The following is a 62,216-nucleotide window of genomic DNA, read 5'->3' on the forward strand; positions in this document are numbered from 1 at the left end:
CCGACAGTGCGGCGCTCCCTCAGTACTGACCTTCCGACAGTGCGGCGCTCCCTCAGCACTGACCTTCCGACAGTGCGGCGCTCCCTCAGCACTGACCTTCCGACAGTGCGGCGCTCCCTCAGCACTGACCTTCCGACAGTGCGGCGCTCCCTCAGCACTGCCCCTCCGACAGTGCGGCGCTCCCTCAGCACTGCCCCTCCGACAGTGCGGCGCTCCCTCAGTACTGCCCCTCCGACAGTGCGGCGCTCCCTCAGTACTGCCCCTCCGACAGTGCGGCGCTCCCTCAGTACTGCCCCTCCGACAGTGCGGCGCTCCCTCAGTACTGCCCCTCCGACAGTGCGGCGCTCCCTCAGTACTGCCCCTCCGACAGTGCGGCGCTCCCTCAGTACTGCCCCTCCGACAGTGCGGCGCTCCCTCAGTACTGCCCCTCCGACAGTGCGGCGCTCCCTCAGTACTGCCCCTCCGACAGTGCAGTGCTCCCTCAGTACTGCCCCTCCGACAGTGCAACGCTCCCTCAATACTGCACTGGGTGTGTCAGTCTAGATTTTGTGCTCATGTCTCTGGAGTGGGACTTGAACCCATAACCTTCTGACTCCAAGGTGAGAGTACTGCCCACTGCATCGAGGTAAACTATTAGTAAATAAGTGAATAATAGTTTTTAACCTAATATTTGTGTTATTTTTCAAAATTGTACAAGGCACACTGTTCAATACAGTTTTAGTTTAATCAAACGGCATATATTGACACAGTTTTTAAAAATTATAGAATCATAGAATGGTTACAGTACAACAGGAGGCCATTCGGCCCGCCGAGCCCGTGCCGGCTCTCTACAAGAGCACTTCAGCTAGTCCCACTCTCCCGCCCTTTCCCCGTAGCCCTGCAAATTTTTTCCTTCAGGTACTATCCAATTCCCTTTTGAAAGTCACAATTGATTCTGCCTCCAACACCCTTTCAGGCAGTGCATTCCAGATCCCAACCAGTCGCTGCGTAAAAAGGTTTCTCCTCACGTCGCCTTTGGTTCTTTTGCAAATCACCTTAAATCTGAGTCCTGTGGTTCTCAGCCCTTCCGCCAATGGGAACAGTTTCTCTCTATCTACTCTGTCCAGACCCCTCATGATTTTGAACACCTCCATCAAATCTCTCAACCTTCTCTGCTCTGAGGAGAACTCCAGCTTCTCCAGTCTATCCACGTAACTGAAGTCCCTCATTCCTGGAACCATTCTTGTAAATCTTTTTTGCACCCTCTCTAAGGCCTTCACATCCTTCCCAAAGTGCGGTGCCCAGAATTGTACACAATACTCCGGTTGAGGCCGAACCAGTGTTTTATAAAGGTTCATCGTAACCTCCTTGCTTTTGTACGCTATGCCTCTATTCATGAAGCCCAGGATCCCATATGCTTTTTTAACCACTTTCTCAACCTGCCCTGCCACCTTCAACAATTTGTGCACACATACCCCCAGGTCTCTCTGTTCGTGCACCCCCTTCAGGATTATACCATTTAGTTTATATTGCCTCTCCTTGTTCTTTCTACCAGTCCTAGAATTTACACTTCCTCTCTTTCGAATTGTTATCTTTCAGCACAGCACATACTTTTATTTGTTAAATTCTACATATATTCCAGAATGTTTTTATAAGGTACAGTTACTGCCTGTGAGCTTTAGAACAATCTCCACACAGTAGCACACAATGATAAGCAATGTTATGAATATTTACTACATTGATAGAGTGTCTGACAGACTCTAATCCTTTCTCTCCACCGACGGGCACGAGTGGGACTGGATGTCATTGTGCTTGTGACTGGCTTCATCCAAGTCAATAATCTCATCGTTAATCTCGATTTCCAGACATCCGGTGAAGGAGGCCGTGACAGGTGTGGCTGTAACTGGAATAACTGAAACACAAGAGCGGGGCGGTGTTATTAGTAACCAAAAGATAACAAATCAAAGCGCCTAAATCTGGAGCAATATTCATCTATTAAAATCCTTTTGAGTGTGTCACAATCGCCAACTCAAATTAATATACTTGACTATTCCAACGCACTCCTGGCTGGCCTCCCAGCTTGCACCCATCCAAAACTCGGCTGCCCGTGTCCTAACTCACACCAAGTCTCGTTCACCCATCACCCCTGTGCTCGCTGACCTACATTGGCTCCCAGTTAAGTAACGCCTCGATTTTAAAATTCTGATCCTCGTATTCAAATCCCTCCATGGCCTCGCCCCTCCCCCCCCCCCCCCCCCCCCCCCCAAGATCTCTGCGCTCCTCTAATTCTGCCCTCTTGAACATCCCCATTTTTACTCCTTCATCCTTGCCTTCAGCTGCCTGGGCCCTAAGCTCTGGAATTCCCTCCCTAAATCTCTCCGCCTCTCTACCGCTCTCTCCTCCTTTAAGACGCTCCTTAAAACCTACCTCCTTGACCAAGCTATTGGTCATCTGCCCGAATTTCTCCTTATGTGGCCTGTTTGATTACGCTCTTGTGAAGCACCTTGGGACATTTTACTACATTAAAAGACACTATATAAATGTAAGTTGTTATTGTTGATAAATCCCCCAGTCCATTCAAATCAATTGCACTGATTCGAATAGAATGAGTGGTTACCGGTGAATTTGAATGGACTGGATTACTTTAAGGATCTTAAGGTGATGAGATTCATGGGATTTGGCATTGACTACTTGGGAAGGATATTCACGTTGTTGGCACGATGCTCCCAAATTCCCATCTAGCAACATGGGAACAGGAGGAGGCCATTCAGCCCCTCAAGCCTGTTCCACCATTTAATTAGACCGGGGCTGATCTGCACCTTAACTTTCCCACCACCCTTTGTGTGAAGAAGTGCTTCCTGACATCACCCCTGAACGGCCTGGCTCTAATTTTAAGGTTCTGCCCCCTTGTTCTGGACTCCCCCCACCAGAGGAAATAGTTTCTCTCTCTCGACCCCATCAACTCCTTTAATTGTCTTAATCCTCTCAATTAGACCCCCCCCCTTAATCTTCTATACTCAAGGGAGTACAAGCCTAGTCTATGCTGGCCTCATAATTTAACCCTTTTAGCCTCGGTATTGATCTGGTGAATCTGCGCTGCTCCCCCTCCAGGCCCAATATATAGCATAAGAAATAGGAGCAGGAGTCGGCCATTCGGCCCCTCGAGCCTGCTCCGCCATTCAATAAGATCACGGCTGATCTTCTACCTCATCTCCACTTTCCCGCCATATTCCTCGAGTCCCTTAGTGTCCAAAATTAATTTCAGCCTTGGATATACTCAACGACTGAGCCTCCACAGCCCCCTGGGGTAGAGAATTCCAAAGATTCACCACCCTCTGAGTGAAGAAATTTCTCCTCATCTCAGTCCTAAATGGCCGACCCCTTATTCGGAGACTTTGACCCCTAGTTTTAGACTCTCCAATCAGGGGAAACATTTGCACCTGTGTTGGCTGTATACGAGCCCCATTGGAAACAGGGGTATTGGGAAAATGTACCCCCTGATGTCTACTGGTGGCAGTTTCCATTTTGCTGCCACTTTCTGTTACCTGGTACTCCTCCCAGTGTGGTACTGACTGATTCCTGCATGGTCTGGTCCAACGTGGCCAGTTGCTGCCTCAATCCCGAGCTGTTTAAGTGGCTTCTGTGAGTGGCTCCATCCACCTCCCACAGGATCTCCTCGGCGGTTATGGTGAGATGCACTGAGTGACGCTCTCCATCGCACAGATATAACCCCTCAGTTCTGGACACAATCTCGTTCTCTACGGCCAGAATTAAATGCTAATGAAGAACGAAGCAAAGAAATAAATTCAGAGATCAAGAAATTCCTCGGCTAAGATTACAGGGTGATATACCTATCGATTCCTCCAATAAAAGGCGAAGAGTTACGAAGGTGACTAAAGGTTTTTATTGACTAAATAACAGAGCCCACTCTCGTGGGTGATCCGATCCAAGCAGGAGGAATACCAGCCAGTCGCTCACCTTTATACCTGGCCTGGTGGGTGGAGCCAAGGCGGAGTCGGCAGTGGTCATCCCAGGTATAGCAGTGTGGCAAGAGGCGACCTCGTACCGTGATACAATAGTGGTCAGTGATACAGTTATAACGAACAGTGGTGAACAGTGCTAACTACTAACAGTGATACGATAGTGAACGTGGTTTACCACATTCACCCCTTGTTTAGAATTAAGTCCGGCGGGGTGAAGTGTACTACCAATTCTGGTAGGTCAGTCTGTCCGGAGGCTTCGTAAGCCTCTCCGATCGCCGCAGCGGTGGTGTTGCCTTATCCGGTGCTGGTGCCTTATCCGGTGTTGATGCTGGTGTTTGCGTGGTCAGCGAGGGCTCGTGGGGTTCCGGCATGCCGTCTACCTGGGCTGGGGTTGGGGGGGGTGGTGGCGGTGTTTCCGGATCGGCTGAGGGTGCGAGGTCTCGTAGGGAGACAGTGTCCTCCCGCCCGTCTGGGTACGCCACGTAGGCGTACTGGGGGTTGGCGTGCAGGAGGTTCACCCTCTCGACCAGGGGGTCCGTTTTATGGGCCCTCACGTGTTTCCGCAGCCAGACCGGCCCCGGGGCGGTCAGCCAGGTTGCTAGAGTGGTTCCCGTAGTCGACTTCCTGGGGAAAACGAACATTCGTTCATGGGGGGTGGTGTTAGTGGCCGTGCAAAGTAATGACCGGATGGAGTGCAGCGCTGTCGGGAGGACTTCTTGCCAGCGGGAGGTTGGGAGGCCCTTAGACTTTAAGGCTAAGAGGACGGCCTTCCATACCGTCGCGTTCTCTCTTTCCACCTGACCGTTACCTCTAGGGTTGTAGCTGGTGGTCCTGCTTGCTGCAATACCTCTCTCTAGGAGGAATTGCCGGAGTTCCTCGCTCATGAAGGAGGAGCCCCGGTCGCTGTGTATATAGTTCGGGAACCCGAACAAGGCGAAGAGGGCATTCAGGCACTTAATGACCGTGCTACTGGTCATGTCGGGGCAGGGGAAGGCAAAGGGGAAACGGGAGTACTCATCAACGATGTTGAGGAAGTACACATTACGGTCAGAGGACGGGAGGGGCCCCTTAAAGTCGATGCTCAGGCGCTCGAAGGGGCGGGTGGCCTTGATCAGGCTTGCTCGGTCCGGCCTATAGAAGTGCGGTTTGCACTCCGCACAGGTCTGGCAGTTCCTGGTCATGGTCCTGACCTCCTCGATGGAGTAGGTCGGGTTGCGGGCCTTAATGAAATGGTAGAGTCTGGTGACTCCGGGGTGGCAGAGCTGGTCGTGGAGGGTCTGAAGCCTATCGATATGCGCGCTGGCGCATGTCATTCGTGAAAGGGCATCAGGGGATTCGTTCAGCTTGCCTGGCCGGTACAAGATCTCATAATCGTAGGTGGAGAGCTCGATTCTCCATCTCAAAATCTTGTCATTCTTGATTTTGCCCTTCAGCTTGTCATTAAACATGAAAGCCACCGAACACTGGTCGGTGAGGAGGGTAAATCGTTTGCCTGCCAGGTAGTGCCTCCAGCGCCGTACTGCCTCCACGATCGCCTGGGCCTCTTTCTCGACCGACGAATGTCGGATCTCGGGGCCCTGTAGGGTCCTTGAGAAGAAGGCCACTGGCCTCCCCTCCTGGTTTAGGGTGGCGGCTAAGGCGAAGTCGGATGCGTCGCTCTCCACCTGGAAGGGGATGGACTCGTCCACTGCGTGCATCGTGGCCTTGGCTATGTCTCCCTTAATGAGGGAGAAGGCCGCGCACGCCTCCTCCGTGAGGGGGAAGGAAGTGGCTTTCAGGAGGGGTCTGGCTTTGTCCGCGTAATTGGGTACCCATTGGGCATAGTAGGCGAAAAGCCCCAGGGTTCTCCTAAGTGCTTTAGGGCAGTGGGGGAGGGGTAGCTCCATGAGGGGGCGCATTCTTTCTGGGTCGGGGCCGATGATTCCGTTCTCCAGTACGCAGCCGAGGATGGCAAGGCACGTGGTGTTAAACACGCATTTCTCCTTATTGTAGGTGAGGTTCAGCCGTTGGGCTGTACGGAGGAATTTCTCCAGATTCGCGTCATGTTCCTGCCGGTCGCGGCCGCAGATAGTGACGTTATCTAGGTAGGGGAATGTAGCCTGCAGTTCGTTCTGGTCAACCATCTGGTCCATCTCCCTTTGGAAGACCGAGACCCCATTAGTGACACCGAAGGGGACCCTAAGGAAGTGGTATAGGCGCCCATTCGCCTCGAAGGCGGTATACTGGCGGTCCTCAGGGTGGATAGGGAGTTGGTGGTAGGCCGACTTCAGGTCGATGGTCGAGAATACTTTATACTGTGCAATCTGATTGACCATGTCAGATATGCGGGGGAGGGGGTATGCGTCCAGCTGGGTATATCTGTTTATGGTCTGGCTGTAGTCGATGACCAGGCGGTTTTTATCGCCGGTCTTTACGACTACGACCTGGGCACGCCAGGGGCTGCTGCTCCCCTCGATAATGCCCTCTTTCAGGAGGCGCCGCACCTCAGAGCTAATGAAGGCTCTGTCCCCGGCGCTATACCGCCTGCTCTTGGTAGCGACGGGTTTGCAGTCAGGGGTAAGGTTAGCAAACAGAGAGGGTGGCGGGACCTTGAGGGTGGAGAGGCTGCAGGTGTTACGCGGTGGGCGGTTTAACGTTTGCTGGTTGTTGACTGTGAGTGGGGGGAGGGGTCCACCGTATGCTAGGGTTACGCTTTGGAGGTGGGATTGGAAGTCCAGCCCTAGTAGGACGGCAGCGCAGAGATGGGGGAGGACGAGGAGTTTAAAGTTTTTATACTCCGTGCCCTTAACCGACAGGGTCACGACACAGTAGCCGCTGATGTCCGTGGCGTGGGACCTCGATGCCATCGAGATTCGGCTGCGCGTTGGTAGGACAGAGAGGGAGTAGTGGCTCACCGTGTCTGGGTGGATGAAGCTCTCCGTGCTTCCGCTGTCGAACAGGCAGGTCGTGGCGTGGCCGTTCACTTTGATGTCCATCATTGACTTGGACAGATGGTGCGGGCGGGCTTGGTCCAGGGTGACGGAAGCTAGTGTGTAGCTGAGCGAGTCGTTGTCATCTGCGGGCGAGGCGGTCGGGCGTGGTGAGTAAAATGGCGTCTCCCACGAGGTAGGGCAAAATGACGGAGAAGATGGCTGCCCCCGTAGCTCACGAGGCACTATTGGGGTCGGTTGCCTTAATCAAAGATGGCCGCCCCCATGACTCATGTGTGGGGATGCTGGCCTCAGTTGCCCTAAACGAAGATGGCCGCCCCCATAGTTCGCATGCGGCACTGCTGGCCTCTGAGGATCCGCTCCTGCAGGCCTTGGAGAAGTGGCCTTTCTTCAGGCAGGTTTTGCATATGGAGTTCTTGGCTGGGCAGCGCGACCTCGGGTGCTTCTCCTGGCCACAAAAAAAACAGCCGGCGGCCCGATCGCGGATGCCCGATGTCGGGGCCGGTGCCGGGGGTGGCGGGGCCGGTCGGGTCCGGGACGCCGACGCAGAGGTAGGTCCCGGGGGCGGCGCTGGGAAGGGTGCTGTGGTAGGGGTCGGGCCCGAGTCCCAGGGTCGCGAGCAGTACCTGGTGAATGCTTCCTGATCTTGGTGGGCCACTTCCAGGGAGATAGCGAGGGCTTCAGCTTTTTCCATGCTGAGGTCTTTAGCTTCCAGCAGTCTTTGCCGTGAGTACTCGGACCGTAGGCCTTTCAGGAATGCGTCGCGGATATTATCTTCAGTATTTTCGGCTGCCGACACCGATTTAAAGTCACAGTTCCTGGCGAGTGCATATAGTGCCTGTGAGAATTCGGCTACTGATTCTCCTAGCTGTTGCGGCCGTGATCTTAGGAGGTGCCTAGCGTACATGTAGTTTACCGGGGTCCGGTACTTCTGTTTCAGCAGGTTGATGGCGGTCTCGTAGGTAGTCATGTCCTCGATGAGAGTGTATACTCTCGGGCTCAGTTGTGCCTGCAGGACACTTAGTTTGGATGCCTGAGGGACGCTGGATTCTCTCAGGTATGATTCGAAGCAGACCAGCCAGTGTTTAAAGTCTGCGGCTGAGTTTGCTGCTCGTGGGTTCAGGTCCAGGTACGGCGGTCTGAGGGCTCGCAGCCAAGCTGGCTGGTGTGGCTGTGCTCCTGGGAGCTGCGCTGGTGGCTCCTCCGCCGGTTGTGACTCGTTGTCGGACATCATTAAATTTAGTCAATAAAATTGATATACCTATCAATTCCTCCAATAAAAGGCGAAGAGTTACGAAGGTGACTAAAGGTTTTTATTGACTAAATAACAGAGCCCACTCTCGTGGGTGATCCGATCCAAGCAGGAGGAATACCAGCCAGTCGCTCACCTTTATACCTGGCCTGGTGGGTGGAGCCAAGGCGGAGTCGGCAGTGGTCATCCCAGGTATAGCAGTGTGGCAAGAGGCGACCTCGTACCGTGATACAATAGTGGTCAGTGATACAGTTATAACGAACAGTGGTGAACAGTGCTAACTACTAACAGTGATACGATAGTGAACGTGGTTTACCACACAGGGCAATCTTGGGGACTGCCACCCATGATTTGGAAGCAGTGAGCAGAGGTTGGAGAGTGAGGAGGAGCCCCGTGTTAAAGGTGGGGAGATAGAGAGGGGTGGGGAGAAGGTGTTAGAGCGGGGGAGGGAGTGAGATGTGAGGAGATCACAAAGGGTAGAAAGGGGCGAGACCATAAAGAGGTTTCAAATCAAGGCTGAGAATTTTGTAACCGACACACTGGGACATGGGGAGCAAATGGTCAAGGGACTAGAAACCTTTCACACCTATAATGTGCAGAAAAGACCTAGGTCTAGAACTTCAATGAACCCTTGCAGAGAGGAGAATGTGCGGCAAAGCAGAATGCCAGCACCCCACCCCCAACCAATTCAGCTTGGGATTTCCGTGGCCCCATCCCAAATCTGTGGGAACGGGCTCGCTCGAGTGATCAGGCGGGGCCTCGGACTGGCCAGGTGCAACAGAGGCCCTCACTCCACTGGGAGCTCAGAACTCACACTGATTACCACTGGCAGTCTGTGCTGGTGGAGACTGGCCGCAGGTCTTCTTGAAGTAGAATCTTCACTGCTTGAAGGAGGCGTAGACCATGGTCCTCACCAGCCTGAAAGAGGCGTAGACCATGGTCCTCACCAGCCTGAAGGAGGCGTAGACCATGGTCCTCACTGCCTGAAGGAGGCGTAGACCATGGTCCTCACTGCCTGAAGGAGGCGTAGACCATGGTCCTCACCAGCCTGAAAGAGGCGTAGACCATGGTCCTCACCAGCCTGAAGGAGGCGTAGACCATGGTCCTCACTGCCTGAAGGAGGCGTAGACCATGGTCCTCACTGCCTGAAGGAGGCGTAGACCATGGTCCTCACCAGCCTGAAGGAGGTGTAGACCATGGTCCTCACTGCCTGAAGGAGGCATAGACCATGGTCCTCACTGCCTGAAGGAGGCGTAGACCATGGTCCTCACCAGCCTGAAGGAGGCGTAGACCATGGTCCTCATCAGCCTGAAGGAGGCGTAGACCATGGTCCTCACTGCCTGAAGGAGGCGTAGACCATGGTCCTCACTGCCTGAAGGAGGCGTAGACCATGGTCCTCATCAGCCTGAAGGAGGCGTAGACCATGGTCCTCACTGCCTGAAGGAGGCGTAGACCATGGTCCTCACTGCCTGAAGGAGGCGTAGACCATGGTCCTCACCAGCCTGAAGGAGGTGTAGACCATGGTCCTCACCAGCCTGAAGGAGGCGTAGACCATGGTCCTCACCAGCCTGAAGGAGGTGTAGACCATGGTCCTCACTGCCTGAAGGAGGCGTAGACCATGGTCCTCACTGCCTGAAGGAGGCGTAGACCATGGTCCTCACCAGCCTGAAGGAGGCATAGACCATGGTCCTCACCAGCCTGAAGGAGGCGTAGACCATGGTCCTCACTGCCTGAAGGAGGCGTAGACCATGGTCCTCACCAGCCTGAAGGAGGCGTAGACCATGGTCCTCACTGCCTGAAGGAGGCGTAGACCATGGTCCTCACTGCCTGAAGGAGGCGTAGACCATGGTCCTCACTGCCTGAAGGAGGCGTAGACCATGGTCCTCACCAGCCTGAAGGAGGCGTAGACCATGGTCCTCATCAGCCTGAAGGAGGCGTAGACCATGGTCCTCACCAGCCTGGAGGAGGCGTAGAGCATGGTCCTCACCAGCCTGAAGGAGGCGTAGACCATGGTCCTCACCAGCCTGAAGGAGGCGTAGACCATGGTCCTCATCAGCCTGAAGGAGGCGTAGACCATGGTCCTCACTGCCTGAAGGAGGCGTAGACCATGGTCCTCACTGCCTGAAGGAGGCGTAGACCATGGTCCTCACCAGCCTGAAGGAGGCGTAGACCATGGTCCTCATCAGCCTGAAAGAGGCGTAGACCATGGTCCTCACTGCCTGAAGGAGGCGTAGACCATGGTCCTCACTGCCTGAAGGAGGCGTAGACCATGGTCCTCACTGCCTGAAGGAGGCGTAGACCATGGTCCTCACCAGCCTGAAGGAGGCGTAGACCATGGTCCTCGCTGCCTGAAGGAGGCGTAGACCATGGTCCTCGCTGCCTGAAGGAGGCGTAGACCATGGTCCTCACTGCCTGAAGGAGGCGTAGACCATGGTCCTCACTGCCTGAAGGAGGCGTAGACCATGGTCCTCACTGCCTGAAGGAGGCGTAGACCATGGTCCTCACTGCCTGAAGGAGGCGTAGACCATGGTCCTCACTGCCTGAAGGAGGCGTAGACCATGGTCCTCACTGCCTGAAGGAGGCGTAGACCATTGTCCTCACCAGCCTGAAGGAGGCGTAGACCATGGTCCTCACTGCCTGAAGGAGGCGTAGACCATGGTCCTCACCAGCCTGAAGGAGGAGTGCTTTCTGGCTCTTCTTCCAGTGGCAATTGATCTGCCTGGGATCTTTCTGTGTACTTTAGGCCCAGAACAAAGCCCACACCCAAGTGCAGAAGGAGCACTTAGCCCCAGTCAGCATTTTCAACTTTCTATCGGAACAGGTCTCAGTTTAATGTCTCAACCGAAAGACAGTGCAGCTCCCTCAGTACCTCACTGGAGTGTCAACCTCGATTGTGGGCTCAAGTCTCTGAGGTGGGGCTTGAACCTATGACCTTCTGATTCAGAGGTAACTGTACTACCTGTTGGGGTGTCCTACCAATCTATTGTAGGGAACTTTTTTTTCTTTATTCATTCTCAGGATGTTGGTGTCGTTGGCACGGCCGGCGTTTATTGCCCATTCACTAGTTGCTCTGGGAAGGTGGTGGCGAGCCTTCTTCTTGAACCGCTGGTAGCAGGTTAGATACAACTGAGTGTCTCGCTCGGCCATTTCAGAGGACAGTTAAGAATCAACCACGTGAGTGTGGGACTGGAGTCACCTATAGGCCCAGACCGGGTGAGGACGGCAGGCTTCCTTCCCTAAAGGACGTCGGTGAACCCGTTGGGTTTTTACGACAATCTGACAGCTTCACGGTCACTTTTACTGAGACCAGCTTTTTATTTCCAGATTTTTATAACCTGAATTAATATTCTAAAGCTGCCACAGTGGGATTTGAACTTGTTCTCTGGATTATTAGTCCAGTAATATAATGACTACACCACCGTACCCCTAAGAATTATTGACTAAGATAAATTACCTGCTTTTCCACTGTAGTTGTTGAGTGGGCGTCAATCAAGGCGAGTGACAAAGGGACCTTTTCTCCTTTGACTAACGCAAATAACACACCCGTGTCTTTTGATGGACGCACGCTGAGATTCAACTTAACCTTCCAACCTCCAGCACCGTTTTCTATCATACCTGAAAGAGTGGGGAACAGAGAGACACCATTTTAGAAAGAAAGAACTTGCTTTGATATCATGCCTTTACGACCTCCAATTCCCTTTTGAAAGTTACTATTGAATCTGCTTCCACCGCCCTTTCAGGCAGCGCATTCCAGATCACAACAACTCGCTGCGTAAAAAAATTCTCCTCATCTCCCCTCTGGTTCTTTTGCCGATTATCTTCACTCTGTGTCCTCTGGTTACCGACCCTCCTGCCACTGGAAACAGTTTCTCCTTATTTACTCCATCAAAATACCTTCAGGATCTCCTGAATAACTATGATGATAGCAAAATACTGCAGATGTTGGAAATCCGAAATAACAGAAAATGCTGGAAAAACTCAGCAGGTCAGGCAACATCCGTGTTGCCATGGGTACCCGCATGGGTCCTAGCTATGCCTGCCTTTTCGTGGGCTATGTGGAACGATCTTTGTTCCAGTCCTACTCGGGTCCCCTCCCTCACCTCTTTTTCCGATACATTGATGACTGTATCGGTGCCGTTTCCTGCTCTCGCCCCGAACTTGACAATTTCATTCACTTTGCCTCCAATTTCCACCCTTCCCTCACCTTCACATGGTCCATCTCTGACTCTTCCCTTCCTCGACTTCTCCGTCTCCATCTCTGGGGATAGGTTATCGACCAATATTCACTACAAGCCCACTGACTCCCACAGCTACCTGGACTACACTTCCTCCCACCCCGCTTCCTGTAAGGACTCTATTCCATTCTCCCAGTTTCTCCGTCTCCGCCGTATCTGCTCCGACGATGCCACCTTCCACACCAGTGCTTCAGACATGTCTTCCTTTTTCCGCAACCGAGGATTCCCCTCTACCGTGGTTGACACTGCCCTCGGCCGTGTCAGTTCTATCTCCCGCACTTCTGCCCTCACCCCTGCCCCTCCCTCCCGGAACCACGATAGGGTTCCCCTTGTCCTCACCTTTCACCCCACCAGCCTCCACATTCAACGGATCATCCTCCGGCATTTCCGCTACCTCCAAAGTGATCCCACCACCAAACGTATCTTCCCCTCCCCTCCCCTTTCAGCATTCCGCAGGGACCGCTCCCTCCGAGACACCCTAGTCCACTCCTCTATCACCCCAAACAGCCCTTCCCCTTCGCCTGGCACCTTCCCGTGCAAGCGGAGGAGATGTAACACCTGCCCCTATACCTCCCCCCTTCCCACTGTCCAGGGCCCCAAACACCCCTTCCAGGTGAAACAGCGATTTACTTGTACTTCTCGCAATCTAGTATACTGTATTCGCTGCTCACGATGCGGTCTCCTCTACATTGGGGAGATCAAACACAGATTGGGTGACCGCTTTGCGGAACACCTCCGTTCAGTCCGTAAGGGTGACCCCGAGCTTCCGGTCGCCTGTCACTTTAATTCACCGCTCCATTCCCACTCGGACCTCACCGTCCTTGGCCTCTTGTATTGTTCCACGGAAGCTCAACGTAAACTCGAGGAACAGCACCTCATCTTCCGATTAGGCAGTCTGCAGCCTTCCGGACTCAATATCGAGTTCAACAATTTCAGATCATAACCTCAGCCCCCATTTCATTTTCTCTTGTAATTGTTCCACTCCTTTCCCCCCCACCCCTTTCCTTTTGTTTCTCTCTCACACCTGGCAGCTATCCCTTGCCCTGCCAGTACACTTTACACCCAATCTCAGCCTATTACCATCTCGTCTAGCTTCTAATCTCTTACTTCTTTTGTCTCTTTCACTTCTTTTGTCCGATCGCAGCCCTGCCTCCGATCTAGTTTCTTTTCTTTCCAGTTTTGAAGAAGGGTCCAACCCGAAACGTCAACTCAAATTTCTCTCCATGGATGTTGCCTGACCTGCTGAGTTTTTCCAGCATTTTCTGTTGTTATTTTACTGAATAACGAGCCTGACATTCGGTCTATTAACAAAGATCTTTGTTCTTGAGATGTGGGCGTCGCTAGCAAGTCTGGCATTTATTGCCCATCCCTAGTTTCCCTGAGAAGGTGATGATGGGCCTTCACTGCACCACTGTAGCGAGGACTTGCTTGTAGGGATGTTAAACATTGTAAATAGACATTTGCATTTAGATTTTTACATTGTGTTAAATTTTCAGAGTCTCTGGTCATCGGAAGCACAGATTGGAGAATTGGGAACGCGACTGGCCGAGCTCCTGACCTTCGGGTCAATCAAATGTTTAAAAGATAACAGGAAGAACCTGCATTTCTATAGCGCCTTTCACGTCCTCAGGACGAGCCAAAGTGCTTTACAGCCAACGAATTGCTTCCAAATTCAGGGGCACCGAACTCTGGCTCAACTCTCTAATCCGTGCTCCCATCAAGTGAGACTCGCTAAAAACTCCCCCACAGCGGGTTAGTCATGTCTCTTACTGTAATTTAACGGCAACATCGCATATCCCCTGCCAGGGAAGTAGGAACCTTTCTCCACGTTCTGATAACACTGCTTGGTTTTTATATTCTGAATGACGTCCTCAATTCCAGCAGATCCTTGATTCATCCAGCTCCACCTGCGCATGCACCCATCCAACCGAGGATTCATCTAGAGAGAGAGTTTTAGTGCAGAGCTTCAGTATTTACTGAAGTTAAAAAAGAGAGAAAGATGTGTGCTCTCTTACACAATGGGTGCAGTTCGGGATGTGATCTGATTAAGGTTCAGTGTTGAGCCCAATTTGATCTTATCTTAGCCTAAGCAAATCACACATCCACAAGCATTCCTTAAAATGCTTTGAACCCATCAGACCTGACTGTCTTACTGCTGATCCCGATCAAATACTTTGAAGCATTTTATTTTCTTGCGCAAGATCAGTAACAGTTCCAATATTTCCCAACAAGCCCCTCCCCGTCCTGCCCTGACCCCCATCTGGGGACAGGCAAGTCACTGGATTTTATCCCGAGATTAATTCACACAGATGCTGAGGTTCTTGTTCAAAGGCCTGCCCCAGGAGGTTTCAATCAAGAAGACCCTTTGGCCGAGCGGGTGCACTGTTCGGGTGCCCTTGTCTTTATTTTGAGATCAATCAGCATCTCAAAACATTTCACAACTTTTATTTGTTCTTGGGATGTGGGCGACACTGGCAAGGCAATCCCTACCGCCCATCACTAGTTGCCTGAATGCATTGAGCCAAACGCAGAGCGTGGGACTGGAGTCAGGTGTAGACCAGACCGGGTACGGACGGCAGGTTTCCTTCCCTGAAGGACACTGGTGACCTGGTTGGGTTTCTACAACAGTCCGGCAGCTTCATGGTCACTGCTCTGGTGCAAGCCCAGAAATTATCAAATTTACTGAATTGAATTCCACAACTTGCCATGTTGGGAATGGGACTTGGACTCATAACCTCGGAGTTTCTTATCCAATACCAGAACCACTAATACAAAAGCAAAATACTGCTGATGCTGGAAATCTGAAATAAAAACAGAAATTGCTGGAAATACTCAGCAGGTCAGGCAGCCTCTGTGGAGAGAGAAACAGAGTTAACATTTCAGGTCGATGACCCTTCGTCAGACTGAAACTCTGTTTCTCTCTCCACAGATGCTGCCTGACCTGTTGAGTATTTCCATCATTTTCTGTTGTTATTTCAGAACCTCTAGGTAGCCGTATCCAGGAAAATGACAGATTTCTTAAAGGGCTGAACTGAGCATTTAAAAACTGAGACTAGTGCAATTCAGTGGAATAAATTCAGATAAACTTGATTCATTAAAACTGCCAAAGTAAATCAGCCATTAAAAACAGAAAATGCTGGAAATACATCACGGATGTTGCCTGGCCTGCTGAATATTTCCAGCATTTTCTGTTGTTATTTCAGATTTCCAGCATCCGCAGTATTTTGCTATTAAATCAGCCATTACCTGTTTTGTGCCACTAGATATCCCAAATATATTTTATAAATGCACCCTCAACCGGCCAAATTACATTAAAGACAGATTTACATTTATCAGGTCTGTGGGAAATCTGTTAGAACCCTTCACACAAATTACTTGTTTGCAAGATCCCAGAACCAGTGATGAGATGAATGTTGGTTGAGGGAGGAATATTGGCCGAGACACCAGAACTCTCGCTCTTTTACATTCACCTCAACAGGCAGACATCTGAAAGACGGCACCTCCGACAGTGCAGCTCTCCCTCAGTACTGCGCTGGAGTGTCAGGCTCAGATTATGTGCCTTAGTCCCAGAGTGGAGGCTTGAACCCATGACCTTCTGACTCAATAACGAGTGATACTGACTGAGCCACAGGGAAACTATTGTGTTGGTAAAGTCAATGGGAGCACCAATCACTATGTTAAAGGGGCAAATCCCCAAGACAATGAGCAGTGGGAGTGTAGATTGGAGAATCGTGACTACAGTACTGTCGCCATATCTCCAATCTCTGCTGGAGCTGCCTTGCAAAACAAACCCTCGAGTCTTCAAAGTCTTTGATAGGAAAAACATGAAGAAAAATATTAAACAGTTCTCATGCTACCGTTTGCAAAGGCGGAACGTGTTGGTTCCTGTACCTCTTGCATCATTCACAGTTTGTGTGAAACTGTGGCTCACGAAATTCGTATGGCCAGACTTTTATTTTGAAATCTCTCTTAACTGCCTGTATGACAGAATAATTAGTCGGTTAATTGGAATCTGACCATCTCTCCCCCACACTGAGCAGGGTCAGTGTTCAGGGAATTATTTTGAATAAAGTAGTGGCATTCATTTCTAGTTACACCGCACTTGGAGCACTGTGCACAGTCCTGGTCTCCATATACCTTGGTTAGACCACACTTGGAGCACTGTGCACAGTCCTGGTCTCCGTATACCTCGGTTAGACCACACTTGGAGCACTGTGCACAGTCCTGGTCTCCGTATACCTTGGTTAGACCACACTTGGAGCACTGTGCACAGTTCTGGTCTCCATATACCTTGGTTAGACCACACTTGGAGCACTGTGCACAGTTCTGGTCTCCGTATACCTTGGTTAGACCACACTTGGAGCACTGTGCACAGTCCTGGTCTCCATATACCTTGGTTAGACCACACTTGGAGCACTGTGCACAGTTCTGGTCTCCGTATACCTTGGTTAGACCACACTTGGAGCACTGTGCACAGTCCTGGTCTCCATATACCTTGGTTAGACCACACTTGGAGCACTGTGCACAGTCCTGGTCTCCGTATACCTCGGTTAGACCACACTTGGAGCACTGTGCTCAGTCCTGGTCTCCACATTTAAAAAAAGAGGCACTAGAGAAGGTGCAAAATAGATTTCCAAGGATGATACCAGAGCGGAGAGGGTATAACTATCAGGAAAGATTGAACAGGCTGGGGCTCTTTTCTCTAGAAAAGAGAAGGCTGAGGGGGGGCGACCCGATAGAGGTCTTTAAAATTATGAAGGGGGTTCGATAGGGTAGACGTAGAGAAGATGTTTCCACTTGTGGGGGAGACCAGAACTAGGGGCCGTCAATATAAGATAGTCAATAATAAATCCAATAGGGAATTCAGGAGAAACTTCTTTACTCAGAGTGGCGAGATGAAGTAAGGTGGGAGGAGGCTTGTGTGAAACATAAACACTGGCCTGTTTCTGTGCTGTAGATTCTATGACACGATGGGGTTAATTTTAGTGCTCCTGGTACAGGGCTGCCCACAACAGAAGCACATATTGCGAATCTGGGCGTGGAAATCGGAAGGAGGCGCACGCACGAGCTGTCGATGTGCAAGGCAAAAGTTTACCCCGGGGGGAATTCGGGTTGAAAGATCAGCCCGTGCTACTGTTACACCCGAGGGGACGGGAACTGTACGTCAGTGAACTGGGTGCAGGGACCTCCCGATACTCGGCTCTGGTGCCTGGTCTGCTGAACCAGAAATTCGCAAGGTTTAACCCTGTTTGAATTTTATAGCGAGCTGGTTTTTGGAAGAGAATGATCAAGTTCGAATGAGTGAAAGGGGAGGTTTCACAAAGGACCGATTAGCGGGAAGACAAACCGATGAAGCAACATCTTCCAAGTTTCTTCACAATCCCCTTTCCCGCCCTGTAATTTAACCTTTGTTTTGCTCTTCACCAATAGCCCCGCTTAAAAACCGTTTACCAAACTGGTGTGAAATGTTTCAATAAACTTTGATTACAGCTGGAAGGATACGATCCACTTGTCTGGGTAAGCCCGCGATCGATATCTTTATCTCTGTTGTCCCGTTATCCGAGGAGAACAAGCGCCCAGGACTGTTGATTTTGATCACGGCCTCCTGCGCAATCTTCACCACCACACTGCTCTGTGTCTCTTCCACAGAGATCTGAAAGAGACGACATTCTGTGAGGTTCAGCTCTAGACACGACCAGACATGCGATCAGTTACCCAGAACTCACAGGAGGAGAGAAGAATTGTGTGTTGCTGTTAACATGCACCTCACTCCTGTGAACGCACAGGGCGTTCAGTTAGTGGGAAGACCCGTGTAAGAAACAGATAACAGAACCTTCACCCACTCCAAAATCTCCAAACACATATGGAACAATCTGTATTTAACAATAGCCCAGAACAATAATATGAAAAAAATATTAGCATTTATAAATGCGCCTTTCATGACTTCAGGACGTCACAAAGCCCTTTACAGCCGATTAAGTACTTTTTGAAATGCAGTCACTGTTGTAAAGCAGCAGCCAAATTGTGCACAGCAAAATCCCACAAACAGCAATGAGATTAAAAAAAACTGATTATCTGGTAATTTAAGTGATGTTGGTTGAGGGATAAATATTGGCCAGGACACCAGGGAGAACTCCCCTGCTCTTCCTCGGAATAGTGCCGTGGGATCTTTTGGAGCCACCCGAGAGAGCAGTCAGGGTCTGAAAGGGCGGTGGAAGCAGATTCAATAGTAACTTTCAAAAGGAAATTGGGTAAATACTTGAAAAGGAAAAAATTGCAGGTCTATGGGGAAAGAGCAGGGGGAGTGGGACTAATTGGAGAGCTCTTTCAAAGAGCCGGCACAGGCTCGAGGGGCCGAATGGCCTCCTTCTGTACTATAAGATTATTTGATAACTTACCGTGTGCCAGATCCCATCGTTAATCAATGGCCCCCCACTGGTGGTCACCTTGGGGATGCGCTTGTTCTTGAACTGAACTTCGAGCTTTCCGTCTCGGACAGCAAACATGAACCAGGCTGCGTTCTCACTGGTTTCGGCGTAGACTATAACCCCGTCGGAGTCATAGGTCCTAAGGTCAAACTCTGCCGTGAACCTACACAACAACAGAAAAGAATGGCGGTAATTAGCGAGGATCTAAATTATTTGGCACTCGGCAATATTGGAAGAAGAACAAGGGAGCTCTCCCCGGTGTCCTGGGACCAACATTGCTGTTTGTGGGAGCTTGCTGTGCACAAATCGGCTGCCGCGTTTCCCTACATTATAACAGTGACTACGCTTCAAAAGTACTTCATTGCTCTGGGATTTCCTGGAAAGTGAGAGTGCAGCAAGATAAAGGCAACACAAAGACCAATTGTAAACCCTACTATTGAGTTAAACTGTGTTCTCAAATGGTTAAATTCACAGGACACATCGGCTGGATTAGGATTCCGATGGAGTTTCTGAAGCAGCGTGCTTCAGACAATGAAAGTTAGTTTGGATATTTCAGTGATTGCGGACAAGCTTCCAGGTGAGATTATTCTATCTCTTTGAGCTCATCAATGATCGTTGCCAGGATAGACTGATGATATTCCGGGGTCAGAATTAACAAAGAGACAGAATATCCCATGTTGAGAGGCAGTCAGATTTTTAAACAGAAAGGCTCGAGGGCAAGCTTTTGCCAGACTCAAGATGTTAGAATGGAGAACAGTTAAAGTTTGTTCTCTTAAGTCAACCAAGACGACCCACTGATGTTGGGAAGCAAAGCGTCTTCATTGCTTTGTATTATTAAGTAAGGACAAGTTCATAGAATCTTACAGTACAGGAGGCCATTCGGCCCATCGTGCCTGTGCCGGCTCTTTGAAAGAGCTCTCCAATTAGTCCCACTCCCCCCCTGCTCTTTCCCCACAGCCCTGCAAAGTTTTCCTTTTCAAGTATTTATCCAATTCCCTTTTGAAAGTTACAATTGAATCTGCTTCCACCGCCCTTTCAGGCAGCACATTCCAGATCACAACTCGCTGTGTAAAAAAATTCTCCTCAACTCCCCTCTGGTTCTTGTAACATTTGCATATTGAATTATCATTGGCCCGCAGGCATCTGTAAGGAATACCTATTATATTCACATGTGATCACATGCTGAGTTGTCATTGGCCTGCAGGCATCTGTAAGGGGTCCTAACTCCATCTTGTCCCCACTGTGCTGTATGATTGAGAACAGACCTGATGCTTCATAAAAGAGTTTAAACTGTAATACTCCGTTGTCCTGCAATTTATTATTTTTGTACAAAGTGTGCAAAACAAGACATGGTGTCAGAACAGGGATTTGAAATGGACATCATTGGAGCTCCCTTACCTCGAATGAATTGGGAATCTTTGAACTTACATAGAGAATGGAGCAAGTTCAAGCAACATGTGGAGTTAATGTTTTCGGGTCCGTTGAAAAGCAAAGGGGAGGAAGAAAGATGCAGCTACCTACTCGTGTGGATCGGAGACAAAGGGAGAGACATTTTTAACACATGGTCTCTCACCGCGGATGAAGCAAAGGTACTGAAAAGTTATTCTGACCGTTTTGAAGCATATGTGATGCCCAAGGCAAATACGATATTCGCTAGGTACAAGTTTCAGGAGAAAGTACAAGGAGCTAGTGAGTCATTTGAACAGTTCGTGACTGAGTTAAAACTGCTGGTAAAAGACTGAGTATGCAGATAAAGATGAGATGGTCAGAGACCGCATCGTGTTTGGAATACATTCAGCTAAAGTGAGAGAGAAACTTTTGAATGTTGGGTCCGGGCTAACGCTGGACAAAGCTATGGATGTAGCTAGATCGCACGAGATAGCCCAAGCACAGTTGAAAACCATAACCGGCGCCACGAGCAGCTCGAGTGAACAGACAGTGCACGCAGTTAATAGACACACACCAAAGAACACCGCCCAGAGAGCGTGTTTCAAAACAGAAAGAACAGAGAGAGTTCTAAAAATGGGCGACAGACATAAAATGCTTCAAAAACTGTGGATATTGTGGAAACAACTGGCATGGAGAAAAGGAATACTGCCCTGCCAAAGGAAGGCAATGTGCTAAATGTGGTAAACGGAACCACTTTGCTAAAGTTTGCAAGACTGTTTTCGGAAGAGCAATACACACAGTGAGTGAAAGCCAAATGCCAGATAGAGAGCCAAATGCAGAGGAACTGTTTATTGATTCTGTGTCACAGAAAAAACAGATTTCAGAGGCTGAGCAAGCCTTTGCCGATATTGAGATAGGAAAACAGGGCACAGAGCTTAAGTTTAAACTAGACACTGGAGCTCAAGTTAATGTAATTCCTCTGAGTGAGTATCACAGCTTGAAGGATGAGTGTGAGCTACAGCCCACCTCACGCAGACTGACCAGCTATGGGGGCGAGCAGCTCATTGTAAAAGGCACATGCGTGATGAAATGCAAGTACAAAGAAAGCGACATGATGTTGGAGTTTTACATTGTTGACACTCGTGCACCTCCAGTGCTAGATCTAAAGGCATGTTTAGACATGAACCTCGTCAAGCTAGTGCTATCGTTGACAGCACCAGTTGAGAAGCAGACAGTCATGGAGGGGTTTGCTGACGTTTTCAAAGGAATCGGACTATTCCCAGGTGAATGCACTATTCACCTTGACCCAGCAGCAACCCCTGTGGTTTGCCCACAGAGAAGGATACCCCTTGCTCTACATAGTCGCCTGAAGGAGGAGCTGCAGAGCATGGAGAATACAGGAATCATCGTCCGGGAAACAGAACCGATGAGTGGGTAAACGCGTTAGTAGCGGTTGAGAAACCACGTACAGGCAAGCTCAGAGTCTGTCTCGACCCCAGAGATTTGAACAAGGCTATCAAATGCCCTCACTACCCTCTACAAACGCTAGATGACATCACACCCAAGCTAGTGGGAGCACGTTACTTCAGTGTAATGGACGCACGATCAGGATACTGGACTATCAAGCTCACGGAAGAGTCATCTAAGCTAACAACGTTCAACACACCATTTGGACGCTACCGATTTCTGCGTTTACCATTTGGTCTTATCTCAGCTCAGGATGAATTCCAGCAGAAGATCGACGAAACCTATGAAGTCGCAATCATAGACGATATCCTCATCTATGGCAGGAATAGAGAGGAACATGACAGGAACCTCCGTGCGATGCTACAAAGATCACGGGAGAAAGGTATCCGGCTCAACCCCAAGAAAAGCATAATCGGATCCACCGAGATCAGTTATTTCGGGCATCGCCTCTCAACTGATGGCATTAAGCCGGATCCAGAGAAAATCTCCGCCATCAAGAAGATGGAGCCGCCGAAGAACCGCGCAGAGCTAGAGACAGTACTAGGCATGGTTAACTACTTAGCCAAGTTTGCCCCGAGCCTCTCCGAAATCAACGCACCCATGCGTCAGTTGCTCAAACAATCCAATGAGTTCCTGTGGGACAAACAACATGACACAGCATTTCAGAAAATGAAAGACCTAATCACCAGAGAACCAGGACCAGTTCTTGCCTACTTCGACCCCAACAAAGAGCTCAGACTACAAGTGGACACGTCAAAGTACGGACTAGGCGCAGTATTACTGCAAGAAGGAAAGCCCATCGGCTATGCTTCCAGATCTCTCACAGACAGTGAAATCAACTATGCTCAAATTGAGAAAGAGCTATATGCAATTCTGTTTGGATGCAAGCATTTCCACCAGTACGTCTATGGCCGACAAGTCATTGTGGAATCCGACCACAAGCCCCTCGAGTCAATCATGAAGAAACCACTAGCCGCAGCCCCACCAAGGCTACAGAGAGTGATCCTTCAGCTACAGAAGTACGACTTCACAATCATTCACCGTCCAGGCAAAGACATTCCTGTCGCAGATACGCTATCCAGAAAGTCTCTTAGCTACCAGGACAGCAGCCTCAGTGAAGGCATGGATGTGCAGGTGCACATGGTGTACAACAGCTTACCTGTGAGTGACTCAAAACTGAAGGAGATCCATGCAGGAACAGAGAAAGATGCACAACTCACTCTGCTGAGCAAAGTCATACATGAAGGATGGCCTGAGGAAAGGAGGAAATGCCCTCAGAGCATATCTGAATTCTGGAACCACAGAGACGAACTGTCACAAATCAACAGAATCGTCGGAAAATGTTCCATTTGTCTAGAACGCTGCCCATCAAATGTCAAAGAGCCCATGATACCTCACCGTATCCCAGACAGGCCCTGGCAGGTCGCGGCAACGGATCTGTTCACATGGAACAACGAGGACTACATAGTGACTGTTGATTACTACAGCAGATTTTTTGAACTGGACAAGCTTCACAGCACCACATCTGCAACTGTGACCCACAAGCTAAAGGCAGCCTTTGCCAAGCATGGCATGGTAGAGACTTTAGTCTCAGACAATGGCCCCCAATACAAATCAAAAGAGTTCAAGTCGTTTGCCAAGGCATGGGATCTCACACGTCACATCAAGCCCACATTACCCTCAAAGTAATGGCCTTGCTGAAAAAACTGTCCAGATTGCAAAAACACTCATGGACAAAGCCAAAGCAGACAAAAGAGACCCCTACATCAGTCTCCTTGAGTACCGCAACACTCCGGTTGACAACTTCAAGTCACCAGCACAGCTGTTGATGAGCCGCAGACTTCGCTCAATCCTTCCAAGCGCCAACCAGCAGCTGCAGCCAGAGGTCATCAGCTGCAAGCAAGTGCATGCAAAACGTGTACAGAGACAGCAACACCAAAAGAGATACTATGACAGGTCAGCTACCAAGGAACAACACCGTCATTCCGATGAGAGGATCAGTTCAACAGAGTGTGATGAACAGAGCAATACACAAAACACATCATACTTACCTGAACCTAAACCTGAACCTGATTTGTTGACCGATTCAGGAGCATGCTCAGTTCCATACCACACAAGGTCAGGACGAGAGGTCAAGCCTAGAGTTATACTTGACTTGTGAACTGTCAAAGGGTGTAGGCGGATCGCTGCCCCCAAAAAAACTGTACATCGTTATTGAAACGTCGAGATGTTTTCAGTTCTAGTTAAATGCTGAGTTTACTTATATGTTTATGCTACCGAGAACATTATGTAGAAGAAAGGTTTAAAACTAATGCATAACATTTTTCTTTTAAAAGGGGATGTAACATTTGCATATTGAATTATCATTGGCCCACAGGCATCTGTAAGGAATACCTATTATATTCACGTGATCACATGCTGAGTTGTCATTGGCCTGCAGGCATCTGTAAGGGGTCCTAACTCCATCTTGTCCCCACTGTGCTGTATGATTGAGATCACAGACCTGATGCTTCATAAAAGAGTTTAAACTGTAATACTCCGTTGTCCTGCAATTTATTATTTTTGTACAAAGTGTGCAAAACAAGACAGTTCTTTTGCCAATTACCTTCAATCAGTACGATAGCAAAATACTGCGGATGTTGGAAATCCGAAATAACAACAGAAAATGCTGGAAAAACTCAGCAGGTCAGGCAACATCCGTGGACAGAAATTTGAGTTGACGTTTCGGGTCGAACCCTTCTTCAAAACTGGAAAGAAAAGATAGATCGGAGGCAGGGCTGCGATCGGACAAAAGAATAAAAGAAACAAAAGTGCTTCGGATCCACCCAGGATTACAAATATCTCCAAGATATTCATCGTTCCTCGAACTACTGCTCTCGCCGCATCTTGAGATCCACGCACAACGCCATGCGCCGCCACATGAACAACCTCGACCTCTCTCTTCAGCAGCACCGACGCACTCTATCTCAAAGCTGTCCGGGTCCACAGTTCCATTTCATCCTTCGACTCATCCGACGCTTCAACAAAAAACTTTTCTTCTTCCTTTCCGATGTCAAGGATCGCAAGCTTCATCAACTCTTGGACACCAACGCCCCTCCGGAACCTTCTTCCCCTTCACTTTCCTCTGACCCCCCTTCTCCCAATCATACCCCCTGCCGCGTCTTCACTATCCCCTCTGACCTTCCACTCTCTGACCCTGAACGATCAGTCCTCAGCAAAGGCCTGAGCTTCATCCCCTTACGCCCCCACCTCAATGAATTTCGAGCTCGGCACGATGTTGAGCTCTTTTTCCGCCGCCTTCGTCTCCGTGCCCACTTCTCTGGCCAGGAGTCTTCCCCCCGCACAACTGACCCTTTCTCCCGCTTGCAGAATTCCCGTTCTACCTGGACCCCTCCCCCTGGCCTCTTACCCTCTCTAGATCTTTTCATCGCTAACTGCCGCCGTGACATCGGCCGTCTCCATTTCTCTGCTCCCCTCACTCACTCCAACCTACCTCCCTCTGAACTTGCAGCACTCCATTCTCTTAGATCCAACCCTGACATTGTCATTAAACCCGCTTACAAGGGTGGTGCTGTTGTTGTTTGGCGCACTGACCTCTACCTAGCGGAAGCTGAACGCCAACTCTCCGACACCTCCTCCTACCTCCCCCTGGACCATGACCCCACTACCGAACATCAAACCACCGTTTCCAAGACTGTCACTGACCTCATCTCCTCTGGAGATCTTCCCCCCCGCTGCCACCACCCTCATAGTTCCCCAACCCCGCACAGCCCGCTTCTACCTCCTTCCCAAGATCCACAAACAGGACTGCCCTGGTAGACCCATCGTTTCAGCCTGTTCTTGCCCCACGGAACTTATCTCTTCCTATCTTGACTCTATCTTTTCTCCCCTTGTCCAGTCTCTTCCCACCTACATCCGCGACTCTTCGGACGCCCTCCGCCACTTTAACAGTTCCCAGTTTCCTGGCCCCAACCGCTTCCTTTTCACCATGGACGTACAATCCCTCTACACCTCCATCCCCCACCCGGATGGCCTGAGGGTGCTCCGCTTCTTCCTTGAACAGAGGCCCGACCAGTCCCCATCCACCACCACCCTCCTCCGCCTGGCTGAACTTGTTCTCACATTGAACAACTTCTCTTTTAACTCCACTCATTTCCTCCAAATCAAAGGTGTTGCCATGGGTACCCGCATGGGTCCGAGCTATGCCTGCCTTTTCGTGGGCTATGTGGAACAATCTTTGTTCCAGTCCTACTCGGTGTAGTGTATGTAACGTTCCACCTTTAAGAGAATTATTTTAAGGGTTGCACTACTTTATCTTGGCTACTGTATACTGTAATACCGGTGGTGACCACACCGGTATATAAGTGCTGTGTAAGGATTTATTGGGCAGATTCGCCCTGACCTTCGAATAGTAAAGTCCTGTTAAAGTTACTCTTGTAGTCTGTGTATTAATTCGCCATACAACACACAGACTTTACAGTGGCGACGAGTTCGATCTTACCCTGCGGCAGCGATACATCCGAAGCAGTTAACGAGCGTCGAGAAGAGGCATCCGCCCTCGGCGTTCTGCTGAGAGAAGACTCGAGTCTGCAGAGCAAGGAAGAAGGAAGAATTCAGACACAAAGCCTTCCATCAGCAACAGGCAGTGATCGTCCCTTCTGTCACGGTGGTGAGTGAGCCGATCAGCCACGAGAAGCAAGTCGGCCACGTTGACTGTGAGTAGGGGGGAAATAAAAAGAAACGGAGGGTAAGGGCGGTGAACTCGACCACGGTCGGGGGAAAGGAGCCGGACAGAAGTCGGGGCCAGAGACGCTGAGACTGGGGCAGCGTAGGGCACGGAAGCCGCGGTACAAGCAGGAACGCAGCTGGTGTGAGAGACCGGGCTACAAGCGGGAACGCAGCCGGTGAGAGAGACCGGGCTACAAGCGGGCTGGGAGATGCAACAGCGTCGGGAGACAGCTCGACCGCGACCGGCGAAAAAGGCCGGGCAGCTACCGAGGCCACGAGGCGCTGCGACCGGGATCGTAAGGCGCGGGAAGAAATAAATAAATAAAACCGCGGAGAACTCAGCCGCAGCCGGGGGAGGAAAGAACCAGACTGCGAGAGGGCTGGGGAGGCGCGATTGAAAGCCGCTGAGGGAGAGACAGAGCCGAGCGAGCGGGAGAGCTTCAGAATAAACTGAAGCCGGTGCGCAGGCTGCGAAACCCGAAAGCCAGCGGTCGTTGCCCGAGGGCAAAGCTTACCCCCCGCCAGAGGAAGACAAGCGCGGGAAACCGCCATCCTCGGAGGCGGGGAAGAAGATAAGCGCGGGAAACCGCCATTTTTGAAAAAAAAAAGTTAAAAAGTAAAGAAAAATTTCGTTGTTGTTCTCAGAAAGATTGTGAAGATGCCTAAGCGTGGTAACATCAACGATTTCGATTCCGATGTGGAAGATTGGGCCACGTATGTAGAACGCATTGAGATATATTGTAAGGTCAATAAGATAGCAAATTATGATAAAGCTCTAACCTTACTAAACTCAATGGGTGCGAAGACATACGGGCTATTGAAGCATCTTCTATCACCAGCTAAACCGGCGGATCAGTCTTTCGCTAATATTGTTGCTGTCCTGAAGGATCATTTGAACCCCACACCGCTGATGTTAGCGGAACGATCTAAATTTTATGTGAGAACGCAACTAAAAGAGGAAAGCAACGCGGAGTACTTGGTTGAACTGCGTAGGCTAGCAAAATACTGTCAGTTTGGGGAAAATCTGACAGAGGCACTGAGAGACAAGTTCGTGTGTGGGATGTCGAAGGAAGAAACACAAAAGCGACTGCTCGAAGAGAACGATCTTACACTTGATAAGGCTGTCCTTATTGCAGCATCGCACGAAGCCGCAGCGAGGGGCACGGCGGAAATGCAGCTGAAGACAGCGGTACTCAGCGTGGATCAAATGACTTCGGGTACAACGAAATGTTATCGTTGAGGGAAGACAACACACGACCAGAACCAATGCTGGTTTAAAAACCAGGAATGTAGAAAATGTGGCAAGCTTGGTCACATAGCTAAAGTATGCCGGTCAGGAAAGAAGACCAGCAACAATAAGTCACCGCAGAAGAAGTACAGAAAGGTACATAAGGTGACTGTGAAGAGTTCAGATGAACAGAATTCGGATTCAGACTCCAACAGCAAGGAACTGGGTAGTCTGAGGATTCACAATGTGAGTAAGGAAACTGACCGACAAACTATCTGGGTCACACTACAGATTGCAAAAGTCCAAGTGAAGATGGAAGTGGACACCGGATCGGCGTTGACGGTCATGAATAAGCAAGATTACAAAAAGTTATTCAAACATATTCCCCTACGGGATACGGAGATAGTATTGCAGACATACACGGGGCATAAAGTATACCCCGTCGGAAAGATAAAAGTCAAGGTGAGACACAAGGGCAAAGAACACCAAGGAATGGACATATATGTACTACCCGAGGGAGGTCCACCACTTCTGGGGCGGGAGTGGATCAGGAAAATAAAGATAGACTGGCACTCCCTAAACACAATGACGGTAGATTCCGGAAAGAAAGATGTCAAACCTGAACGATTGTCCAGAATATTGGACGAGGCTAAAGAGGTATTCCAGCAGGGACTGGGAATACCGAGAGGAATTAAGGCAAAAATCAAGATTGCAGAACATGCAAGCCCAAAATTTTTCAAAGCCAGATCGGTACCTTACGCGATACGACCTGCTGTGGAGGCAGAACTGGAAGAGCTTGAATGTTCAGGGGTACTGTCTAAGGTGGACTGGAGTGAGTGGGCCATGCCCATTGTTCCCGTCATGAAGCCTTCGTCGAGTAACAAGCCAGGGGGACCGGGAAAGGTCCGCATCTGCGGAGACTTCAAGATCACAGTTAATCCGGTGCTTCACACGGTACAATACCCGCTTCCGCGGATTGAGGATATCTTTGCTTCATTGTCTGGCGGGAAACACTTCACCAAGATAGACCTGGCGCAAGCATACTTACGGATGGAAGTCGAGGAAGAGTCGCGCCAGTATCTCACAATCAACACGCACAGAGGCTTGTATCGATATAATAGACTGGTTTTTGGAGTGGCTTCGGCTCCAGCAATTTGGCAGAGGGCCATGGAGCAGGTCTTACAGGGTATTCCAAGCACTCAGTGTTACTTGGACGATATCCTGATTACGGGAGAGGACGAGGAGGAACACCTCACAAATTTGAAACTGGTGCTCACCAGGTTGAAGGAATATGGCCTTCGAGCTAACCGCCAGAAATGTGAGTTCTTCCAGAAACGGATCTCGTACTGTGGTCATGTCATTGACCAAGAGGGCCTGCACAAGTCACCTGAAAAGATCGAAGCTGTCGTGAAGGCCCCCGCTCCGGAAAATGTATCACAGTTGAGGTCGTTTCTGGGGTTGATTAACTATTACCATAAGTTTCTGCCAAATCTATCCACGGTGCTGCACCCGCTGAATGCTCTGTTGCGGAAAGAAGTACCATGGAAGTGGAGCGAGGACTGTAAGAAGGCCTTTCGCAAAAGCAAGGCATTGATCACCTCTGAGGAAGTGTTGGCTCACTTCAATCCAACGCTACCTCTTCGTCTAGCTTGTGATGCTTCCCCTTATGGTATTGGAGCAGTACTCTCACACAAGTTGCCAAATGGCTCGGAAAGGCCAGTCGCATTTGCATCCCGATCATTGACCTCCGCTGAGCGCAATTATGCTCAGATAGATAGGGAGGCTCTCAGCCTTGTGTGGGGAGTAAAGAAATTCAATCATTACCTGCAGGGCAAGAAGTTTACATTGCTGACAGACCACCAGCCGTTGGTATCCATATTCAACCCTAACAAGGCCGTTTCCACTATGACAGCGCAAAGGCTACAGAGGTGGTCCGTGTTACTAGGGGCACACCAATATGACATCGAATACAAAAGGTCCAAACAGCATGGAAATGCTGATGGGTTATCGCGCCTACCGTTGCCAGTGGTAGAAGAGGCGACTACAGTGGACCCAGTGGAGATGTTCCACTCAACCATAGTGGAATGTCTACCAGTAACAAATTCTATGATCGAAAAGGAAACAAGAAATGACCCGACTCTCTCACGAGTCTACGATTTAACGGTGGAGGGATGGCCAGCACATGGCGAACCAATGTTGCCAGCATTTTCGCAAAGAAGAGAACAGCTGTCAGTGTGCCGAGGAACCTTGATGTGTGGATCTAGAGTGGTGATTCCACCCAAACTCCAGCATAAAGTGCTAAAGGAGCTTCATGAGGGGCATCTGGGTGGAGTGAAAATGAAGAACCTAGCCAGAGCGTTTGTGTGGTGGCCAGGTATTGATGGAGACATCGAAGAAATGACCAAGAGCTGTCTAGGATGCCAGAAGGTCCAAAACGCCCCACCACAAGCTCCTCTGCATCCATGGGAGTGGCCCTCATCTCCATGGCAAAGGGTACATATCGACTTTGCTGGTCCATTTATGGACTCAATGTTCTTAATCGCGGTGGATGCACACTCCAATTGGCCGGAGGTAATAAAGATGTCCTCCACCACCACGGAAAAAACCATCACAGTATTAAGGACCATATTTGCCAGGAATGGGCTGCCGGAACAGATCTGTTCTGATAACGGACTGCAATTTGTGTCCGAAGAATTCAGGAAGTTCTTAAAAAGCAATGGGGTTAAGCACTACACGTCCGCCCCATACCATCCCACCACCAATGGATTAGCTGAAAGGTTTGTCCAGACCTTCAAGAAGGCCATAAAGGCCATGGGTAATGAAGACATAAATCTACAACATAAGGTAGATAACTTCTTGTTGGCGTACAGGAATGCAACACATGCGGTCACAAACCAAACTCCCGCCATGATGTTTTTCAATAGAAGACTAAGATGCCGGCTGGATTTGATTAAGCCAAACGTCAGAAGGGACGTAGAGAGCCGGCAATTTCAAGGCATGAATGAAAGGCCAACTAGAACCTTCCAGATAGGTCAACAAGTTTTGGCCCGGGACTACCGTACCGAGAAATGGCAGCCTGGAACTATTGGAAAAAGGCTAGGACCGCTGATGTATACCGTGGACATTGGTGAAAGCATAATAAGGCGCCATGTTGACCAGATCATAGAGTCATCCACAAAGGGCCAACCTACTCCACAACTCTATACGCCTAATGTTGAAGCAGAGATACCCAGAGCATCTACCTCCGATCCGGTAATACTGGAATCAGATGAACCTGACACTGTCCTTCAAGCAGAAATCGACCTTGCCAGAAGAACCTACTACACCACCAAGGCGTTATCCGGACAGAGTCAGGAAGCCTCCAGAGAGACTGAATCTGTGAACTGTTTTACATAAAGTTGTATATATGTTATGATGTTATATTAATGGGAATATATATATACTGTTAACCTAAAAAGGGAGGATTGTAGTGTATGTAACGTTCCACCTTTAAGAGAACTATTTTAAGGGTTGCACTACTTTATCTTGGCTACTGTATACTGTAATACCGGTGGTGACCACACCGGTATATAAGTGCTGTGTAAGGATTTATTGGGCAGATTCGCCCTGACCTTCGAATAGTAAAGTCCTGTTAAAGTTACTCTTGTAGTCTGTGTATTAATTCGCCATACAACACACAGACTTTACACTCGGGTCCCCTCCCTCACCTCTTTTTCCGATACATTGATGACTGTATCGGTGCCGTTTCCTGCTCTCGCCCCGAACTTGACAATTTCATTCATTTTTGCCTCCAATTTCCACCCTTCCCTCACCTTCACATGGTCCATCTCTGACTCTTCCCTTCCCTTCCTCGACTTCTCCGTCTCCATCTCTGGGGATAGGTTATCGACCAATATTCACTACAAGCCCACTGACTCCCACAGCTACCTGGACTACACTTCCTCCCACCCAGTTTCCTGTAAGGACTCTATTCCATTCTCCCAGTTTCTCCGTTTCCACCGTATCTGCTCCGACGATGCCACCTTCCACACCAGTGCTTCCGACATGTCTTCCTTTTTCCGCAACCGAGGATTCCCCTCTACCGTGATTGACACAGCCCTCGACCGTGTCAGTTCTATCTCCCGCACTTCTGCCCTCACCCCTGCCCCTCCCTCCCGGAACCACGATAGGGTTCCCCTTGTCCTCACCTTTCACCCCACCAGCCTCCACATTCAACGGATCATCCTCCGGCATTTCCACTACCTACAAAGTGATCCCACCACCAAACGTATCTTCCCCTCCCTCCCCTTTCAGCATTCCGCAGGGACCGCTCCCTCCGAGACACCCTAGTCCACTCCTCTATCGCCCCCAACAGCCCTTCCCCTTCGCCTGGCACCTTCCCGTGCAAGCGCAGGAGATGTAACACCTGCCCCTATACCTCCCCGCTTCCCACTGTCCAGGGCCCCAAACACCCCTTCCAGGTGAAACAGCGATTTACTTGTACTTCTTGCAATCTAGTATACTGTATTCGCTGCTCACGATGCGGTCTCCTCTACATTGGGGAGACCAAACGCAGATTGGGTGACCGCTTTGCGGAACACCTCCGTTCAGTCCGTAAGGGTGACCCCGAGCTTCTGGTCGCCTGTCATTTTAATTAAACGCTCCATTCCCACTCGGACCTCACCGTCCTTGGCCTCTTGTATTGTTCCACGGAAGCTCAACGTAAACTCGAGGAACAGCACCTCATCTTCCGATTAGGCACTCTGCAGCCTTCCGTACTCAATATCGAGTTCAACAATTTCAGATCATAACCTCGGCCCCTATTTCATTTTTTCTTGTAATTTTTGCACTCCTTTCCCCCCCTTTCCTTTTGTTTCACTCTCACACCTGGCAGCTATCCCTTGCCCTGCCAGTACACTTTACACCCAATCTCAGCCTATTACCATCTCGTCTAGCTTCTAACACCTTTTATTGTCTCTTTTTTACTTCTTTTGTTTCTTTTATTCTTTTGTCCGATCGCAGCCCTGCCTCCGATCTATCTTTTCTTTCCAGTTTTGAAGAAGGGTTCGACCCGAAACGTCAACTCAAATTTCTGTCCACGGATGTTGCCTGACCTGCTGAGTTTTTCCAGCATTTTCTGTTGTACCTTCAATCAGTGTCCTCTGGTTACCGACCCTCCTGCCACTGGAAACAGTTTCTCCTTATTTACTCGATCAAAACCCTTTATGATTTTGAACACCTCTATTAAATCTTTCACCTTCTCTGCTCTAAGGGGTGTGGTGCCCAGAATTGGACACAATACTCGGAATCTGATTATAACTCTATGGTCACTCGCTATGAGATAGTAACTTGTATCTGGTCTTGTTTGACCAAGTGTTTTCCAAAACCACCTCTGACGAGACTGGAGAGGCACGTGGGACCCATCAAGTATAGAAACATAGAATATAGGAGCAGGAGTAGGCCATTCGGCCCCTCGAGCCCGCTCCGCCATTTAATGAGATCATGGCTGATCATCCAAATTCAGTACCCTGTCCCTGCTTTCTCCCCATATCCCTTGATCCCTTTAGCCTTAAGAAATATATCCAACTCCTTCTTGAATATATTTAATGAATTGGCCTCAACTGCTTTTTGTGGTAGAGAATTCCACAGGTTCACCACTCTCTGGGTGAAGAAATTCCTCCTCGTTTCTGTCCTAAATGGCTTACCCCTTATCCTTAGACTGTGACCCCTGGTTCTGGACTCCCCCACCATCGGGAACATCCTTCCTGCATCTAGTCTGTCTAGTCCTGTTAGAATTTTAAAAGTTTCAATGAGATCCCCTCTCATTCTTCTAAACTCCAGCGAATATAAGCCCAATCGACCCAATCTCTCCTCATACATCATTCCTGCCATCCCAGGTATCAGTCTGGTGAATCTTCGCTGCACTCCCTCCATGGCAAGAACATCCTTCCTCAGATCAGTATCTGGTGGTTCATTTTAAAAGCAAGCTCACGCGCCTCAGACAGAAAGTGTCATCACATCAATCCCTCACCATCAGCACTGTCAGAGTATCCCACCTTCACAACTCTTTCCTGAGCTTTGCGCCGCATCACGAGGCTAATTAGAGTTCAATTGTGCAGTGCCAGAACCTCACCTGCTGTCTGCAGGAATCTTGAACCGAAGGTAGACCACAGGAATTCCAGCAAAGAGTTCTCCCATGTTCAGAATGTCCGACTTCCTGCTGGTCCGGAGGGCGACACATGTAGGGATTTCCTGGTAGACAGCAAACCGCCCGTTAACGTGTGCAAATATTTAGACATCAAACATATTTCCCTAATACCGTCCCCACCACTCCCACCGGCCTCACTTATCCCGGACAGCCACCGAGAGTGGGCAAATTGTGTTGACCGTTTCCCATCACCACAGGCGTCAATTACAAATGCGCCGCTTAAAACTGCAATAAGCGCATCGACTATTTCGGGAAGTTCAAGCAGCTGTTTAGGGTCACTCCCCGCCCGACCCCCATCCAATGCCTTGCACCCCACAGCACTGGCTTATTGGCCACGATCTTGCTGGCGTGGGGCATCTCGCAGTGTGCCCCGTTAGTTACACTTTCCCCTCACCCTCCAACTCAAATTTTTTTGGCCTGTAACTCGCTGGGAGTGCGAGCTGATAATGGGGTGGCGAGGGTAGCGGGGCATCTGGGACCTCGGTGAACGACGGGACCAACAGTCTGTCTCCTTAACCCATGAGATTAAAGGATTGAGAAAGAAACAGAGGAACGACGGAGAAGGAAATCGGGTGAATTAGAGTCAAATCAGGTACAGAGAGAGAAATAAAGAGAGGGAAAGAACAATTGACTACCTGCAGGAGTGAGACTCCACAGTTTCAATTGTTCCCTTTCTGGGCTGGAGAGGCTGAGCAGCACCGCAGGAACAGAAATCTCCTCACCAGCCCCAGCTTTCTGCAGCAAGTTTAATGAGCAATTAATGTGCAAATCCAGCAAGTTCTTAAAACTAACGGGGAGGCTGAGGGCGAGATGCTGCAAACAGCGGAGCGACGTTAATCAACCAGCAAGCTCTGAAGATTCGCAACTCACGGCGTATCTCCTCATCCCCTGAACTCGCTGGCTGATTCACGCATTAATAACGGCGCGCCTCGCGCACACACCGTTACTGTTCCAGCGAGACCAGGCCCTTTGTATCTGAATCACCTATTTATTAAATACTCATTTCAGAAACACACGCACAAATATGACTGCAGCGGTTCAGGAACTTGGAAATTTGACCAGGGCGTATCGCGGGACTTTCCCCTCTTAAAAGAGGTCATTCGGGACTGCGATGGATTTAGTGTCCACCACATATAGCAGACAAATCGCCTAGCACGAACTCACCTGCTGTATACAGCGGGGGCTGTGATAAAAAAAGTAGACACGCAAAGTGACGCCCACAGTATCCAAGAACCCAAACACGGCTCAGTCAGGTAGTGTCATGACGTGGCTGCCTTCCTGGCTGGGGTGGAGATCACCTTTTACAGAAGCTAAGTACTGTAGAAAATATAGGGACAGAGTGATCTCCTGGACGAGTTTCGATCGCCTAGATGGGTCGGAGAGGAATTTCCCAGATTTTTTTCTCCCAAATTGGCCATTGGGTTTTTTATCTGGTTTTTCGCCTCTCCCAGGAGATCACATGGGTTCGGGTGGGATGGAGAGTGATAGTAGATTTGAGGTTAGGATCAGATCAGCCATGATCTTATTGAATGGCGGAGCAGGCTCGAGGGGCCGATTGGCCTACTCCTGCTCCTATTTCTTATGTTCTTATGTTCAGGAATGTCAGTCAATCGATGTTCCGGTTTGGTGAAGACTGCGCGGCTTTGTTTTTAAACTGTGTCTTACTCAAGAGGACGATTTATACACAGCACAGATGGTGTTAGCATCATGGAGAGTATGGCCGATGTCATCCAGTCATACCCGTGCACTGCTGGCTCAGTGGGGAACTGGATGGTGCAGTGCGTTGGACAATGGCATTGTGCCTCTGGGGCTGGGTTCAAATCTAAACCAGATGGATGGGACGGTAGTGTCGTCTGTCTGCTGGTTACAGGGGTCTCAGTTCAGTCCCTCGCGGGCCGGAGCACAAAACTGTCCTAAATTGGGAAGTGACTCGGAGAGGGAAATGCCACACTAGAGCAGGCACCAGATGCTGGGTCTCCGAGTCCAGCTGCACTCTGCATCTGTGTGTTCAAAATGGGAAGAACTCAGGGGAGATCGCCCCGGTGTCCTGGTCAATATTTATCCCTCAACCAACATCATCAGATTGCGGTTTGTGGGAGCTTGCTGTGCATGTTTCCTACATTACAGCAGTGACTACACTTCAAAAAGCACTTCATTGGCTGTGAAGCGCTTTGGGACGTCCTGAGGCGGCGAAAGGCGCTCTAGAAATGCAATTCTTTCTATTCTTTACCTGACAACTCCGCCCGTCCGCAGATAACTTCTCCCCTTTCTTCCCATCACAGAAGCAGGTGTAGCTGCCGGGGGAATTCACACAGGTGTGTGTACAAGTGTTCTCAGCGCATTCATCGATATCTGTTTGGAGAAGGTCAAACTTTGTTTCTTTTGTCTCAACTCGCTCTTCATAACAAAAAATACTCCCGACTCAAAAAGTTAAATTCACAGAAATGCTGAACTCCAGGAAATGAAGCACGAAATTACTCAACAAGGTTTGCCATTTCTCCCCATGTTTTCCTGCGGACATATTCTGACACACTGCAATGGGAGCGCCGATCCGAGAATCGGGGAAGGGGCACAGGAGGTGTAGGCGTTGTGGTTTGGGATGAGCATCCCACGGATCCGGAGTTCCAATCCCACCAGAGCAAGTTCTGAACTGAATTCCAAAAATGTGCCACTTTGTGGGCCGACAATGGAAATAAATGATCCGGAAAAATGCCATCAATAACCAACTGGTTCACTGATGTCCTTCAGGGAAGGAAACCTGCCCTCCTTGGCTGGTCTGGATTACACGTGACTCCAGTCCCATGCTAGGTAGCAAGACACTCAGTTATACAGACAATCGCCGTGAAAGGAGGCCCACTACCATCTCAGGACAACTAGAATCTTGGCCTCTTGTACTGTTCCACGGAAGCTCAACGTAAACTCGAGGAACAGCACCTCATCTTCCGATTAGGCAGTCTGCAGCCTTCCGGTCTCAATATCGAGTTCAACAATTTCAGATCATAACCTCGGCCCCCATTTCATTTTCACTTATATTTTTCCACTCCTTTCCTTTCCCCCCCCCCCCCTTTCCTTTTGTTTCTCTCTCACACCTGGCAGCTATCTTTTGCCCTGCCAGTACACTTTACACCTAATCACAGCCTATTACCATCTCGTCTAGCTTCTAATCTCTTTTACTTCTTTTGGTTCTTTTATTCTTTTGTCCGATCGCAGCCCTGCCTTCGATCTAGTTCCTTTTCTCTCCAGTTTTGAAGAAGGGTCAAACCCGAAATGTCAACTCAAATTTCTCTCCACGGATGTTGCCTGACTTGCTGAGTTTTTCCAGCATTTTCTGTTGTTATTTAGAATCTTACAGCACAGGAGGAGGCCATTCGGCCCATCGTGCCTGTGCCGGCTCTTTGAACGAGCTCTCCAATTAGTCCCACTCCCCCTGCTCTTTCCCCACAGCCCTGCACATTATTCCCCTTCAAATATTTATCCAATTCCCTTTTGAAAGTTACTATTGAATCTGCTTCCACCGCCCTTTCAGGCAGCGCATTCCAGATCACAACAACTCGCTGCGTAAAAAAATTCTCCTCATCTCCCCTCTGGTTCTTTTGCCAATTCCCTTCACTCTGTGTCCTCTGGTTACCGACCCTCCTGCCACTGGAAACAGTTTCTCCTTGTTTACTCTATCAAAACCCATCATGATTGTGAACACCTCCATTAAATCTCCCCTTAACCTTCTCTGCTCTAAGGAGAACAATCCCAGCTTCTCCACATAACTGAAGTCCCTCATCCCTGGTAACCGGGGATGGGCAATAATTGCCGGCCTTGCCAGTGACGCCCACATCCCGAGAACAAATGGGGGAAAAAATGGCTCACACACGGGTAGTCCCACGGTGGGAAGAGGAAACGAAAGAGTTTAAACTTGGCTGCAATACACTTTGCAAGTTGCTGTGGTTTGGAAAAATGTGCGCTCAGCTCTCACCCTTGCAGTCTTTCATGGTAGAATTGAAGCTGTATCCTTCATCGCATTTACACTCGTAAGCACCGGGCAGATTGGCACAGGCTGCTTTCCCACAGATGTATGGTTGCAGCAAACACTCATTCCGATCTGGGATGTTCAGAGAAAGAAATACAAGTCAGAAGTTAAGAATGAAAGAACTTGCCTTTATACAACACCTTTCACAACGTCAGGACCTCTCAAAGCGCTTTGCTGAAGTACTTTGTGAACTGTTGTTACTGTTGTAATGTATGTATGTTGTAATGTAGGAAACGCTGCAGCTAATTTACGCACAGCAAGATTCCACAAACAACAAACCGGAGACGAGGCGCCCCCTCTGAAAATCAGATCCAGCAACTTGACATCCAAATTCGTACACACTCCAACTGAGTGGGTGCAATCTGGCTGTGCTTTCATAGAATGACACAGCACAGGAGGAGGCCATTCGGCCCCTCGTGCCTGTACTGGCTCTTTGAACGAGCTCTCCAATTAGTCCCACTCCCCCTGCTCTTTCCCCACAGCCCTGCACATTATTCCCCTTCAAGTATTTATCCAATTCCCTTTTGAAAGTTACTATTGAATCTGCTTCCACCGCCCTTTCAGGCAGCGCATTCCAGATCACAACAACTCGCTGCGTAAAAACATTCTCCTCATCTCCCCCCTGGTTCTTTTACCAATTACCTTCAATCTGTGTCCTCTGGTTCCCGACCCTCTTCCTAGTGGAAACAGTTTCTCCTTATTTACTCTATCGAAACGCTTTGTGATTTTGAACACCTCTATTAAATCTCCCCTTAACCTTCTCTGCTCTAAGGAGAACAATCCCAGCTTCTCCAGTCTCTCCACATAACTGAAGTCCCTCATCCCTGGAATCAACAACAAGTTGTATTTATTCAGCGCCTTTAACCTAGTAAAACGTCCCAAGGCTCCTCAGTGAAGTGTTTTCAGACAACCTTTGACACCGAGCCACGTGAGGAGTTAATAGGACAGGTGAGAGGTTTTAAGGAGCGTTTTAAAGCAGGAGAGAGATGTGGAGCGGCTTAGCAAGGGAATTCCAGAGCTTAGGAAATCTAGCAAACTAGGACAGGGTTTGTGGAGAAAATGCAAAAACCCAAGAATGACACAGACACGCACACTACTGGCCTAACTGACTTGTGGCGTGTTTCTTACCAATGCAGGTCCGCTTATCTGAATGCATATAGAACCCGTCCTGGCAGAAGCAACGATAGCTCCCCGGCACGTTGCGACAGGAATGGTTACACACTTTCTCCTCCAAGGTTTCAATTTTGCATTCGTCTATATCTAAAAGACACAAGTTAAGAAGCTGTAAATTGGTACCTGACACAATAACCAAACATTGAGCAAATTAGGGCTTAAAAAAAAAACCTACAAGAAGGTATTTTTCAAAACAATAAAAAAAATCTGGTAAATAGTTTGTTACTCAGCACTGGTCAAACTAGGGAAACATAATGAAACATTCACAACATGTGTGATGGGGCCTTCAATTATCCATCAATAGCCGTCACCCACCAGCGTCTTGTGGGGGTTGTCCCTCCATCATGGTTGGGAATGATTGGCAAAAGAACCAGAGGCGACAGGAGGAAAAACTTTTTTACGCGACGAGTGGTTTGGATTTGGAATGCGCTGCCTGATAGGACGGTGGAGACAGATTCAATAGTAGCCTTCAAAGGGGAATTGGATAAATACTTGAAAGGAGAAAAATTTGCAGGGCCAAGGGGAAAGAGCGGGGGAGAGGGACTAATTGGAGAGCTCTTTCAAACAGCCGGCACAGGCATGATGGGCCGAATGGCCTCCTTCTGTGCTGTATGATTCTATGGGGGCGATTTTCTCAATGGGGGCGTGTTGGAGGCGGGACTGTTGCTTGGCGGGTCGATGTCCCGCCTCCATCGACTTCTGGCCAACTCACGCTATTTTCCCTTGATTGACCTTGTTAAGCCTGCCCAGCGGGTTTAGCAGGCCAATTAAGGGAAAGCCGGTTGCAGAGGACGTCAATGTATGATGTTTCATCTGTCAAAAAATGTTGACAGATGAATTTTCATCGTTTGACAGCTCTGTGAAGCTGTCAAACACTGACATTCTCTGTAGTTTGATGAGTTCTTGAATTCAAGACCTCATCAAACTTCTTTCTTTTACAGAAATGAGATGGTTGTTGCATCTGAGAATGCAGCGGCCATCTCTCATCTCCACCGTGGAGGTGAGAGACTCTCCGCATACACACCGACTGAAGCCTGCAGGGACAAACAAAGGTAAGTACACTTTTACTAACACTTTGCACTTACCTCAGATACTCACCTCTCCACTCTTGCACCCATCACTCACCTCCACATCACACTTCTGCAACCCCCCCTCCCCCGACCCCCACAGACCCAGTACTCGCCTCGCCGGCGGGCTTTGGAGCCTTCGGGAAGCCCGCACTTGAGGGCAAAAAGGGGATAATCCTATTTTCTGCCTGTTAACAGGCTTTAATCCCTTCCCGCCTCCAAGGAGACGGGACCCGGCACGGGACAGCTACCCGCCTCCTGGCAAGATGGCATGGAGGCGGGTTGGGGGGAGTTGGGCACCCGCCCCCAAATTCTGCCATTTTCCCGGCAGTCCCGCCTCCCCAGGGCTGGCAAAATCCCCCCCCCATGAGTTTATATCCCTGATAACTGGAAATATTAATGGGTGCTCATGATAGAAATGTTAAGGCACATATCTTAAGGAACAATGACTACAGTCGAACCTTCATTTCCAACCATAATGGAGATACTGCCCCCACAAGACTGTGGTGGGTGATGGGTATTGATGGATAATTGAATGACCTTTACACACATGGCCTAGTGATACCCGAGGAATGATGGTGCTGAAGTACAAAGAACAGAGTTTAATCTCTCTTGGTCCATGATCAGTGCCAGGCTGGAGGAGATTGGTCTTTGCCGCTGGGCAATGACGTGATGTCTGGCACAAGGCTTTGTCCCGTGGATATTCTGGTACCCAATCGGGAAGGTAGACAATTGGAGGTCAGATAAATGGAGGTTTCACTGCAAACCTACGTACAGTTTCTTAATTGGAGATTTTGTGTGTCACGAGGTACACAATAAGGCAAAAGGACCAGAGGGGAGATGAGGAGAATGTTTTTTACGCAGCGAGTTGTTGTGATCTGGAATGCGCTGCCTGAAAGGGCGGTGGAAGCAGATTCAATAGTGACTTTCAAAAGGGAATTGGATAAATACTTGAAAAGGAAAACTTTGCAGGGCTGTGGGGAAAGAGCAGGGGGGAGTGGGACTAATTGGAGAGCTCGTTCAAAGAGCTGGCACAGGCACGATGGGCCAAATGGTCTCCTTCTGTGCTGTATCACTGTATGATTCTAAGTGAAGACTAGGACATCCCTTGGACCAGATGGCATATTCCCTGGAGTGGCGAGGGAGATTAGTCTGGAACTGCCTCTTGTCCTGTTGAAGGAATCGAACACCAGTGAGGTTTGTCAGAATTGGAGGCGTGTCTACGTGTAGAGAATGCAGCATAGGGCAGATCACAGCCTGGCTGCAGCACAGAAGGAGGCCATTCGGCCCGGCGAGTCCGATAGCAGAGAGATTAAAGGAAAGTGAAGGAGGGAATATAAAAATGGAAGGGGGAAAGGATATGGAGGTTTGTGAGTTGTCCAAGGCTCCACTGTTTAAATACAAATCACAAGATGGTATCTAAGGCATGAATTAGAACAAAGGGACATGATGTTGTAGCCTTGACAGAAACAAGATATTCCCAGCTCCAACATTTTCAGGAGCGACAGAGAAGGTAAAAGGAAGGAAGGGGGTAACATTATTGCAAGAGATAATTAGAGCTATAGGACAGAAAGCTTTTATTAATGGTGGAACTCACACAGACTTGATCTGGGTTGAGTTAAGAATTTTTTTTTAAATTCGTTCCTGGGATGTGGGCATCGCTGGCAAGGCCAGCATTTATTGCCCATCCCTAGTTGCCCTTGAGAAGGTGGTGGTGAGCCGCCTTCTTGAACCGCTGCAGTCCGTGTGGTGAAGGTGCTCCCACAGTGCTGTTAGGGAGGGAGTGCCAGGATTTTGACCCAGCGATGATGAAGGATCGGCCGATATATTTCCAAGTCAGGATGGTGTGTGACTTGGAGGGGAACTTGGAGGTGGTGGTGTTCCCATTCGCCTGCTACCCTTGTCCTTCTAGGTGGAAGAGGTCACAGGTTTGGGAGGTGCTGCCAAAGAAGCCTTGGCGAGTTGCTGCAGTGCATCTTGTAGATTATAATAAGGGACCCATTACCATTTTGGCGACACATTAGAGGGCACCAAGCAGTGGCGAACTTTAAAGGCAATTTGCAGCAGTGACAGAGCTAGAATAACGCAGGACTTTAACTACCTGAAGGGAGGTTGGGATAAGGCAAAGGTTTCTGTTCAAAATGGAGAGGCGTTATCAGAACGCATTCAGGACTGTCCCCTTAATCAGGATGTTTAATGTCCAAAAAGAATGGCAACAGAGCTGGATCTGGGTCTGGATAATGAAGCAGGACAAGTTAGTGGTGTGAAGGTAGAACACTGGGTGTGGCCAGAACCCGACTGGGGTCACACTGGAAATAGAAAACAAAGTATGGAATCGTGAGATCAAAGGTTGAGACTGGAAAGTAACTCATTTCAGTGGGAAGGGGCCAAACCCAGATTAAATGCGTGGGGCACACAGAGAGAGTTAGTGGGACGTGGAATGCATTACCACAAGTGGCTCTTGAAGGGGACACAATAACGTAGCTTCCAGAGTTACATGAAAGGATATGGGGAAGAGGGCAGGGAGAGGTGACTACAGTAAAAGGGCTGCAGTTGAAGAGGTAGCACGGACACCGGGACGATGGGCCGAATGGCCTCCTTCTGTTCTGTGATTCTAAACCACCTTCCAAAATCTGTTACAAGTAGCACCTTCACTTTGTAAGTGAACAGATTAACGGCCTGTGATTTCTGTTTGGACAACTGTATCTCAACACGGACCAGTTCCGCAGCCTGCCCGAGAGAACATTAGTGACGACTCTCGTGTTTTAAGTGCTGATGACGTCAGTTCTGGGGAACAGTTTGAGACGTACCATGCTGACATCTGTCCCCTTGCCATCCATCCTTGCAGATACAACTGAAAGCGGCCTCCTCATCTTCACACCGCACTGAGCCCTCAGGGTTGCACGGTGAGGGGGAGCACTGGTCTGGGATTTCTGGATGGAGCAGAGGACAATAAAACAAGTTGCATCTCAAATTGAATGTCAGAAGACACACCAATAAATATTACATAAGACGACAGTGAATAAGAGAAGATGGATTGGCCCATCTTACCAGTTCCTCCCACCGACGATTTTAAAATTCTCACCCTTGTTTTCAAATCCCTCCATGGCCTCGCCCCTCCCGATCTCTGGAACCTCCTCCAGACCTACAACCCTCGGAGATCTCTGCGCTCCTCCAATTCTGGCCTCTTGTGCATCCCCATTTCCTTCTCTCCACCATTGGTGGCCGTGCCTTCTGTTGTCTGGGCCTAAAACTCTGGAATTCCCTCCCTGAACCTCTCCGCCACTCGACCTCTCTCTCCTCCTTTAAGATGCTCCTTAAAACATCTCTTTGACCAAGCTTTTCAGTCACCTCTACTAATGTCTCCTTATGTGGCTCGGTGTCAAATTTTGTGTCTTATAATACGTGAAACGCCTTGGGACATTTTACTACATTAAAGATACGACATAAATGCAAGTTATTGTTGACTATCCCCAATTTACCCAATCATGGACTCGACTCAACCCCATTCAATCGCCTAAAGAGATGACCTGTAGAACATAAGAACATAAGAAATAGGAGCAGGAGTAGGCCAATCGGCCCCTCGAGCCTGCTCCGCCATTCAATAAGATCATGGCTGATCTGATCCTAACCGCCAATCTACTATCACTGAACCATCTCCTGAATCTAACAGAATTAGACACACGAAATAGGAGCAGGATCAGGCTACACAGCCCCTGGGCCCGCTCCGCTACCCACAGGGCCATGACCGATCCGAACCTAGACTCATGTCCAAATTCCTGCCCGCTCCCCGTAACCCTTAATTCCCTTTACTTCTAGGAAACTGTCTATTTCTGTTTTAAATTTATGTAATGATGTAGCTTCTACAGCTTTTTGGGGCAGCATATTCCATGGACCTACCACCCTCTGAGTGAAGTAGTTCCTCCTCATCTCAGTTTTGAAAGAGCAGCCCCTTATTCTAAGACTATGCCCCCTAGTTCTAGTTTCACCCATCATCGGGAACATCTTCCCCGCATCCACCCGATCCAACCCCTTCACAATCTTATATGTTTCAATAAGATCGCCTCTCATTCTTCTGAACTCCAATGAGTAGGGTCCCAATCTACTCAACCTCTCCTCATATGTCCATCCCCTCATCCCCGGGATTAACCGAGTGAACCTTCTTTGTACTGACTCGAGAGCAAGTATGTCTTTTAAGTATGGACACCAAAACTGTATGCAGTATTCCAGGTGCGGTCTCACCAATACCTTGTACAACTGAAGCAATACCTCCCTATTTTTATATTCTATCCCTAGCAATGAAAGCCAACATTCCATTGGCCTTCTTAATCACTTGCTGCACCTGTATACTAACCTTTTGAGTTTCGTGCACCAGGACCCCCAGATCCCTTTGTACTTCAGTACTTTCCAGTTTCTTGCCATTAAGATAATAACTTGCTCTACGATTTTTCCTGCCAAAGTGCATAACCTCACACTTTCCAGTATTGTATTCCATCTGCCAGATCTCTGCCCACTTACTTAGCCTGTCTATGTCCCCCTACAGGTTTTTTATGTCCTCCTCACTCACTACTTTCCCTCCCATCTTAGTATCATCTGCAAACTTTGATATGTTACACTCGGTCCCCTCCTCCAAATCGTTAATATAGATTGTAAAGAGTTGGGGACCCAGCACTGACCCCTGCGGAACACCACTAGTTACTGATTGCCAGTCTGAGAATGAACCATTTATCCCAACTCTCTGCCTTCTGTTAGATAGCCAATCCTCTATCCATGCCAGAATATTACCCCCAATCCCGTGATTTTTTATCTTAAGCAATAATCTTTTGTGTGGCACCTTGTCAAATGCCTTTTGGAAGTCTAAATACACTACGTCCACTGGTTCCCCTTTATCCACCCTATATATTACTTCCTCAAAGAACTCCAGCAAATTTGTCAAACATGATTCCCCTTCATAAAACCATGCTGACTTTGTCCTATTAAATTACGTTTATCCAAATGTCCTGTTACTGTCTCCTTAATAATGGACTCCAAAATTTTACCTACCACAGATGTTAGGCTAACCGGTCTATAGTTTCCAGCCTTCTGTCTACTGCCCTTTTTAAATAAGGGTGTTACATTAGCAGTTTTCCAGTCTGCCGGGACCTTTGCTGAGTCCAGGGAGTTTTGGAAAATTATTACCAATGCATCCACAATCCCTACCACCACTTCCCTCAAGACCCAAGGATGTAAGCCATCAGGTCCAGGTGATTTATCCGCCTTGAGTCCCATTATTTTACCGAGTACCACTTCCTTAGTGATTTTGATCGTGTTTAGCTCCTCCCCCCACTATAGCCCCCTGTTTGTCCAGTGTTGGGATATTCTTAGTGTCCTCTACTGTAAAGACTGATACAAAATATTCATTCAGTGTTTTTGCCATCTCCATATTTCCCACCATTAATTTCCCGGTCTCATCCTCTAAGGGACCAACATTTACTTTAGCCACCCTTTTTCTTTTTATATAACTATAAAAACTCTTACTATCTGTTTTTATATTTTTTGCTAATTTACTTTCATAATCTATCTTCCCTTTCTTAATCAATCTTTTTGTTATTTTTTGCTGTCTTTTAAAGTTTTCCCAATCCTCTATCCTCCCACTAGATTTGGCTACCTTATATGCCCTTGTTTTTAGTCGAATACTATCCTTAATTTCTTTACTTAGCCACGGATGGCTGTCTTTTCTTTTACACCAAAGGTAGATCGAGCAAATCTTCCTCAACACTGGTTTTATCTGATATTCATACCGCTTGCTGGATTTAGTTAAAATTTCCTTCCAACATCATCATGTGTAATAAAAGAGATGTTAATAGCATCAAAATAATCAGGTTGATTATTGTTATTTCACAAGGCAACTGTGGAATGAAGAACTTTAACACCTTGATTCATTCAGGTGATACGAGCCTCGAGCAAACAAGTAGTACTGAGGAACGGTACATCTAGACTCAAACAGCACTCACTCCTGTTACATAGATAAACACAGCAGCCAATTTGCAAACAGCAAGAATTCATGACAATGACCACCTAACCTGCTCTTGGTGGTGTTGCTTGTGGGATAAATAAACTGGGCACCGGTGAAAATTCCCCTCCTTTTCCTCCAATAGCGGCCGTGGGATCTTTTACATCCAAATGAGAGAGCAGTGCGGCACTCCCTCAGTGCTGCCCCTCCGACAGTGCTGTGCTCCCTCAGTACTGCCCCTCCGACAGTGCAGCACTCCCTCAGTACTGTCCCTCCGACAGTGCAGCACTCCCTCAGTACTCCCGCTCCAAAAGTGCGGCGCTCCCTCAGTACTGCCCCTCTGACAGTGCGCCGCTCCCTCAGTACTGCCACTCCGACAGTGCGGCGCTCCCTCAGTACTGCCCCTCTGACAGTGCGCCGCTCCCTCAGTACTGCCCCTCCGACAGTGCAGCACTCCCTCAGTACTCCCCCTCCAAAAGTGCGGCGCTCCCTCAGTACTGCCCCTCCAAAAGTGCGGCGCTCCCTCAGTACTGCCCCTCCGACAGTGCGGCGCTCCCTCATTACTGCCCCTCCGACAGTGCTGTGCTCCCTCAGTACTGCCCCTCCGACAGTGCTGTGCTCCCTCAGTACTGCCCCTCCGACAGTGCTGTGCTCCCTCAGTACTGCCCCTCCGACAGTGCAGTGCTCCCTCAGTACTCCCCCTCCAAAAGTGCGGCACTCCCTCAGTACTGCCCCTCCGACAGTGCAGCGCTCCCTCAGTACTCCCCCTCCAAAAGTGCGGCGCTCCCTCAGTACTGCCCCTCCGACAGTGCAGCGCTCCCTCAGTACTGCCCCTCCGACAGTGCGGCACTCCATCAGTACTGCCCCTCCGACAGTGCGGCGCTCCCTCAGTACTGCCCCTCCGACAGTGCGGCGCTCCCTCAGTACTGCCCCTCCGACAGTGCGGCGCTCCCTCAGTACTGACCCTCTGACAGTGCAGCGCTCCCTCAGTACTGACCCTCCGACAGTGCGGCGCTCCCTCAGTACTGACCCTCCGACAGTGCAGCGCTCCCTCAGTACTGCCACTCCGACAGTGCGGCGCTCCCTCAGTACTGCCCCTCTGACAGTGCGCCGCTCCCTCAGTACTGCCCCTCCGACAGTGCAGTGCTCCCTCAGTACCGCCCCTCCGACAGTGCAGCACTCCCTCAGTACTGCACTGGGAGTGTCAGCCTAGATTTTGTGCTCAAGTCTCTGGAGTGGGACTTGAACCCACAACCTTCTGACTCAGAGGCGAGAGAGAGAGCGACCCCATGAGTCATGGCTAACATCTACAAGAATTAATAATTTACTTGAGCTTCGCAGAAAGATGACACAGAGGGAATCATTTCCAAAGCTCCCTAGCCTGACAGAGTGCAATAGCGCTGTGGCTTTGGGCCTGGACTGGCAACACTGGGCTTCTGAGCTCGAATCTTACAACGGCAAGTTCTGAAATTGGGGGAAAAGTAACTGTAAGAGCTGCAGGCTTGTGGTAAAATACCGGTTCACTCACGTCCTTCAGGGTCGGGGGCTTGTCCCCACCACCCGGCCTGGCCTCCACCTGACTCCAGTTCCACACTAGGTGGCGGAATCTTAAGCCACACCGTTGTCAGGGTAACCTTTAAAAACAAAGCGGCTTTTTTTCCCCCCATTTCCCAATAATTCAGTAACGGGTATCTGTGAAGGTAGGATACATTCCACTCTCACTTTAAGCCCCGGTATATATTTATGCTCCGTTAGTCTGAACATTTCCGCTGACATTAACGTACCGTTTACACAGCTCCGCAGACTCCCGGGAGGGCGTTTGGAAATGTAAATCAGGCTTGCAATGCGTAATTGATAGCGGCTGAGACAGTCTGTGAGGGAGACAAGGGGAGAGCGTGAGTTCTCAAAGCAACAAAGCTCCAGCGAGAAAGACAGTGTTATCTGGTCGGTAAGTGGACTCCACACAGGCTGGGCTCCGCACAGGCCGGGCTCCACACAGGCCGGGCTCCACACAGGCCGGGCTCCACTGGTGAGCTTTACAACACAGCCATTTCTGCAGACAGGGGCAATTTGACAAATTTGTACTTCCGGTGCAGAATCTCGGCACGCTGGGACACATATCCCAGAATTGCACCAGAACTGCCCCCAACTCCTGCTGTCTATTTTTCTGGATTACCAATTTGGTTTTTCTTAAACTCAGAAGGTTGTGGGTTCAAGTCCCGCTCCAGAGCCTTGAGCACAGCGGGGGGTGGGGTGGAAAGAGGGGAAACCGAGGGGGGGGGGGGGGGGTGGGGGCGGGGGAGAGCCATTTCCCATTTCGGGAGACTCCCGGACAATCTGGGAGGGTTGGCAACATTCCTGCTCCACAGGTGCGAATCAGCACTGCAGGGGGTGGGTACTCATGAAGTGATAGGACATTGACAGCACAGCAAGTTGCCATGTGACTGAGTCCGGCCCCTTCCCTTCAGGGAGCGGAGAATCGCCATTCCGGGGACCACAGACCAGCACACCTCACACTGGCTGCCTCGTGAATATTGTTGCTCACTCACTCGTTCCACCCAGTGACTCTGTGTGACACAGAGAACCTAAAGGAGAAGATTAGTTCTGGGCCCCGCCCCTCAGGAAGGATATACTGACCTTGGAGGGGAGCAGCGCAGATTCACCAGAATGATACCGGTGCTAAAAGGGTTAAATTACGAGGACAGGTTGCACAGACTGGACTTGTATTCCCTGGAGTTTAGAAGATTAAGGGGTGATCTAATCGAGGTGTTTAAGGTGATTAAAGGAGTTGATGGGGTCGAGAGAGAGAAACTATTTCCTCTGGTGGGGGGAGTCCAGAACAAGGGGGCAGAACCTTAAAATTAGAGCCAGGCCGTTCAGGGGTGATGTCAGGAAGCAGTTCTTCACACAAAGGGTGGTGGAAATCTGGAACTCTCTCCCCCAAAAAGCTGTTGAGGCTGGGGGTCAATTGGAAATTTCAAACCTGAGATTGATGGATATTTTTGTTGGGTAAGGGTATCGAGGGTTAGGGAACCAAGGCGGGGAGACGGAGTTAGAGATTGCTCCTGTCGCCTGCTCCAGATCTCACTGATTACGTCTCAATAGCCATGTCTACAACACAAGGGGAAATGCCCAGACTGGGTTGTCCAAACACCAATGGGAGCGTTAATACGTAAGTGAAACTCACCGAGGTACTTGGGGTAAAAGTACTCCTGCAGAAAGAAGGAAAAAACAAGTATCAAAACATAGAAACATAGAAGATAGGAGCAGGAGTCGGCCATTCGGCCCCTCGAGCCCGCTCCGCCATTCAATGCGATCATGGCTGATCATCCAAACAGCGAACACACTCCTGTCGCCAGAGTCGATATCATCGCCGTGCGGGGGGCAGACCGTCTCACACCCACCAATACACGAGGAGACATCAGCGCAGTGCGGGGGCAGACCGTCTCACACCCACCAATACACAAGGAGACATCAGCGCAGTGCGGGGGCAGACCGTCTCACACCCACCAATACACAAGGAGACATCAGCGCAGTGCGGAGGGCAGACCGTCTCACACCCACCAATACACGAGGAGACATCAGCGCAGTGCGGGGGCAGACCGTCTCACACCCACCAATACACGAGGAGACATCAGCGCAGTGCGGGGGGCAGACCGTCTCACACCCACCAATACACGAGGAGACATCAGCGCAGTGCGGGGGCAGACCGTCTCACACCCACCAATACACAAGGAGACATCAGCGCAGTGCGGGGGGCAGACCGTCTCACACCCACCAATACACGAGGAGACATCAGCGCCGTGCGGGGGCAGACCGTCTCACACCCACCAATACACGAGGAGACATCAGCGCCCTGCGGGGGCAGACCGTCTCACACCCACCAATACACAAGGAGACATCAGCGCAGTGCGGGGGCAGACCGTCTCACACCCACCAATACACGAGGAGACATCAGCGGCGTGCGGGGGCAGACCGCCTCACACCCACCAATACACGAGGAGACCTCCCGTCGCATTACTCTCTGGGCTGCGTTATTTTGATATTCAGCACCGTCTCGCTACATGCTGTCCCTTTCTCCATGAGATCTACTGAAACAACACGACTGACGCAAGGTTAAAGAAACCCACACACCTTACTGTTAGAGCCTCGGAGATACAGCGGGTCCCGAGAGTCCTACAGGCCATCGATCCTGACAGAGGTGACAGGAAACCGCTCGCCGGGTGACCTCCAGGACTGGCCTTGCTAAAGTTAGTGGGATGGGGAGGAGATAAACTCTCTTGGGTTTGGTCTTGACGGCTAAGGACACATCTTAGACACCTGCCATATTGGGGAGGCTGATGTCTTTGTGCAACTTTGTGTGCCCACTCCAGAGTGTGCCAGGACAACTCCCCCTCCCCCCAGAAACATCCCATCAGGGCCCCCTTTATAAGTTGGGCATAAAAAGATGCCCATTTCAAAACCCTTCTCCCCTGCCACCCCCCTTTCCCCTGCCTCTCCTCTCCTGCTCTGCTCTGCTCTCCTCTCCCCACCCCTCCTGCTCTCTCTCCCCCCCCGCCTCCGACAGTGCAGCACTCCCTCAGTACTGCCCGTCCGACAGTGCAGCACTCCCTCAGTACTGCCCGTCCGACAGTGCAGCACTCCCTCAGTACTGCCCCTCCGACAGTGCAGCGCTCCCTCAGTACTGTGCTGGGAATGTCTGCCTAGATTATGTGCTCAAGTCTCGAGAGCGGGTCTTGAACCCATGACCTTCTGACGCAGGCGAGAGCGCTGCCCACGTGCAGCCCCACTCTACTGTAAAGAACATGAAGTACTTACTGTTTCTGGATAATTCTCAAATACTTCCCTAGCTTCCTCTTTGTTGCAAAATTCTTCGATGCATTCCCGCTCTAAGCTACCTTGTTTCCGTTCCTCGAAGATCACATTGGCACGTCGTTGTCTGATGAGAAACTGTGAGGCTCGTTGGTGTGGCAGGACTGTGAGCATGGAAAGAGTTATAGGTCAACTGTTGTTCATTTATTCAATGAACTATTTCACTTATCTCTACATTCAATGTCCATTTGCTGGAGGTTCTAAGGGCAGCTTTTCCCAATTTACCAGGATGGTGTGCTGGTGATCCAAGTATAGAGATCAGTGGGTCCCACCAGATATTCTCTTCATTGTCCATCCCTTTCAATTCTACATTGCACCTCAAAGCACTGGAGAGGTACCACCAACGCTGCCTCCCCAAGATCCTGCAAATCCATTGGCAGGCTAGGCGCACCAACGTCAGTGTTCTTGCTCAGGCCAACATCCCCAGCATCGAAGCTTTGACCACGCTCGATCAGCTCCGATGGACGGGTCACATTGTCCGCATGCCCGATACGAGACTCCCAAAACAAGCGCTCTACTCGGAGCTCCGGCACGGCAAGAGAGCCCCAGGTGGGCAGAGGAAACGCTTCAAGGACACCCTCAAAGCCTCCTTGAAAAAGTGCAACATCCCCACCGGCACCTGGGAATCCCTGGCCCAAGACCGCACAAAGTGGAGGAGAAGCATCCGGGAAGGCGCCGAACACCTCGAGTCTCTTCGCCGGGAGCAAGCGGAAGCCGAGCGCAAGGAGCGCACATCAACCCAAGCACCCCACCCACCCGCCCCTTCAACCACCGTCTGCCCCACCTGTGACAGAGACTGCAGGTCCCGCATTGGACTCATCAGTCACCTGAGAACTCATTTTTAATGTGGAAGCAAGTCATCCTCGGTTCCGAGGGACTGCTTAAGAAGAAGAAGAGGAGAAGACATTACAACAGTGACTTCACTGCAAAAGTACTTCATTGGCTGTAAAGTGCTTAGGGGCAGCCTGATGTCGTGAAAGGCGCTATATAAATGCAAGTTCCTTCTTTCTTACCAATTGCTTCTATATCTGAGTGGCCACCAGAGGGCAATCAAAGTCAACAATGGCATCTTTCATGGTCATTTCTTTGGGTGCCATCCCACAGCTCATGACCCCTGGATTACACCCACACCCTAACTCTGTGGGTATGGCAGTGTCGTAGATACATAAGGAAAGCAAGTACTGCCATTTCCACAGCGCCTTTCACAACCTCAGGACGCCCCAAAGTGCTTTACAGTCAATTAAATACTTTTGAAGTGTAGTCACTGTTGTAATTTAGGAAACGTTATAGTCACAGAGTCATAATGGCACAAAAGGAGGCCATTCGGCCCATCGAGTCCGTGCCGGCTCTCTGTAGAGCAATCCAGTCAGTCCCATCCCCCGCTCTATCCCCATAGCCCTGCAAGTTTATTTTACTCGGGCGCCGATCCAATTATTTTACTGGACTAATAATCCAGACAATGAGAGTTCTTAGCCCAACTATTTGAATTCAGGTTTTTTTTTTTTTTAAATTCTGGAAATAAAAAGCTGGTCTCAGTAAAAGTGACTGTGATTGTCGTAAAAACCCAACTGGTTCACTGACGTCCTTTAAGGAAGGAAAACTGCCGTCCTCACCCGGTCTGGGCCTATCGGTGACTCCAGAACTACACCAAAAGTGATTGGCTCTTAACTGCCCTCTGAAGTGGCCCAGTAAGACACTCAGCTCTTTCAAACCTCTACAAAGAATTGCAGCGTTTCAAGGCGGCGGCTCACCACCACCACCTTCTCAGGGTAACTAGGGACAGGCAATAAATGGCAGGCGTACAACCGGCCCAAAGCATATTCAGGAGCAAGGTGTGCTGGACAGGTGGGGTCTGCCTGCCCTGTGCCCAGGCAAGAAGGGGGAGGTGTACTGGGGTCCATGCGCAGACCTGATGCTCCATGGGAAGTGCCTGTACCGCCCATGACGACAAAATGTGTCAGAACCACTGATGTACAATAAGTGAATAAGTCAATTTGAGTACTGTCGGACTGTTAGTGATATTTTATAGGCTTAAATTATAACGTGTATAATTGCACAGGAAATTGAAAGGACGGTCGAAGCAGATTCAATAGTAACTTTCAAAGGGGAATTGGATACATTATTGAAAAGGAAAAATTTACAGGGCTCTGGGGAAAGAGCAGGGGGGAGTGGGACTAATTGGAGAGCTCGTTCAAAGAGCCGGAACAGGCACGATGGGCCGAATGGCCTCCTCCTGTGCTGTGTGATTCTATGAACTGTAAATCAGCAGCCGTGATTACTATTAAATGTTGATTTAACGATGTTTGATTTTCTCTCACACCTTTATTTTCTAGCCCTGCTCACAGAAGAAGGTGGCGGGGATTACAGGACCGAGTGAGAATAGGGAGTTCGGGAGGCTGCGTGTGTTGGTGGGGCTCAGGTTGTGGCCCTGGGGTTTGGGAGCAGGAGTCATGGGATGTAGGAGCATTGGGGAATGCAAGTGTCTGAGAGAACAAGACAGGGGTTGGGGAATGTGGGAGGGACAGTCGTGGAGTTTGCGAGCACTGGCAACAGAGCACTGGGGTCTGGGGAGGTCGGAGGGGAGGGGAGAGCGAGGTCGGAGGGGAGGGGAGGGAGGGAGGGAGAAGGGGAGGGAGGGAGGTGTATAGATAGAGAGGGGGGGAGAGGTAGAGGGGGGAGAGGGAGGGAGGGAGATGGATAGATAGAGAAGTGGGGGGGGGGGGAGGGGGGAGAGGGGGGCGGGGAGCACTCTATATCCCCCCGATGGAATCCCCGTACTTTAAAGAGGACACCTTCTCCAACATTGAGAGGGAGATTATCCAATTCCAGGCCCAGGGGAACGTGTTGATCTGTGGTGACCTCAATTCAAGAACTGGCGAAGAACCAGACTTCACCAATAATCAGGGAAACAATTACATATTCGGGAATAACCACTTCGATATCCCTTCCCATCCATACAGGCATAACTGCGACAAACAGACAAATGCTAACGGAAAACAGCTCCTGCAGCTCTGTCGAAGCCTGGGTCTGTACATTGTCAATGGTAGGTTCATGGGAGACCTCCTAGGAAGATCGACCTATTGCTCACCTCTTGGCTGCAGCACCGTAGACTATATGATTACGGATTTGGACCCATCCTCTTTCAGAGCATTCACAGTCAAACCACAAACAACACTGTCAGACCACAGTCAAATTACTGTATATCTTAAAAGGACAGAAACAACCAACACAGAAACACAACCCAGTAAGCTGTACAACACCAAAAAATCCTACAGATGGGCCAAAAACAGCACAGAAAAATACCAGAAAGCAATAAGCAATCAATCAACTCAAGCTCTCTTGGACACCTTTCTGGAAAACATATAAACTCACAATAAAGAAGGTGTAAACCGGGCAGTGAATAACATAAATAATATTTTTGATAATTTGGCAACAATGTCAAACTTGAAAGTTCGCAAGAATAAACCCAAAACAAAAAACTATGAAAAATGGTTTGACCCAGATTGCCATAACATGAGGAAAAAACTCAGAAAAATATCAAACCAAAAACACAGACAGCCAGAAAACGAGGAATTACGCCTTATTTATTGTCAGACACTCACTAACACAATACAGAAACACACTCAGAACCAAAAAAGAGCAGTATATTAAGAATACACTCAGCTCCATTGAGGAATCCATTGATTCCAATTGTTTCTGGGACAACTGGAATACATTACACAAAAAACAACACGACGAATTGGCCATTCAAAACGGAGACACATGGGAAAAACACTTTGAAAAATTATACCAGAAAAACACACTAAGCCCAGAGCAATACCAAATATGCAAAAAACTGGAAAAGCTCGAATTGGCCATAAAAGATAACCAAAACCCGCTAGACTCCATAATAACAGAAAAAGAGCTATTTGAAAAACTCAAGGACCTGCGACCAGGAAAAGCTTGCGGTGCAGACGGCATCCTAAGCGAGATGATTAAACACACCGACGATAAAATGAAATTGGCTATCCTAAAACTCTTCAACTTGGTTCTGAGTGTCGGTTACTTCCCTGATATCTGGAACAAAGGACTCATAACGCCCATATACAAAAGTGGGGACAAAGTTGACCCAAATAACTATCGAGGCATCTGTGTAAACAGTAACCTGGGGAAGGTATTCTGTAGTATCATAAACAAAAGACTTATAAACTTCCTTGAGGAGCACAATGTCTTGAGTAAAAGCCAAATTGGATTCCTACCAAACTATAGAACATCAGATCATATCTTCACCCTACAGACCCTAATTGACAAACATGTTCATCAAAACAAAAGCAAAATCTTTGCCTGCTTTATAGATTTCCAGAAGGCTTTCGATTCCATCTGGCACGACGGTCAATTCTTGAAACTTATTGAAAGTGGTGTAGGGGGAAAAACATATGATGTAATTAAATCAATGTATACAAACAATAAATGTGCAGTTAAAATTGGAGACAAACAAACAAAATACTTCCCACAGGGGCGTGGTGTGACGCAGGGCTCGCCCATCTCAACGGCACTCTTTATAATATTTACATAAATGAATTGGCAAAACTACTTGAACAATCTACAGCACCCGGCCTCACCCTATATGAATCCAAGGTTAAATTCCTCCTCTATGCAGATGACCTGGTTCTACTGTCACCAACTAAGGAAGGTCTACAGCAGAACCTGGATCTGCTAGAGTCATTCTGTCAGACCTGGGCCCTGACAATAAACCCCCAAAAAACCAAAGTCCTTGTGTTCCAGCAAAGATCCAGACATCAGGGACTCAAAATAAATTTCACACTAGGAACAACTAAAATTGAACAAACCACTAACTACTTGGGCTTAAAAATCAGTTCTATGGGAAATTTTCATCTGGCTGTGAATGAACTGAAAGAGAAAGCTAGAAGGGCTTTCTATGCCATTAAAAAATCAATCCAAATAGAAATCCCAATTAGCATTTGGCTCAAAATTTTTAAATCAGTAATTGAACCAATTGCACTCTATGGCAGTGAGGTGTGGGGACCGCTAACACAACAAGAATTTGCAAAATGGGACAAACACCCAATTGAGATCCTACATGCAGAATTCTGTAAAAGTATCCTCCGGACTCAAAGGAAAACCGTAAACAATGCATGCAGGGCAGAACTAGGCCAATATCCATTAATAATTACTATCCAAAAAAGAGCCACCAAATTTTGGAAACACCTAAAAATGAGCAACCCCCACTGCTATCATTACGAAGCCCTGAAATGCCAAGAGAGGACCATAAAGAAGAATGCCCTCAGTCAACTAGTCCTGGGACTCAGTGAAGTAACTACTAACACTACTAACAATAACCAGCCCCAGGACAGTGACATCATAACACAGAGAATTCGACCCAACACAATCGTCACTAAGCAAAAGGAAAAATATCTGTCAAATTGGGCAGAAACAACAAAAACCCAAAACAAACTCAATTGCTACTTGGCCCTAAACAGACAATACAACATGGCTGATTACCTGACCATGGTAAAGGTTAGCAAACTGAGAAAAACCGTGACAATGTACAGACTTAGTGAACATAGCCTGGCCATCGAAAAAGGCAGACACAGGCAGACCCGGCTACCAAGAGAGGACAGGATATGCTCTCACTGCAGTCAGGGAGAGGTGGAGACAGAGATGCACTTCCTCACAGCTTGTAGAAAATATCAGGGCACAAGGGAGAATTTCTACCCAAAATTCACAAAAATATGCCCTGAATTCAGAAATTTGAATGACGACCAAAAAAAGGTAGGGAGGGAGGGAGAGAGGTGGGGAGGGAGGGAGAGAGGTGGGGAGGGAGGGAGAGAGGTGGGGAGGGAGGGAGAGAGATAGGGAGGGAGGGAGAGAGATAGGGAGGGAGGGAGAGAGATAGGGAGGGAGGGAGAGAGATAGGGAGGGAGGGAGAGAGATAGGGAGGGAGGAAGAGAGATAGGGAGGGAGGGAGAGAGATAGGGAGGGAGGGAGGGAGGGAGAGAGATAGGGAGGGAGGGAGAGAGATAGGGAGGGAGATAGGGAGGGAGGGAGATAGGGAGGGAGATAGGAAGGGAGGGAGGGAGGGAGATAGGGAGGGAGATAGGGAGGGAGGGAGATAGGAAGGGAGGGAGGGAGATAGGGAGGGAGGGAGATAGGGAGGGAGGGAGATAGGGAGGGAGAGAGATAGGGAGGGAGGGAGGGAGATAGGGAGGAAGGGAGATAGGGAGGGGGGAGATAGGGAGGGAGGGAGGGGGGGAGATAGGGAGGGAGGGGGGGAGATAGGGAGGGAGGGGGGAGATAGGGAGGGAGGGAGGGGGGAGATAGGGAGGGAGGGAGGGGGGAGATAGGGGGGGAGATAGGGAGGGAGGGAGGGAGGGAGGGGGGGAGATAGGGAGGGAGGGAGGGGGGGAGATAGGGAGGGAGGGAGGGGGGAGATAGGGAGGGAGGGGGGAGATAGGGAGGGAGGGAGGGGGGGAGATAGGGAGGGAGGGAGATGGGGAGATAGGGACGGAGGGAGGGGGGAGATAGGGAGGGAGGGAGGGAGGGGGGGAGATAGGGAGGGAGGGAGGGGGGAGATAGGGAGGGAGGGGGGGAGATAGGGAGGGAAGGAAGGGGGGAGATAGGGAGGGAGGGAGGGGGGGAGATAGGGAGGGAGGGAGGGGGGGAGATAGGGAGGGGGGAGATAGGGAGAGAGGGGGGAGATAGGGAGGGGGGGAGATAGGGAGGGAGGGGGGAGATAGGGAGGGAGGGAGGGGGGAGATAGGGAGGGAGGGAGGGGGGAGATAGGGGGGGAGATAGGGAGGGAGGGAGGGGGGGAGATAGGGAGGGAGGGAGGGGGGAGATAGGGAGGGAGGGAGGGGGGGAGATAGGGAGGGAGGGGGAGATAGGGAGGGAGGGAGGGAGGGAGATGGGGAGATAGGGACGGAGGGAGGGGGGAGATAGGGAGGGAGGGAGGGAGGGGGGGAGATAGGGAGGGAGGGAGGGGGGAGATAGGGAGGGAGGGGGGGAGATAGGGAGGGAAGGAAGGGGGGAGATAGGGAGGGAGGGAGGGGGGGAGATAGGGAGGGAGGGAGGGGGGGAGATAGGGAGGGGGGAGATAGGGAGAGAGGGGGGAGATAGGGAGGGGGGGAGATAGGGAGGGAGGGGGGAGATAGGGAGGGAGGGGGGAGATAGGGAGGGAGGGGGGAGATAGGGAGGGAGGGAGGGGGGGAGATAGGGAGGGAGGGGGGGAGATAGGGAGGGAGGGGGGGAGATAGGGAGGGAGGGGGGAGATAGGGAGGGAGGGGGGGAGATAGGGAGGGAGGGGGATAGGGAGGGAGGGAGGGAGGGGGATAGGGAGGGAGGGAGGGGGGGAGATAGGGAGGGAGGGAGGGGGGGAGATAGGGAGGGAGGGAGGGGGGAGATAGGGAGGGAGGGAGGGGGGAGATAGGGAGGGAGGGAGGGGGGAGATAGGGAGGGAGGGGGGGAGATGGGGGGGAGATAGGAGGGAGGGAGGGGGGGAGATAGGGAGGGTGGGGGGGGAGATAGGGAGGGAGGGAGGGAGGGAGGGAGGGGGGGGGGAGATAGGGAGGGAGGGGAGGAGATAGGGAGGGAGGGGGGGAGATAGGGAGGGGGGGAGATAGGGAGGGGGGGGAGATAGGGAGGGGGGAGATAGGGAGCGAGGGAGGGGGGAGATAGGGAGGGAGGGAGGGGGGAGATAGGGAGGGAGGGAGGGGGGGAGATAGGGAGGGAGGGAGATAGGGAGGGAGGGAGGGGGGGAGATAGGGAGGGAGGGAGGGAGGGAGGGAGATAGGGAAGGAGGGAGGGAGGGGGGGAGATAGGGAGGGAGGGGGGGAGATAGGGAGGGGGGAGATAGGGAGGGAGGGAGGGGGGAGATAGGGAGGGAGGGAGGGGGGAGATAGGGAGGGAGGGAGGGGTGAGATAGGGAGGGAGGGGGGAGATAGGGAGGGAGGGGGGAGATAGGGAGGGAGGGAGGGAGATAGGGAGGGAGGGAGGGAGATAGGGAGGGAGGGAGATAGGGAGGGAGGGGGGAGATAGGGAGGGAGGGAGGGAGATAGGGAGGGAGGGAGGGAGATAGGGAGGGAGGGAGGGAGGGAGGGAGGGGGGGAGATAGGGAGGAGGGGGGGAGATAGGGAGGGAGGGGGGGAGATAGGGAGGGAGGGGGGGAGATAGGGAGGGAGGGGGGGAGATAGGGAGGGAGGGGGAGGGGGATAGGGAGGGAGGGGGGGATAGGGAGGGAGGGGGGGAGATAGGGGGGGGAGATAGGGAGGAGGGAGGGAGGGAGGGAGGAGGGAGGAAGGGAGGGGGGGAGGAGGGAGGGGGGGAGGAGGGAGGGAGGGGGGGGGAGGAGGGAGGGGGGAGGAGGGAGGAGGGAGGGAGGGAGGAGGGAGGCAGGGGAGGCAGGGGAGGGAGGGAGGGAGGGAGGGAGGGGGGGAGGAGGAGGGAGGGAGGGGGGGAGGGAGGGAGGGAGGGAGGGGGGAGGAGGGAGCGGGGAGGGGGGAGGAGGAGGGAGGGAGGGGGGAGGGGAGGAGGGAGGAGGGAGGGAGGAGGGGAGGAGTGAGGGGGGAGGCAGGGGGCCCTGACAATAAATCCCCAAAAAACCAAAGTCCTTGTGTTCCAGCAAAGATCCAAACATCAGGGACCCAAAATAAATTTCACAGTAGGAACAACCAAAATTGAACAAACCACTAACTACACATACTTGGGCTTAAAAATCAGTTCTACGGGAAACTTCAAACTGGCTGTGAATGAACTGAAAGAGAAAGCAAGAAGGGCTTTCTATGCCATCAAAAAATCAATCCAAATAGAAATCCCAATTAGCATTTGGCTCAAAATTTTCAAATCAGTAATTGAACCAATTGCACTCTATGGCAGTGAGGTATGGGGACCGCTAACTCAACAAGAATTTGCAAAATGGGACAAACACCCAATTGAGATCCTACATGCAGAATTCTGTAAAAGTATCCTCCGGACTCAAAGGAAAACAGTAAACAATGCATGCAGGGCGGAACTAGGCCAATATCCATTAATAATCACTATCCAAAAAAGAGCCACCAAATTTTGGAATCACCTACAAATGAGCAACCCCCAATGCTATCACTACGACGCCCTGAAATGCCAAGAGCTGACCATAAAGAAGAATACCCTCAGTCAACTAGTCCTGGGACTCAGTGAAGTAACTACTAACAATACTAACAATAACCAGCCCCAGGACAGTGACAGGGTAACACAAAGAATTCGACCCAACACAATCGTCGCTAAGCAAAAGGAAAAATATCTGACATATTGGGCAGAAACAACAAAAACCCAAAGCAAACTCAATTGCTACTTGGCCCTAAACAGACAATACAACATAGCTGATTACCTGACCATGGTAAAGGATAACAAACTGAGAAGAACCTTGACAAGGTACAGACTTAGCGAACATAGCCTAGCGATCGAAAAAGGCAGACACAGGCAGACCAGGCTGCCAAGAGAGGACAGGATATGCTCTCACTGCAGTCAGGGAGTGGTGGAGACAGAGATGCACTTCCTCACAGCCTGTGGAAAATATCAGGGCATCAGGGAGAATTTCTACCAAAAATTCACACAAATATGCCCTGATTTCAGAAATCTGAATGACAACCAAAAACTCCCATTCCTACTGGGAGAGGAGAGAAGCTGTATAACACTGGCGGCACGCTATGTTACAGCTTGCCATGAACAGAGGGACAACCAGTAAACTAAGAAAAGAATATATATAAACAATGCGAATGTATATTTATACACTCAGGGATATACCTGTTTATGCACTGTATGAATAGAACTGCGTTTATGTGCTAAACCATAAATGTATTTTGATGCTTTGGCAACATAAGATGTAACTTATCATGCCAATAAAGCGATTTGAATTGAATTGAATTGGGAGGCGGGAGGAGGGAGGGAGGAAGGGAGGGAGGGAGGGAGGGAGGGAGGGAGGAGATAGGGCAGAGATAGGGAGGGTGTTAGGGAGGGAGATAGGGAGGGTGTTAGGGAGGCAGATAGGGAGGGAGATAGGGAGGGTGTTAGGGAGGGAGATAGGGAGGGTGTTAGGGAGGGAGATAGGGAGGGTGTTAGGGAGGGAGATAGGGAGGGTGTTAGGGAGGGAGATAGGGAGGGTGTTAGGGAGGGAGGGTGTTAGGGAGGGAGGGAGGGTGTTAGGGAGGGAGGGAGGGTGTTAGGGAGGGAGGGAGGGAGGGAGATAGGGAGGGAGATAGGGAGGGAGGGAGATAGGGAGGGAGGGAGAAAGGGAGGGAGGGAGATAGGGAGGGTGTTAGGGAGGGGGGGGAGGGAGGGAGGGTGTTAGGGAGGGAGGGAGGGAGGGTGTTAGGAAGGGAGGGAGGGAGGGTGTTAGGGAGGGAGGGAGGGAGGGTGTTAGGGAGGGAGGGAGGGAAGGAGGGAGGGAAGGAGGGAGGGAAGGAGGGAGGGAAGGAGGGAGGGGGAGGGAGGGGGGAGGGAGGGGGGAGGGAGGGAGGAGGGAGGGAGGAGGGAGGGGGGAGGGGGAGGGAGGGAGGGGGAGGGAGAGGGAGGGGGGGAGGGGGGGAGGGAGGGAGGGAGGGAGGGAGGGGGGAGGGAGGGAGTTGGGAGGGAGGGAGGGAGAGCGAGGGGGAGCAAGGGAGCGAGGGGGGAGGGAGGGAGCGAGGGGGGAGGGAGGGAGGGAGGGAGGGGGGTAGGGAGGGAGGGAGGGGGGTAGGGAGGGAGGGAGGGGAGGGAGGGGAGGGAGGGAGGGAGGAGGGAGGGGGGGAGGGGGGAGGGAGGGAGGGAGGGAGGGGGGGAGGAGGGAGGGGGGAGGGAGGGGGGAGGGAGGGAGGGAGGGGGGAGGGAGGGAGGGAGGGAGGGAGGGGGAGGAGGGAGGGGGAGGAGGGAGGGAGGGAGGGGGAAGGGAGGGGGGAGGAGGGAGGGGGGAGGGAGGGAGGGAGGGGGGGGGAGGGAGGGGGGAGGGAGGGAGTTGGGAGGGAGGGAGGAGCGAGGAGGGGAGCAAGGGAGCGAGGGGGGAGGGAGGGAGCGAGGGGGGAGGGAGGGAGCGAGGGGGGGAGGGAGGGAGGGAGGGAGGGGGGGTAGGGAGGGAGGGAGGGAGGGAGGGGGGGAGGGAGGGAGGGAGGGAGGGAGGGGGAGAGGGAGGGAGGGGGGAGGGAGGGAGGGAGGGGGGGGAGGAGGGAGGAGGGAGGGGGAGGAGGGAGGGAGGGAGGGGGAAGGGAGGGGGGGGAGGAGGGAGGGGGGGAGGAGGGAGGGGGGAGGGAGGGAGTTGGGAGGGAGGGAGGGAGCGAGGG

General features: G+C 50.5%; 1 protein-coding gene across 1 annotated transcript; it reads right to left on the minus strand.

The window, feature by feature from the left end:
• Positions 1 to 705: 705 nt before the first annotated feature.
• Positions 706 to 51,060, minus strand: LOC147111401 (vitamin K-dependent protein S-like). The gene is made up of 14 exons (XM_085998363.1): positions 50,878 to 51,060; positions 49,247 to 49,271; positions 47,844 to 47,930; positions 42,878 to 43,000; positions 38,956 to 39,087; positions 37,774 to 37,899; positions 36,037 to 36,158; positions 33,732 to 33,850; positions 18,778 to 18,970; positions 17,868 to 18,032; positions 14,150 to 14,318; positions 11,599 to 11,759; positions 3,525 to 3,756; positions 706 to 1,891 (listed from the first exon to the last, which is right to left on the minus strand). The coding sequence occupies exons 1-14, from the start codon at positions 51,043 to 51,045 to the stop codon at positions 1,740 to 1,742; spliced, it is 1,974 nt and encodes a 657-aa protein (XP_085854489.1). The 5' UTR covers positions 51,046 to 51,060; the 3' UTR covers positions 706 to 1,739.
• Between the last annotated feature and the right edge of the window lie 11,156 nt (positions 51,061 to 62,216).

This window comes from Somniosus microcephalus, chromosome 10 (assembly GCF_052327205.1).
Source record: "Somniosus microcephalus isolate GS21.2 chromosome 10, FLI_Smic_1.0, whole genome shotgun sequence".
Taxonomy (NCBI): domain Eukaryota; kingdom Metazoa; phylum Chordata; class Chondrichthyes; order Squaliformes; family Somniosidae; genus Somniosus; species Somniosus microcephalus.

Excerpts from the sequence above, each read along its gene's own strand:
- LOC147111401 (XM_085998363.1), bottom strand. The coding sequence starts at position 51,045 with ATGCTCACAGTCCTGCCACACCAACGAGCCTCACAGTTTCTCATCAGA. Across the intron at positions 39,088-42,877 it reads AGGGGACAGATGTCAGCATG|ATATAGACGAATGCAAAATT; the intron begins GTACGTCTCAAA and ends TGTGTCTTTTAG. Across the intron at positions 36,159-37,773 it reads TACCATGAAAGACTGCAAGG|ATATCGATGAATGCGCTGAG; the intron begins GTGAGAGCTGAG and ends TTCTCCAAACAG.